The 60948-nt window shown below is 38.2% G+C and overlaps 4 protein-coding genes across 4 annotated transcripts in view; 2 read left to right on the top strand and 2 right to left on the bottom strand.

Moving 5' to 3' along the window:
• The window catches only part of colq (collagen like tail subunit of asymmetric acetylcholinesterase), an 11400-nt gene extending 6706 nt beyond the window's left edge, over nt 1-4694 (top strand). Inside the window, exons 14-17 of the mRNA XM_014470857.2 lie at nt 292-411; nt 518-659; nt 760-862; nt 2854-4694. Coding sequence (XP_014326343.1) covers nt 292-411; nt 518-659; nt 760-862; nt 2854-2923 — 435 coding nt within the window. The 3' untranslated portion in view covers nt 2924-4694. The remainder of the gene's footprint in view (nt 1-291; nt 412-517; nt 660-759; nt 863-2853) is intronic.
• Nucleotides 4695-7647: 2953 nt separating this feature from the next.
• On the bottom strand, nt 7648-15805 carry plekha8 (pleckstrin homology domain containing A8). The gene is made up of 13 exons (XM_005804633.2): nt 15635-15805; nt 15107-15223; nt 14868-15023; nt 13895-14016; nt 13502-13660; nt 13337-13377; nt 12986-13104; nt 12288-12618; nt 11603-11688; nt 10589-10647; nt 10107-10308; nt 9926-9987; nt 7648-8914 (listed from the first exon to the last, which is right to left on the bottom strand). The coding sequence occupies exons 1-13, from the start codon at nt 15672-15674 to the stop codon at nt 8717-8719; spliced, it is 1692 nt and encodes a 563-aa protein (XP_005804690.1). The 5' UTR covers nt 15675-15805; the 3' UTR covers nt 7648-8716.
• A 1328-nt stretch (nt 15806-17133) lies between these two features.
• Nucleotides 17134-19619, top strand: fkbp14 (FK506 binding protein 14). Its single transcript, XM_005804675.2, has 4 exons — nt 17134-17431; nt 17647-17798; nt 18977-19104; nt 19190-19619. Exons 1-4 carry the CDS (start codon nt 17235-17237, stop codon nt 19346-19348), a joined length of 636 nt encoding a protein of 211 aa, XP_005804732.1. The 5' UTR covers nt 17134-17234; the 3' UTR covers nt 19349-19619.
• A 1952-nt stretch (nt 19620-21571) lies between these two features.
• On the bottom strand, nt 21572-59867 carry chn2 (chimerin 2). Its single transcript, XM_005804634.2, has 13 exons — nt 59708-59867; nt 46301-46339; nt 43558-43613; nt 41345-41376; nt 41028-41141; nt 40651-40921; nt 32554-32637; nt 30627-30711; nt 26129-26302; nt 25084-25161; nt 24734-24871; nt 24539-24644; nt 21572-23514 (listed from the first exon to the last, which is right to left on the bottom strand). The coding sequence occupies exons 1-13, from the start codon at nt 59754-59756 to the stop codon at nt 23343-23345; spliced, it is 1398 nt and encodes a 465-aa protein (XP_005804691.1). The 5' UTR covers nt 59757-59867; the 3' UTR covers nt 21572-23342.
• Nucleotides 59868-60948: the final 1081 nt, after the last annotated feature.

Below are 60948 nucleotides of genomic sequence, written 5' to 3' on the forward strand. Positions count from 1 at the left end.
TTTTTCCACTATACAGCCATAAAAAAAATGGTTTTTATTGGGATTTTATTGTGATCAACACAAAGGATTGTTGTTCTGGTAGAAGCTGAACCTCTGCTCCCGTCTCAAGTCTTCTGCGACTGGTTTTCTTCCAGTATTATCCCACATTTAGCCATGAGTAACTTCTCTGTCCTTGCTGAATAAAAGTACCCCCATAATATGATGTAACTGAATGTAATCAATTTTAATAGCGTACAGTTCAACAAGCCAAAGTATCTGATCAGACTTGTTTGCGTTTCCGTTTTCTTTCAGATATTTGTGGTGAGTAATGAGGAAGAACTGGAGCGTCTTCACACCGACAACGCCCTCGCATTCCGAAAAGACCAGAAAACGCTCTATTTCAAAGACATTGATGGCTGGCTGCCAATCCAGGTTTAACTGCATTCAGACTTTTGTCCAGTCGTTTCTTTCTTATTCTTTTATTCCTTCTTTTTTAGGTTTTCCCTTTTTTGTTCAAGTCACTAAAATTCTGCAAAAGACCTTTCCATTCCAGATGACGCCCTTCCAGTCCATGGAAAATGCGCCCGACGATGAAGGTTACTGTGGTGACGGGATAGTGCAGATCTCCAACGGGGAGGAGTGTGATGACCGGAACAGAGTTGTCACAGACGGCTGTGTCAGTAAGTACACGCGAAATGTTCTTCAACAGCCTCCTTAGTTCTACTTTGCTGCGCACGTATAACCTGACCTCCACACTCCTGCTGTCTCATCTTACTGTAGAGTGTAAACATGCTTACTGTGGAGACGGATACCGCTATGAAGGGGCTGAAGAGTGTGATGGAAAAGACTTTGGATACCAAACGTGTAACTCATATCTTCCAGGGTGAGTACAAAATATACCTGTGCTAGACGGCACTGTGCAAAAGCCTAGAGTGAGTTATCACTTTTTTATATTTATATTTTGGTAGAAAAGAGAGAGATTTGTTGACTTTTTGTCTAAGCTGCTCTTTTTAAGTATTTCTTTGGATTTTGCTGCTTTTTGTCTTCTGTCGATATGGTGTTGGTCTTCACATGATGTTTGTTTGCAAAGCCACTTAACTCATGCCATTATGAGCCATTCAGACATAAAAAGCTCCTGATTCAAAAGAAGCATTGAGTCTACATATAGAGTGCCTCGAAAAGCATTAATTTCTCTTGATGTTTTTCAAACTTACACACTACAACCACAAACTTCCATCTATTTTCATGCCATGTTTTTGTATTAAAGCAAGGCAAACTAGTTCAGAATTATGAAGTGGAAAGAAAATTATTTTTTAAAGCTTTTTAGAGATAAAAACCTGAAAAGTGCAGGAAGAGTTTCTCTTCACTCCTCAAAGCTTGACAGAACCGCCTTTCAGGGCAGCTACAGCTGCAGGTCTTTTGCGTTCTCTACTAGCTTTGCAAGTCTAGAGACTTAAATTTTTTTGCCCATTTGTCTTTTTAAAGTAGCTCATGCTCAGCCAGATTGGATGGAGAACATCTCTGAGCAATACTTTTAAAAGTCTAGCTGTAGCTTATCGTTTAAATATAAATCTGGATCCCAAGTTTCAACCCTTTTGAAGCCTCTAGAAGGTTTTCCATCCATCTTTCCCTCAACTTTGACCTGCTTCTCGCCGCTGATGGAAAAAAAAGTTGTCATACTTTTTCCTTTTCCGTGTGATAGACCCAACAGTTATTTAGTTTGATAACCTAACCCTACTTTAAACTTCTTCACAACTTTCACCCTGACGTGTCTGCCATATTCTTTGGTCTTGATGATGAAAATGTTTTAATCATTTAAAGCATTTACAGAATTGATACAATTCGATTCAAAATTAATGTAACAATCCCAGGGGGAAATTAAATGTAGCTCATTATCTCGAGTTCTTCAAAGAGTTGTTGTAGATGCTGATGACTGTGAGCATGAAGAATTTCCTGTAACAGTTTCATGAGGAAGATGTTCAGGGTTCTGAGTTTCTTGATTTTATGAAGAGTACTACTTTGCACCATCATGGCAGATGTTCCAGATCAGTGCATATACTGAGGTTAAATCAATATTTATGTTTACTAAGTAGGCAACGTCTGAAAGCAGATCATTATAATTTATCTTATTTAGGAATGCTTGAGTATAGAGGCCCAAATATTAATGCACACCACAATATTTAGATTTCTATTTGTGTAAATTTTGAAAATCCTTACCTGATTTTAGTTCTACTTCAGAACCATGGTCTTTTTTTGTGTTCATCTAACTAAACTCCTTACAAGATCAATTTAAGTTTGTGACTGTGACATGGCAAAGTTAAGGAGTATCAATACTTTCACAAGGCAGTAAAATAGAAGACTTGATGAACAGCAAATGTTAGACGCATTTTCAAACACCTGGTTACACAGTTTGTTCCAGTTTCTTTTAACTGAATCAACTGATCAAGAAACGATCAAGTGCTTCTCTCAGCTTTTCTGTCAGGATTGTTTTCCTGACACGGTGTGTGAAAGATTTGACTTTCACACACTGTTCTTCTGCACTATTATGTGTTTTAGGCAAGACATTTCTACATATGTCTGCCCTCCACTTTACTAATTTATAAACACACATATTGCACATTAGGCTGTCATGATCAGATACAGTATAAGAAAGTGCATACAAAAGCAGCCAAAATCCACAGAAACTAAACATAGAAATATTGCTTACAGGCATTTTAAGCGATAAGAAAATTTGGCTTATTCAATAAAAATACAAAAAAATTAGGTAGGACTAAAAAAAAAAAAGAGTGAACGGCACTGGATGTGTTATGGCACTACTGTATGAGAAATAATAATAATCATCTTGAAGTAAACGTATTTCTTCTGCAATTATAGGTCTTATGGTTTCCTCAAGTGCACACCGTACTGTGTTATTGACTCCACAAACTGCAAATTCTTCACTTGAGGAGGAATCTGGATTGTGCAGCCGGATCCTTTGTGTAATGCTGCTCGACACGTGACGGGACTGTTTTCATGCCAACGACGAAAAAAACATAACACGAAAAATGCCCTGAAAAAGCAAAAGACTCGGCAGGAAGAGGCAACAAATGTTCTACTGAAAAAGAACAAAAAAGCTGATATATATGTACAAATGCTCACATAACCCATCTGTTTTTCTGCGGAGACGCCCTCCCGGTGGTGGAGGCGTCAGAAGCGTGCAGGACAGCTGCACCCTGTCTTAACGAGCAGGACTTCGACAGGCCGCACCGGACTGGAGCCAAACCTCCTGAATGCGACGGCCACGCAGGCCTAATTAAGAGACACTGCGTTGTGTTCCAGAGAAGCAGCAGCTGGAGCAGAAGCGCATTTATCCTGACCTGGTTACTGCAACAAAAGAAACAGGAGAGAGGCAAGCGGGACATCCAGAGATATTCTACTGCAGGGTGAATGACAGCAAACAGCTCTTGCATGAAGCTGGGCTAAACCGCGCTCAACTTATCACAACATTAGTATCCAAATTTGCCTCTGACACTGCAAGGCAACAGGACCCACTCTGCTGTTTACTTAGGTTGCCAGGACAGGACACTTAAAATACTTTTTTTTTACTATTGTTTATTTATTGTACCCTCTCAGTATTAAGGTATTTTTGATCTTCAAACGAGATTGTTTCTGCAGAGATGATTCACAAGGTGTAAAAACCTTCAGTGGTTGACTTCGCGTCAGCGTACATTGAAACATGACAGTTACACTCAGTCTGTATAAATCCAAACACCAACTCAGGAACTGATGTAGCTCCACACATGTCTCACTGTGTTTCTTATTTTATTTTTTTTTAAATGGCTCTGACTGTACTCTGACGCACAGAGGTAACACAAGCGAAACCTTTGACACATACAATAATGCATAATCACGTTCCTCCCCTGTGCTTCAAAGCAAAAACAAAAGATGTGAAGGCTTGAAACTGTTATTGCTCTTAATTTTCCTCATTGCACATAACCAGCTGGACTTATCTGTAGCTGCTAAGGGGGAAGGAATTAAAAATTCCTGTCTGTTCTAAGGTCATTACTGTATCTACTCTTAATACCTCTTTATCCAGTTTTGTCTTATGAAGCAACGGAGAAACTCATTAGTATCTTTAACTGCGTACATGTAGTCTGCTGTGTGCTGAAAATAACCGTGCCGATATAAGCTGACATTTTCCATAAGCTACTGTATGAGTCCCAGTGCCAAGAAAGACTTTTTCCGAGCTCAGACTGTTAATGCATCATGTCTGCATGCATGACGGTGGGAAATACACCGGTTTTGTCAAGCGTTGTTTTGTTAGTCACCATTTGTTGGCATAACAGGCGTCTTAAAGGAGTGCCCTGTCCCAAGTGTAGCTTATTACCGTACGTATGATGAACCTTATAGTGATGAACTGTGTCACGAACTACAGATGAAATATTGTTAGAAAACTGCTGTGACTGTCGTGTCTGTGTGTGATTCTGTGTATGCCCAACAATGCTGGAACATGCATGTGGTAATGTACTGTACCATCAGGCTTCAAGAAGTCATTATTATTATTATTATTATTATTATTATTATTATTATTATTATTATTATTATTATTATTATTATTATTATTATTATTATTATTATTACGCACTGTGACCGGATGTTTCATTGTTCTGATATGATTTTTACAGTAGCTGTGGGAAATTTTGAGAAAAGAATCCAATAAAAGATCATTAAATGACCTCATGTGATTGAACTGAGATGCTGCTGATGTCTCCGCACCAGATGTTAATTAGGTAAAAACAAAACCAGGCTACCCTGAGTGCTGCATTAGAAAGAGTGGTAAACCCATGAGATGGTGGCAGCATCATGCTGAGGGGATGGGAATTGTCATGACCTCTCAGATTTTTCTTTTGAAAATATTTATACGTTTTTTTATGGAACCTGAAAATACCCCAAGGAAGGAATGAACAATGGAAGGATGGATGGTTACAAGACTTTTATCTTTAGTCTGTAATTTTCAAAATTAGAAGGTTATGTATAAAACAAATCCATATCCATATGTTGTAGAGCAAGAAAAAAATGGCCATTTGGCAGATGTGTGCAGCTTTTATACAGACTGGAATTAAACAGGAGCAGCTTATATATGTATAAATTGCCACCTTTCTCATGTGAAACATGGGACAGGGAATAAAGTCTAAAAACTTGGATACTCTTCATTAAAGTTTATCCAGAACTGAATACATTCATATATAATCCATAGTTTATAGGAGCCCTCAAGAGAGGTTTCCAGATAATCTGCGTGCCTCAGTCGAGCCCATCAGAGCCGGGTCTGCACCCAGAGACCAGCTCAGGGCAATAAAAGTTGAAAACGGGCAGCTAGCCAGAACTGCAACTGAGATGCTTGGGGCTGCATCTAACTGTGTAAGTATATTAACATACTGCTTCCCTTTTCCAAATCACATCAAGACAATTTGTCCACGGAGATGCCTGAGTAAAAGCGTACCTTAGCATACTCATCCCATCATGTGCAATTCCTCTGACCAGGCCAATTGCATTTATTCCCGCAGATGTCTCAGTGCTGGAACAAAAATCACAAGCGCATCAAGAGGTGGTTCCACAGAGAGGCAAATAAAATGCATGCCAAACCTTTTTCTTTCTTTTTTGTTTTTTGTACTTACAATTGTACTTCCCTTCCACTTCATAACCATGCAGTACTTTGTTTTGGTCTTACAAGTCAAGTTCAAATAAAACACACTGAGGTTTGTGGTTGTTGCAAACCAGGCTAGGTATTGATATAGTGTGCTGATTTTTCAGCTGACTTTTATTAGTGCTCATTTTCCATTTTTGTACAGTTTTCACTTTGAAACACTGTAAAAACTCGAATGAAGCATAAATTAACAAACTATTATCAGGCAAAGAATATAAAAAAATAAATTACCCTTCTAAAATCTGCTAATTGGGCAAATTTTACGAAATATTCAAACATTTCACAACAGAATATTATTCTTGACAAACAACGAAATATAAAATACCTTGATCCCACTAACTTCCAGGAGAAACAAAACCAAGTGGTATGATGGTGACTGGCTTCTGGTCTTCCTTATGCTCTAAATGTGAGTTGCACTTCCTGTCTGTTATAGTTAACAAAATAAAAGCCCAAGAGGAGGCAAAGAACTTTCAAATTAAAAAATTCACTCAGTCTCCCTCCCTCTCTAGGTCATTTACGGCGCTTGAAGTTAAACTCTTATTGGCATTACATGAGCAAACTGATATAATATAATTCTCATTCTGGTGTAACACTACAGCTGTAGGATGAGGGCAGACCAAATGTTTACTGCAGGAACGGAAAGCAGGGCAGGACCCAGGCCAAGTGACAATCTCTGACCCACAGGAAGGAATCACTGGCACGCAGAGAGGCGTGTTCTTGTCAAGGACACAAAGTCTAAATACTCGTTTGACACAATCGTGAGAGATTATAATTTAATTAATACAAACCACTGACACTTTCCATCGCTGCTGTGTAGACCAGCTATAACACGACTGCATTATTGAATATGTGTAGGTTGTTATGGCTACCACTGCAAAAAATTAAAAAAATAATGATCTTAATTCCCATATTTAATTTGAAATTATAAGAAAACTTACTGCTCAACAAAACATGCCTAATTAAAATGTTTTAAATGACTGGAACTGCGATTAACAAGGCCGGAGCAGGAACCAAATGTATCTTTATCTTTCCCTCAGTGAATAGTGAGGCAGAAGCCAAGAAAGGTAGAAAAATATCCTTGTTAGCGAGAAAAATGCAACATAAATGGCATTTTGAGGTCGTGAGTTTCCACCAGAGATTCAATATACAAGCCAAATGGTTGGTTGTTTCTTTCCTACCATAGAAAAACAAGTGGAGTTCATCCAACAGTACATGTGTGCAATATTTTGAGAGTAACTTAAAGGATCTACAGGACATTCAAAAACCAGTGACCAAAGTGAGCTTTTTGATAATAAACACTCGAAATTGGTCTGGTGTCAAACTCAGAATGTGTGTCAGAGCACCTCAAGTTTACTGTGACGTTTGGTGGAGGGTCAGACCTTTCAAATTCAAATTTGAATATACTTTATTGATCCCAAATGGAAATGAAATAATTTCATCCCTTAAATCCCTTACATATGCATAGAAGTGGATAAAACGTGAATCGACTTCTAATCATATTTTTAAAGAAAGTTGCTGCAGAATTAAAGCTCTTCAATCATTTATTAGGTAAAAAAAAAAAGAAAAGTCCTAAATTTGCTCATGGAAAAATCTTTGGGATTGTAATACTAGAACAGTACATAACTAAGTAATATTACAACAGCCCATTACTAGTGACAATTATGTGCAACTGAAAAATATGCACAACTTCTACAAAGAAAGTATGAATTTTACAGTATTTACTTCAGAAACCAACCCGCCACATTGTCTCACTAAAGCTCAAAAATTTGGCTCTAGTTTCTGTTTTAACATGACTCAACCTGAGGCAAACCTTAAACCCAGAGTCAAACTACACTCCTATCATTAGTCAGCATTTGAACAAATGCATGAGAACTGACATCACAAAGTAATGCACGCATCTAAAACGAGGTGAGAGAGAAAAGAAAAATTTTAATTACTGATAAATTTCAGTAGACACAAAGCCAAAAAAAAACAAAAAAACACGGTCACTTTAATAACTGTCTTAATTTATTTGACAAAATCCAAGCATTTGGCTCGTCTTCAGTCCAATATGGCACCGGTGTTGCTTTAATATATCAAACATGCCCTCATTAAACATGCACCATGGATCCAATATTCATCCAGAGAATGTACACAATTCAGAGACATGTCAAATCGGATTTATTACACCATAAATATTTCAAATGCACTGAATGCATAGGCCTGTTTCAGCATAAACAGAAGTTTACCAACATTCACTAACATTTCATACTTGTGTTATGTCACTGAATAGGCAGCAGAGGCTTATGCTTCTCCTGTTTGGTCCCTTTAAACTCTTAACACTGTGGCTCAAAATGAGATGTAAAATAAAACTAATGCATAATAAAATTGTTGTTTTAGGGTAATAATTTAATTAGTAAAATTACACAAAATATGTTCACAGCCAGTGTAAAAAACAGCGAAAAATAAAGATAGCATGATGCAATTGAGTCAGTTCTGTAAAGCACTATCAAATACTGGAGACATATAATGGTTGCTGTGACACTACGACTGTTTATTTTGCCATAAGTGCTTTGTGCTATTACTTGGCATGTCTTCATTTCATGAAGCCACATAAAACTTTTATGACATTAAAGGGTACTAACAGACAGCTTCCAGGGACGTTTTTGAAAAATAAATACAGTGGAGTTATACACCTTAAAATCCGGCTAATGGTAAAATGCCACAACACAAAAATAGAAAAATAAAAATCAGGAACAAATGGCACCTTGTACAAATATGGCTGGAGTCTGTATAACTGAAAACCTTTTTTTCAGTGTCACTGGTGTCTTAAAACAGACCAGGAGTATCAATTTCTTCAGTTGTTACTTTTTGCTTGTAAAAGCCCTTTGTTGGCTTAAATAATCTCTTCAAACTGTACTGCGGTGAACTTCACAAACCACCGAATGACCCCCGGTCGCCATGACGCATGCTAACAGCACAGTCTGGCAACCTTCCTTTCAGCAGTCGGTCGCTGCTGTGAACATCAGCGAGGCTCCGTTGCCCCTGGACGTCTGATACTCTGTCCTTCAGGTTTCACACCACCTCATCAGACTCCAGGCTGTATTCTTCATAAAGTTCATCCAGAATGGTCAGCTGCTTCTCCATGGCCGGGAGGTACACTTCCAGATCCCTGTGCATGCTGCTGGTAAAGTCACTCCTCTGCTCATCCCCCTCTCTCGACACCAAGGCGGCGGTGAAACTCTGATAGGTCGGGGCGGCTCGTAGAGCCAGCTGTCGAGGAAAAAAGTAGTGGCTTAGGTGTCACGCTTCAAGACAGGGAACCTTTCTGAAACGGGGTGAGTGTTGATGTGTGCACAGAGTTTCAGGACATTTTACTGCACAAAAAAAAAACTCTTCCTAGTTTGCAGTTCCTTCTAAACAATTTTGCAGGGAAGAACAGACAGATTGATGGATGGATGGAAAACTAGTTAATAATGGACAGAAGAATAATAGAGAGATGGATTGATGGACAGATCAATCATGGATGGAGGCATCTTACCAACAAATGGATAAATTGCTGATAATGGAAAGATGGGTGGACAAGAAAGCAGGATGAATGGTAGTCAAGGAGTAAACAAAGAGAAGGATGGGCAAATTGACAGATGGACAGACAGTGATGAATGGATGGACAGACACATGGATGTATGTGTGGAAAATAGGTAGATGGACATATGGTCATGTTGTCACAAGAGCTACTGAGTAGAACCTATAAAAATGCAGCCAGAATCCACTGTCAGCTAGAGAAAACCTGACAGGCTCCTTTGTCTCTGCATGTCTATTTTCACCTTACAAGGTCTTAATAAATGTCCTCCTTATTCTTATCTAAACTCTTGTAAAAGTAATTTTTTCCATGACAACAAGAAGAAGGATGAAAGACAGATGGATAAAGAGATGGGTAATGAACAGACAGAGGATAAAAATTGAGGGACTGACAGAGACAAATAATGGACAGATGGATAAATTTGACAGAGGGATGGACAGCCAAATAAATCATAAAAAAAATGAAAGGATAAATGGATAATGGGAAAACAGATGGGTAGATGATGGACAATGAACAGACATTACTATGAATAATGTACAGACGTGGAACTTTCAGATAATAGAATGGAGCAAAAAGTAAAAAAAAAAAAAAAAAAGAACATAAACACTTTCTACTCTCTACTTTCTTAGCATCGCTGATCCAGAAACCTAAATACTTGATACTTTTTCAGCTTAGGAAACCCGTGTGTAAGAAACACTTACAGCAAAAACACCTCGCACCACCCATCCATGGTACTGCCTTAGAGTTTTCCCATAAGCATTGTCTGGGCGAAATAAAAAAAAATATATGAAAAATTAAAGAACACCATGAAACCAACAGCAAACACAGATGCAGTTCTATATATTTTGAAAATGTATGTCCTTAAATAATAGAACCACTCACTCAGTGCTGCCTGGATGTCTTTTTCTCCTGCATTGATCTCCGACAGAAACTCCTTGAGGAACTTGAGGCCTCGTCTGAGCCACAGCAGAGCTTCGGTCGCAGAGTTACGAACCTGGGCAACGCTTGTCTGCACTTCGTGCAAAACAATAGACTGCAAGGTGGGGAAGCCGTCAGGGTCAGACATCAGCTTCTGCTGAATTTTCTGCAGAGACCAGTGAAAAAGTTATGGGGCCTTTCATCTGAAATGAATCCAGTATATTATAATCCCAATGACTTGTTAAAAAGTGAAGAAACAGTACATTTATTAAACATTAAAATGATTTTTTTTTTCCAGATCACTCATTTATTTACTGAATTATACCGTCACAATATTTAAATGCACATAAAGATCCAGTCGACATTTACACCAAAATTTAAACAGCAAAATCTAAACCATGGTAAGTCAGTGTAAAACAACATTTTTCATTAAATACTTAACTTACCTTGATGTTTCCAACAAAATCCATTTTAACTGGTGCAAAAACGGTGGAGCCCAGTTTGTCTGAGAAGAGAGAGTCCAGAATAGCATCACTGTTGCTTCTGAAGTTTCACTTTTATGGTGCATTGAGTTAGTATGAGTTAATTAAAAAGAATAAAACTGATTGCAAGTTTAAAATGAAGGAGGTAGAAGTTTATCATATTACATACTTGATGACTGTTACTTTCCACCCTAATTATTGTTATCCTTGCTAAATGTAGCAAGGATAATGGGGAGAATTCTGACTTTTAAAATATGAGAATTCTGACTTTTTTCTAAAGATAATGTTTTACTTAAGATCATTTTTACTACACAGTCTTCTTACTTTTTTCTCATCTCCAAATAAACAAAGAGCATAAAGATTGTAGTGACAACTAAGGTGGCTGCTTGCAATAAATAATTACATTCAGACTCAAGTGGAGTTTGATTGATATGAATAAGGTCTCCCTACACTGTGAGAACAAAGATATATTGTTGTGTTATGAGGCTCACTCAGCACATAGATTTATTAAAATGATGGTAAATGGACCAGACTCCATCCTTACAGCCTTTCCTGTCTTGTTAACCACTTTAAAACATCTGTGCACAGAACTTCTCCCACTTAATTTCGAGGATGATTCAGAATAAAAATTGAATTTAAAAGCTTGAGTTTGCCTTCTGCTTTGTTGCCAAGCAGACAAGCACATGTGTTTATTTGGATACAGACATATTAATTGCTGCATGTTTCCAAAATTATAGTAAACTGTCACATGTGGCAACAAATAAAGACATCCTAACTCAAGTTTGATTACAGCCGAAATAAATGCAGGGCATGGAAGCAGAAAATGAATCTGAGACAAGTGGCATGCACACATAACAAGAGCAGAATGGGACAAGAAGTATTTTCTTATTAAAGTGACCGAAAAGGCAGATGGGTATAATGTCAAAAAGGAGCAGGAGGAAGAGCAATAAGAGTAGCAACTGTAAGTGACCATCCTACCTAATACAGGCACTATTGCATAGCATGAGTCCAAAAACTCTTGTGAAGGAATACCATTGTCGTCATCCAGTCTCATATCACTAAATCTAAAAAATAAAAATAAAAAAATAAGACAGATTCAAAGAGGACAATATATTAAATGCAAGTTGTTTCTATTTTATTTACTCAACTCAGGACAGAAAAAGTAAAGAAGGTACAAACATCCACAAAGAAACACGACACGGAATAAAGTCTGGCAAAACCTGAGGACGACTTAGCTTCAGATAAACATATTTAGATCTCTTTTTTATTGACAGAAGAGATAACAAACACACTAGCACACTGGTGATTAACAGAGAGCAGAATATGTTACGTATTTTCAGAGAGCAAAATAAACTCTTACAAACCAAGAAATGAGATGACAGCCTCTCTATCATGTGACAAAGAGAGACTGCAATAATAAAATACTTAATTACAATTTTATTTAGTTAATTTTAAAAAGATTAATACTACCTAATTTAAACATATTAAAAGAAACTATGTGCAGATGAATTAACCGATGCAGAGTAAGTTCAGCAGCTAAATAACTTAAGTTGTTTGGTTCTAATACTGTGGAACAGGAACGAGAGAGGCGATCCCTCAGTACGCTCACGCTGCACCCTGAGACTCCTGAGAGACTGGACTTTCCTGAGCGACGTTTTCATACCTGTGACTCATTGTGTTGAAGAAAGTGTCCACCTGCTCTGTGTCCGACTCCGACGAATCGCTCGGGGTCTTGAATTGATCTTGGTTCTCTTCTTGGTCAAAAATGATTTCCTGCTGGCACTCGAGCGCGACGCCGCCCTTTTCTCCTCTTTTGCTGTCATGCTTTTCACTTTGGTCCCCTTTGCACAGTTCTTGATCATGTTTCTCTTGATCGCATGTTTTCTCAGTATCTCCTCCTGCTGGTTGGTTGTAGTGTTCAAGCTCAGCGGCCTTCTGGGTAATGTGTGCAGCAGGGAGGACTTGCTTGCTATGAATGACTGATGACTCAAAGTCTGCATCACACAAAACAGAATACATGGATATTGTATGTTATTGGAAGAAGTTCATTACTTTTAACATTTTAATGTATCGTGACAACAGTGGATACTTGTACAGCTAACTGAGATGTGACTTAATTTCACATTTTACCTAGATCTTAATTATTACAAAGCTTTTCTTGTCATAGCTTTGCCTGGAAATTTTAAGAATTTCTAGGATAATTCTTAAAATAGCCTGGGAAAAAAAAGTGTTTCCAATAATCTTTCACGTATTAACATACAAAGATCCTGTGTGTTAAAAGGAAACATCTGCGGAATGCAAAGAAGATTTTCATATCAGGACACCCCTGAGGGTGTAAAGTAGATAGGAAACCTGACTGACCTGATGGGGGAGGTTGATGATCTCCTCTGTCTGGCTCATCTGGTCCTTCGGCTCTGGAGTCGAGGCTCTGGCTGCCATGTGTACTTATTTCTCCTGAGGCGTCGATCAAATCTTTCCACCTAGAATGCACAACAAAATACGTTATTTAGAAAACACCTGAAAACTTTTTTTTTTTTTTTGCAAAATCATCTTAGTTAGCAGGAACTAGAAATGAAATTTGCTTGTTAGTAAGCAACCTAAAACGTAAATATCAGATTTAGACCATCTTTTATCGATCTAATGTGACCCATTAGACAAGAAAAAGAGAGAAATATTACATAAAAGTAACAAAACAAACACAAAAAAACCTACTTTTCTCCAAGGTTTAGATTTAAATGATTGGCATGTTTAATCTGTTGGGAAAACAAAGTACAGAGTTTAAAATAACTTCAGGTCTTGAAAACAGGACAGGATTATTATTATTATACCAGTATCAGGCTGAACTGGTAAACTGGAGAGTCTAAAAGGGAAACGTACCTTCTGGGGTTTAATCGCCGCAACTGGAGGAGTTCCTGGCGGACTGTGCGTTCCTAAATCTGTAGTAAAAGTACGGTTCGCTATCTGCATGCACTCCTCCAGAGTTTTAAGGAATGTGGTGCATGTCGACTTCACCATGGTTCCAGTGTCTATACCAGTCTGAAACAACAGACAAATAAACACGTTAGCACAAAGCCAGCACTGATATCGCAGCACTGTTTGGTGACGCAAAATATACACACAGAAGTACTTGTGATAACATGTACTTCTTGTTTCCTTGATAAGTGAGTGAGAGAGCACATAGGTTTGATTAATTGCAACTGACGCGTGCGCTACGGCCGTTTCACACAAACCAACAGCTTCTCTAATTTCATCGGCTCAACCAAACGTTACCTCCACTGTTTCTCCCAGCTCATCATTCTCCTTGATTTTGTTGACTTGCTGCAGAAGAAGGTCACAGTACAATCTAAGCTCTGACATCTTTGTTTTTAATGCCTCCGTGTTCTCCTGAAGCTCTGTTGCAATGCAAAAAAATAGAAATAGAAGAAAGAAAAAGTGCTTCAAAAGAGAGTTTTCACGTATGAGTTTCTCAGCATGTATGAATTCTGTTTATCTGTCACAGTGAAATACAAACAAGAAATCTTCACAATCTGTTATGAGTTAAAGGAATGATTTTCTTTATACTTTTTTTGCTTCCATGAAGCAAAGACTCCCAGGAAGCTTTAGAAAGGATCCTTAAAATCCCTTGCTTTTACGACAAACAGATTTGGATTTTTAAAAATGCTTCTGGTCATGAAAAACATAATCATTCTGCGGAAATTAAAGACAATCCATCTATCCCTCCTAATAAGACATGGTTGTTTTAAAATGACACCTAACAAGCCACAACCTGCATACATGATAAGCACCTGACTGCAAGACTAGCAACACCAACTAATATCAACTCTCTATGCATTCAGTAATTATAGTTTTAGGTGCAATAAGCATGTCTACTTGAAAACTACAGCTACATTTAGCTCATTTTTGACATTACCATATTATAGGCAATAATATGGTAATATTGAATATTACTCAATGTTTTAGATCATTTTTGGAGCAGTAGCAATAACTTTCATTTGTGTTTCAAATTAAAGCAACCATAGTAGCTTTACTAGGGGTTTACAACAACATAACCACATATCAGCCTATGCTTAGCTCTATGGAAAACACTTTTGTGGCCAAATTGAATCATGCAGATTTGTGATTCAAACAAAAAAAAAAAGGATGGCAAACATTAAGACTTCTGCACCGTCTTGTAGAAAACTTTAAAAACACCCAAATATTACACCCCATTTATTATATCTTGTATCTCTTTGTGCTTCCACACCTTTTTCCCTCTTGGTTCTGTTGTCAGTGAGGCAGGCTTTGGCTGTGCCCAGAGCCACCAGCCATTTCTGCCTCTCCGCTGCGTTGATGGCTCTCAGGTAAAAGTACTGCTCTCCTGGTATGATCAGGTCAAGACGTGTGGAGTCGGAGGAATGAACTGAAACATCATCGAAAACAAAATTCAGCACTACAACTAAATCAACAGCTGCAATGTACAGTGGAAAAGTAAGCTTCGTTGACCTTGGATTTCACAAACTGAAATCTTAATGCTGCCCTTGCAGCCTTTCCACGCATCTTCTTGAGAATCGTAGTAGGACAAAGTTCCTCCGTCAAGAACAAACCAGCGAGGCTGCCAGCCTAAAAACAGACACAACAGTTCCTGTTTTATTCGTGTCATTTTAATGTAAGCGTAACAAAATGCTACAGAGCTTGATCAATTTGCTTGGAGTTATTTACGTTGAGTTAGCAACAACTAATCAGTTGGCAAATCAGATTAGAAAGACAGATTGAGTGGAAAGTAGTCCAACTTGCTTTGTTACTATTTAAATGTGTATAAAACAAAGAAACACTCGGTGAACAGCTCAAGGTACTAACAATAATCATTTTAACACCGACTAATAAAGTCCGAAATTTAAACGATGAGTGTAGCTAACGTTAGCTTGTCGATCTGAAACTCAATTCAAGTGAGCTTCTGACGTTTCGTGCCGCTAGCTGCCCTCAAACAAGCTCCAAGTTTAAAAACATGTCGTAGTTATATCGTGAACTCACCGCTGATGTAATTGGTCCACTTATACAGCATACCTTCCATTGTTTAATTACGTCTTTTTAGCGTTCATTACTTGTTTATCACAAGATGTGTGGCACAGCTGATCGCAGCGACTCCATTGGGCCCAGAATGTGAATTGCGGAGCGACGTCCTTGGGTTTCCATTTAAACTACGTCAACAATAGTACGTAAAGGCCTTCGTGAATAAAAGTCTAGCCAATCATGAAAGACGCTGCCATTATTGCTTCTGCCTACGTCAAGAGAGATTGGAGTAGAGATTGGCGTTCAACATGACCAATGGAAACAGAGAAAATTACTAATGGGCGGGGCTATACATTTTCAACCAATAGTGGTGAAAGGGGGCTGACAGTTAACTGTGGCTACGTTGCGTAACAGTCAGCCGGTGAATAACTCGGGTAGAAGTGATAACTTGGCGGCGAAGGAGGCGTTAACGTGTGCAATAGCATGAAAATGACCAAAAGCCACCTGCTAACATTTTTTTTCCGGCACCTGAACAACTATTGATACCTCTAGCTAGATTACGTACTGTACAAACCAAGGAGTCTTCTATAGCCTAAAATAAGAACACCATATAAGTCAGTTTTAGAAATGTATATTTTCTTTGATTATTTTGTTGAATATATTTCTTTGAGGGATAAATCGATGATGACCATGCTAACCAAAACATCCAATCCTTGACTTTTAAAATGTCACATGCAATTTAAAACTTCATTCTCAGTAAAATTATCAGCAAATTGTCTTCTCCATGTCTATCCCTAAAAGCCTGACACTAATTCACAAGAAATTGGAACAGGTGTTCCAAATAAAATAGTTATATTTGTAAAATTACAGCAGCTTTATTGGGAATTCAGTCGAAAAATACAGTAAATGTATTCAAAGAAAATGAGAGAAATTTAAAAAGACTGATCAGCTAAATAGTCTATGGTAAGTGGCGGTTGTTGCATGAATATCCTGGGTGATTCTGCCAGAAAAAAGGCAGGGCAGAAACTATGTGATCTAATCTCACTACTCTCAGGGAAACTGGGGAAGCCAACTTCTTGAAGACTTCATATGAACAAAAGCAATTGAAAATGTGTTCAGGGTACAACTCTTTTTTTAATTTTTTATCCGGTGCACATGCTTTCTTTCTCATGCCACCTTGGGCATTTTATACCCCACGTAAAAGAAACTGTCACTGCATAAAGGCACAATACATGTGCAAGATGACTGATAAATTATATTTCTTATGTTTTCAAATGCTTTACTTAATAGAAAGAATAAATGAGAGTGGACTTAATGTACATGTAAATCCAATTTAAAATGTTTAGATTGTGATCTATGAAATCAAGTTAAATACAGACTCTCCTCTGTGAACTAACCTCAAAAGTATATTTTTAGGGGTGAATTTGCACCGTCCTTACTCCAACTCATGCAACGTTTCAATGGTGTACCAACCATACCCACCCAGAGGAGCAATTGCCTCGCCAGCTGACAAATGATGCGCACCCTTCTGCAGAAGTTTGTCTGCCACGTAAGGGATTTTAGCAGTTAAACTTTTTAATTTGTGTATATTTTGCGAAAGTTTTAACAATTGTCTTCAAACATGATGCTGTTTACTTTTTGTTCCTTATTGCCATCACTGTTTGTTTTTGTCACTGGTGGAAAACTTCCAGAAGCCGATGTGAAAATTGAGGTGATGCACAAACCTTTTCAGTGTCACCGAAAATCAAAGTATGGAGACATGCTTCTTGTTCATTACGAGGGATTCCTGGAGAGCAATGGCACTATGTTCCATTCCAGGTAAAAGACGTCAACATTCGGTATTTCTTTCTGTATTACTACACTTAGTTCAGATGAAATTACTCAGATTTGTGAAATCTGATTAACTGTTTAAATGTACAGATTTATAGAAATAATAAGCCACAATCTATTCAAAACGCAGAGATTTATTCAGCTGTTATCAAATTTCTGTGTTCTTGACTTTAAACTCTTGTTGATCATTTGATCCCTGGCAGCCGCAAACATGGGGACAGAAATCCAGTCTGGTTCACTCTTGGGATCCGAGAGGTGCTTAAAGGTTGGGACAAGGGTCTGCAGAATATGTGTGCTGGAGAGCGCAGGAAGCTGACTGTCCCTCCATCACTGGGATACGGAAAGGAAGGTCAAGGTATTACAGATTCAGTCACTTAGCTAATAAATCATCTCTGCGTAACCTAATCTCAGTATAGTTCCTGCTTTTCTATAAGGGCCTCAGAGGGTTTATTAGAGAACATTGGTGAACAAACAGCATGGAGACCAAGGGTTAGGTTATAAAACAATATCTGAAACTTTTTACATCTCATGCAGTACTATCTAATCATGTATCCCCTGAAACAGAGTATGGCACAGCTGCAAACCTAACAAGACACCTGTCAATCTAAACAGGCAAACAACCAAGCTGTACACTTACTAGGCACTAAGAAAGCTATTGTAGAGAGAAAGGCATTGGAGGATCCATATTATATTTTTGGTTTACATGTAAAACACTATGTTTGGCAGAAAACTAATAGTACATTAACACTCTGAACACACCACTCCCAAGGTGGTAGCATCATCATGCTTTTCTTCAGTAGTTGTAGAGTAGCTGGTCAGAAGGTAAGGTAGTTTCATTTATATAGCATATTTTCAGCAACAAGGCAATTCAAAGTGCTTGATGGGAAGAAGGATGGAGTTAAATACAGGGATTTGCTCAAAGAAAATCTGTTAGAGGCTGCAAAAGACCTGAGACTGGGACAGATGTTCAAGTTCTTCAGTAGAACATCAGTTCATCCGGTGCTACAAGAGAATGGCTTAGATCAGGGGTGGGCAACTCCAGGCCTGGAGGGCCGGTCTCCTGCAACTTTTAGATGTATCTCCACTTCAGCACGCCTGAGTCAAATAATGAGATCATTAGCAGGACTCTGGAGTACTTGACTGCACTGAGGAGGCGATTCAGCTGTTGGATTCAAGTGTGTTGGACCAGAGAGACGTCAAAGAGTTGCAGGACACCGGCCCTCGAAGACCAGGATTGCCCACCCCTGGCTTAGATCAAAGCCTATTAATGTGCTAAAATGGCCCAGTTCAAATCCAAACCTAATTTCGATTAAGATTCTGTCAAGACTTGAAAACGTCTGTTTACAGAGGTTTTAGAGACATAAGATAATGTATAATGGTTCTTACGGTTTGACAATCATTCTCTACTTGGTGTTTGTGTGTCACATCAAATTACAATAAAACACATGGAGGTGTTTGGCTGTAATGTTACAATACATGAAAAACTGAAGGAGTAGATGTTTTTGCCTGAGCAAAAACCTTGTTTGTTTACAGGTAAAATTCCTCCAAGCAGCACCTTGATATTTGACATTGAGCTCATGGAGATCCAAAATGGTCCCAGGTCCCACGACTCTTTCCGGGACATGGATCTTAACGACGACTGGAAACTCTCCAGACAGGAGGTGTGTCTTTCTGACTGTCCCTTTCTGTGTCAAGACCAAACGACGTTATTAGAAACTATCTTCTAATTTCTTTTCATATTTTCAGGTGAAGCATTTCTTGAAGAAGGAATTTGAGAAACATGGTTACTCGCCCAATGACACACATCATGAAGTGATGGTTGATGACATCTTCAAAAATGAGGATGAGGACAAAGACGGTTTTATATCAGTTAGGGAATTCACCTCCATACACGATGAACTCTGAATGACGGATTCAACTTTTAAATTAGTTTTTTTTTTTTTTTTTTTTTGTAGATCATCTTTGAAACGTATATAAATTGATGTTTTAAACAAAGACTTTCATAATTTTAAACCTACATTTGACCAATATTGTCTGATGTTTTGTTTTATGTTTTTTTTTTTATTTTGACCTAGAAGTTTTATATTCATTTGCACATTTCATAACTTATTTCCCTTGGACACACATATAAATGTCATAGTTCTTGTTGCTTTAAGATGATTAAACCATTTTTGATGAAATAAACTACTTTTTTCAATGATTTATTTTAGTAACTTGTCCCAGTCTGTAATGATGCAGGATAACTGGTCGCTTCTGTGCATATTTACCACTAGAGGGCACTCTTGCCTTTTATGCTTACAAACGCTTTCATCTCTTTAAATCCTCCCCAACTGTAAAAAATGCACAATCCCCCACAGTAGCTGACTGACCTATATATTTTTTCTTCAAATTGAGAGTAAAGTCACGTAAAGCATCACTTGTTATCGGAACCATATATTATGCATGTTGGAGTAATGGGAGTTGAAATTTGATTCGGTTTCAATCTCCATGTTATAGATTATATTTCCTCATGTACTACTTTGATACATTTCAATTTAAACTTTTAAAACACAAAATGCATATTTGAACCGCTTGCAAAATAAAGACTTTCAACATTTACTGACTGATGCACCAGAGTCTGGAGATATAGTGGAAATGCACAGGATCCAAGCTGCTTGAGGTTTATTAAAACAGAGGTATGCAACATTTATATATTTGTTAGAACTACCCATATGTGATGGCAGTATAATATGAAGTACTGTAGATAATCTTTGAAAAAATGTGGCTCCTCTGTCTTCTCCCCATCCACCTGTTGTCCTCTCAATAAATACACCGCTTGATCAGGAACAGCAAATCAAAACCTGGAGGACCGTCTTACTTTCACCCTTTCACCTTGCTCTCTGCTACGCTACAACCAACACAACAACAGGACCTGCCATGAACCCTCAGCCTAGTTCCATCGATGACAGTGCATAAGCAGTTTTCCTGTAACGGTACGTTGTTTTCCACTTGTAATGTATTTAGCAGCACATACACTAGCACGATTGACAGCGCAAAGACACTCTTCCTGGCTCTGATTATTGTTTTTGACTTGCTGCAGTGCTGACCGCCTCCATATCTTGCTGCACTGAGGTGGAAATTCATGCAAAATTTGATCATTTGATCATGTATTGAGTGCATTAGACTGTAGAGTACATGGACAGACTTTCAGTGGGTTAACTTTTCTGTTTAAAAGGAAATCTTGAAATTGCTTTTAATGTGATAGAATTTTCAAGAAACAGAATTTTTGGGCTTTCATTAGCTGTAAGACAATCAACAAATTGAATGAAAATATAAAATGCATCGCTGTATATGTAATGGATCTATGTAATACCTGAGTTTAATGTAAAGAACTGAATTACCGAATGCACTTTTTGATGAAATTCTAATTTATTGAAATGCCTTTCTATCTATTGCCTTCAAATTATGTATTGAATGGCATATCATTAACAAAGTGGTTCACAGGCTTGCTCCTGACCCCAAGCTTGCGGCAGCTCTTGCTGTAGCTCCAAAGCAACTGCAGAGTGTAAATAACATGGCCACTAAGCAGAGGCTGTTTAACATGTGAACTAAATGTGACTTACGGCTCGAGGCTCAGTCAGGGGACTAGTCAAATCAGCAACAAGAAGCAGACTGTTTGTTTCTCGGATCAAAGGAACCATTGAAGCACGGTACTGCTAACAGCTTCGCTCCAGTCGTCCTCTTTTCCTTTTTTAAATTATTTTAAACATGGAAAGCTTTGGCTGATCATTAGCTGAATACAGCTGAATAAGAAATCTGATTTTGCAAACATAAACCAACTTCAGGAGTTGGGGGATGATGCAATGGAGGAGAAAAAGGGAGCAATCTATTTTAAAGCCACAATGGTGGTTCAGCTATCAACTTATTTCTTAAGCAAAAAAATCCTAACTTCTGCATTTACAAAAATAACGACTTCCCTATTTTCATGTAGGCTGGTTCTTTCAATACATTAAGTTAAGTATAAAGATATGAGGAAATGATTGTATCATTGTTTTTGCAATACTGCATATCTAAAAAAAAACCCAGATGACAGCTGACATGCATGAGCAACACTCAACAGCCTCAGAGTTCAGATAGAGAGGTGCCTTTAAGTAGCAGGACAGGATGTGACTGTGGTGCACCTCGCTCACAAAGAGCACTACTGTTTCTTTTATGACTCCTTTTCCTCATTCCTGGAGTTTATTTGGCTTCTGGCAAAATTCAACCCTTCTCACCACATGCGTGCAGGTAGAGCTGGCTCAGTGGGAAAATAAAGAAGGAAGTAAAAATGGTAAACACACTGGATTTTGTTCACGGTCCTAAACCCCCCCCCACAGGAGTTGAAATCTAGTTTAGACACGTCTTCAACTTGTCAGTCTACTTCAAACTCAAGTTTTACCTTCTTTAATAAAACATCATTTCATAAATTACATTTGAATTGCAACTGTCACAAAAATACATTTTGATAAAATGGATCTGTAGAAAGGATTCAACAATCACATTAAACCAAGTGATAAAGGAACATGCTTGGCACAGGCGTCACTTTGGGCCCTCGTGTGGTGGTTGTGGTCGTCATCGAGCGATGTTACTGGCTTAAAATAACTAAATGTATATTTTAAAAAAAAACACTACTTTACTCGAACAAATCCCCAGTAATAGTCTGCACACTCAAACTTTGCAACACTACCAACCAAAATGTGCACATAGGAGTCTGGCTCTGGTGTTGCACCCTTCAAGAGACACAATGTCATCATATCCGCATAAATGATGGATCCTGAAACTGTCTGCCTTCTTCTGATGTGTCATTTCTGTTTTGACCCTTCTGCAGGTCCACCAACAAGCATTTCCAAGAACTTGTATATATAAACTATGGAGCACGAAAATCTTTACAAAATAAATCTTTACAATTGATGCAAAAAAAGTGCTTTATGAATGTATTGTTTCTTTTTTTTTTTTTTTTTTAAGTACACAAGTTAAGTCTGACTCTATCTACATTGTATCATTCCAGTGTTCCCACAAAATGCAGGTGAGCATAAATTTGGCTGACCTGCAAGGTTCAGATTAAACAGCACCAGGCCTTCTTCAATTTGGATCCACACTAGTCCTACAGTGTCCTCTGCACCTTTTGCCTCCACCCTTTGTAAAGATGTTAAAGAGCCTTAAAATAACTTCACTTTGAAAATCCTACCTTTAATTTGAGTAGACTTACTCAGCCTAGTCTGCCATCTATTTTACTACCCCAAACTGTTACTATAAAATAAATGTCACCTAACCATTTTTGAAACTGTGACGTAAAAGGCTGGATGTGGATCCAAGTTTCGTCACAGTGAGGCAGAGAAAGAAACCAACTCTTGAGGAAGAGGAAGAGCTGTTCTATTTTCAGAATGGGGTTGTGAAGAATATTGAAATCAGGGGAGCCAATAAATGTGGTCCTGGTAATTTTGGGAAGAATAGTTAAGTCTTAATAGCAAGATTCGTTTATTTTAAGACATCTTTAAAAGGAGGTTGGGGCAATAAGTGTGGAGGGTGCTGTATATCACATGGTGCTTTCATCCTGACTGATCTACACCAGGTAGCAACAGCCTTTAAGAGATAAACTTAGGGAACAAATAACGTAAACAAAAAAAATGAAAATACATAACTACTGCCTCATGTAAAAAAATGGTGCTCTTGGCTGAGTTTGCAAACCCCAAACTTACAGGAACAACAAAACCAACTAAATCCATCATGCCAAAAAATTAAATAAAATAAAATACAAAGCGTTTCATATGCGGTTTGATCGCAAACATTTCAGAGTATCACTTTAATACAGTTGGCTTGACTTTCCTCTTTGACAGAATAAATAATTGTTCATCGCCTCCAATTCTGCAGCCCTTTGCCCTCAAAATAAGACATCTTCATGTTCGATCATGAGCTGCACCACCAGTTTCTGCTGCCTCATGTCATTCAGGGTTGTCAACGCGTTCTGCTCCGGAGGCTGCATAAGAGTCGGGCCGAAGACAATTCCCAGGTTCTCTGCATTCATTAGGTTGTACTTTTCGAATGTTGTTACCCTGAAAGATACATCAAAATGACAGAGAGAGATTTTAATGTTGAAAGGTTTCATTTCCGGGTTGATTCTCCACATACTGACGTCTTTTCAGTATTTCCAATGCTATTACCGTACAAGTAGACTTTCAATTTGAATAACATGTTTTTTTATACGTATATATAATTTGCAAATGAACCATAAACTAGAGCATAAAGCAACGAAAAGACCATATCTTTTACCTCCAAAATTATTTGTACCCATTGCAAATAGAGAGTCAGTGAGAATATTTTAAATTCCATCCCTTCTATATCTAATTTGAAAGTGTTTGTGCTGCTAGAAGCATCCTACTTAACTAGATTAATTGGGAACAGGATTCTTTTTTTTGTTGTTGTTTTGCAGCGCAGCAAGTAATAAAAACCAGCTCTCTGCAGCTGGCATGGGGCAACCTTTGGTTAAAAAGCAGCTGTGCATTGTGGAGCTCAGGCTTTGCTAAAACAGGCTGTGTTTTAGCATGACGGTGACCCAAAACACACAGCTAATGTGGGGAATAAATAGTGAGCCAACAGAAATATAAACTTTTTCAAGTGGAACAGCAAGTGTCTTGACTTGAATCTTATGGATAATCTGTGAAGGGAGCTAAACATCAGGGTGATGTTATATTCAGAAGGGTATGAATGTATGGCAATGGCAAGGCAATTATTTGTTAAAATTGTAATAAAAGTAAAGAATTTTTTTTTGATAAAATTGTATTCTTATTATATTATCTCATGTGAGACTGATGATGTGGCACTTCCAATCAGACAGCAACCTCTTTGTTCACAAAAAATAACCTTTATGGACCTTTTTGAGTTGAACTGCACATGCCATCGCTAATCTCTAAACATGGACAACAAGCATAATTTTGACAATCAGCGTGCAATGCAAAAACAAAATGTATGTAAATAAAATGTATGTATATATGTTAAGCTTACAGCAGGAAATGTCTCTCAGGCAAATTGTGGCATTGCAATGATAACAGATGTGACTGTTTTAACACATGAACTAACCTTTTGAGGTGAGCCATCAGGTAACGTAAGGTTTCATAGTGTGCCGGGGGAAGCTGCAGCAATTCTTCATGTATCGCCTCCAGTCTGGATTCAGCATTTGGGAGTTCTGAAGGAGCCAAACGATAAGTATCAAAGCGCTGTCAGGCAGCACCGGCACAGAAATAGCATGGAAATACCATGGAGAGGATCTCTTACTTGCAGCTTGAATAAATTTGGAGTACAAGTCAAATGTAATGACTGGAATGGGAAGGTCTCTCAAGTAGAGCTTCAAAGCACCAGCAATTATGTTGATGTCTGCATAGGCACTGGCACTGATATCCGCCTTCTCACCATCTGTTGTCAAGAAGCAAACAGTGCATGCAGAGGGATCAAAGGCTGAATTTGGTACAAATGAAAAATTAATGTTCCTGTTTAAACCACATAATATCAGAAAGAGTTATTTTGTGCAGAACTTGCTGCTGAACACGCCTCTTATTTAAAGTGGCAACCCTGAGACATAAAATGTTACAGAGTTCTTGAGGCAAAGAAATTTATGATCAACAAACCTCGGTCAAAAGCAAGTCGAACATCCTCAATGTGCTCTGAGAAGCCAGACACTCTGTACAGACCCTCAGATTTCATACCTGCAAGAGATGATTTATACATGGATCTCAGTCACTACTGTGAATTCTCCCAGAAAATGTCATTGCAACACAAGGATCAATGAGGTTTATTTTTATTTCAAGTAGCTTTAACACCTTTAGTTTTTAGCCATGATTTAGAAACAGAAAACAACACTTATTCAGTTAATCCTGGAAACCTAGTGGTGACATAAGGCCAAAGAGGATCAGAAATGTCTGAAGTAGTAGCATCCCACTGCAGAACGTCCTACTGTATTCTTTATAGTACAACTTACAGATGTGACATAGCAGCACATGGACAATTAATCTTTAATGGCAGCAGCCATACGAGACACTGAACAATCTCAAAATACGGTGTGAGGAAAGCACAAAAAAGGAATATTTACGTCTAAGAACAAAACTTCATTCTTAAAATGACAAATATTATTTTAAATTAGATTTCGCAACATACTTACTTCTCAGTGTTACACGAGAAGCAAACATATTCTGAGTTGTACCAAATTTATTTACAATTAGCATTTATTGTTGGCAGTTGAATATCATCTCAATGATAGGAGATATCACTGAATGATCTTAAAAGGAAGCAAATAAAGCACAAATTAAAAAAGGGCCAAAGAGTACAACTCTGAGTAAAAAAATTTTGTCTGAAGTTTGATTTAACAATTACTTTTTAAGTGATAGAAAAAAAGAAGAAAATATGTGCCAGAGCTGAAGCAGAAACATCTGGTCAACATTTTAATATCTTAAACCTAGAGTCACTTCTGTGGATTCTCCCATAATCCTGCTCAATACATAGATTTCAGTAGTTCAGCTATTAAGTGACAGTTAAGAAAGAGATCTATACATGCTAAGAGCAGCTTCATGTAAAGTACATTTTTATGAAGAGGGTAATTAGCAGCATTTTTAAATGGTGGTCAAATAAGTACCGGATCATTACTCAAAGGATTTAAAGAGTTGCCTTGGCACATACCTCTGAGTTCTATCTCTCGAATGCACATATCCACCACCATGGGTCTTGTGGTGTTATGAGCTTTGACAAGGGTGGTGAGATCACAGCTGTACACTTTCTTAATTCTGCGCAGGTCCGGCTGGCAGTCACTGGGAACCAGTTTGGAGCACTGTTTGTGTACATTCAGGCCACAATCTAGCAGAGGAGGAAAAAAAACGAGAGATAAATGCAAAGAGAAAGAGGGAGAGAAAGAGAGACAGAGATAAGCCTCTAGCAGATAGCACAATCTTTGCACTAAGCTTAAAGACAGCAGTTTGAAAAGCTTTCCCAGAGCCAGTGATAAACTGCGCTGTCAGACATCGCAGCTGCAGCTAAGCTGTCCCAGTATGCTGCGCCAAAGGTAGATAATAGCGGATATAACAGCATGGGGGGGGGGAGTGTTCTTGTTGTAGTTTTAGTCACATTGAGCCTTTTAGACAGCTGAGAGTGAGAGAGCTGTGGCTGCTTGAGTTGCAGAAGGTAAAGATGGGTGTTTGCCTAAAATCGCTCATCACAAAAAGGCTCAAAGAGGTCCCTACTGGATTTCTAACCGCAGAAAGACAGAGGCAGGAGAAAAGAAGCAAAAATAAAGGCTGGTCAGAGAGTGAGAGAGAAGAAAGAAGTTTCTCCTGTTTCCCACGACATATGAAGTGTCTGATGATGCTCGTGTTTGCTTCAGGCTTATCAGAGTGGAAAATATTGCAACAACAAACGATCTGTTGGGTAGAGGGCAACCAAGGCCACCGGTGTAGTTTAAAGAGAGTGTCCTGGCAATGAAGAAATCTCATGACCTCTGACAAGCCACTATCTCCAATATAAAACCAATCACTTGGTTCTGCTGCTATATTTAAAATGATAAGATGAGAAACCTGCATTTTTTATGAGGGGCCGTTTAGGACAAAATTTACGTTTTGTCTCTCACACACTACCAAAAAGTCTCGCATACTCCAAAAAAGTAGCCACGCACACTCCAAAAAATTACGTTTTGTCTCTCACACACTACCAAAAACTCTCGCATACTCCAAAAAAATAGCCTCGCACACTCCAAAAAATTACGTTTTGTCTCTCACACACTACCAAAAACTCACGCATACTCAAAAAAATAGCCACGCACACTCAAAAATTACTCACGCACATTCAAAAAATACTCAAATTGCGTATACACACACTACTAAAATGTCACACACACACACACAAACGTTAACTTTCTCGCTCACATACACTACTATCAGCTCGCTCACATACACTGTACTAACAGCTCGCACATTCACAAACGTTAACTTTCTCGCTCACATACACTACTACCAGCTCGCTCACATACACACAAACGTTAATTTTCTCGCTCACATACACTGCTAACAGCTCGCACACACACAGACGTTTATCTCTCACATACACAAGACTAAAGTTGAACACACACACAGTACTAAGACTCGTTTTATGTATGTGTGAGAGCGAGACTTTTTATGAATGTGTGAGAGCGAAACTCTTTTTGAATGTGTGAGAGTTGTCACGGAAGAGGCGGGGCATAATTTTTGGATCAAACTGCGCATGCGTAGATCCTAAACTATAAGTTTCGATTGTTGACTCACTGTATGTTCTATTACTTAGTATATTTGTGCTTTTAAATATATATAGAACGTTTAACTTTCTTGTAGATTAAATGTGCTATAGAAATAAATGAATCTGATTGATTGATTAAAAAGAGCAAAATTGCTGTAGTACAATCTGTCCACTGGGTGCCAGTATTACAGGAATTATTAACCGGCGCCAACTAGTGCCGAAGAAGAAAGAGTTTGCTATACCGAACATGGCTAACTCTAATTCGAAACGAGAGAGAATTGGTCAGGCAGCTGCCATTTTAAACACCATTCTATCTTCTCCGGAGGCAACCAGCACTTTGACAGGCGCATTAAACGATTCAACCACTGCCCGCAGTGCTACAGTAGATTCAGAACTCTCATCTCTGTTCCGTTCCGGAGCGGTGTTTAAAATGGCAGCTGCCTGACCAATTCTCTCTCGTTTCGAATTAGAGTTAGCCATGTTCGGTATAGCAAACTCTTTCTTCTTCGGCACTAGTTGGCGCCGGTTAATAATTCCTGTAATACTGGCACCCAGTGGACAGATTGTACTACAGCAATTTTGCTCTTTTTAATCAATCAATCAGATTCATTTATTTCTATAGCACATTTAATCTACAAGAAAGTTAAACGTTCTATATATATTTAAAAGCACAAATATACTAAGTAATAGAACATACAGTGAGTCAACAATCGAAACTTATAGTTTAGGATCTACGCATGCGCAGTTTGATCCAAAAATTATGCCCCGCCTCTTCCGTGACAACTCTCACACATTCAAAAAGAGTTTCGCTCTCACACATTCATAAAAAGTCTCGCTCTCACACATTCATAAAAAGTCTCGCTCTCACACATACATAAAACGAGTCTTAGTACTGTGTGTGTGTTCAACTTTAGTCTTGTGTATGTGAGAGATAAACGTCTGTGTGTGTGCGAGCTGTTAGCAGTGTATGTGAGCGAGAAAATTAACGTTTGTGTGTATGTGCGCGAGCTGGTAGTAGTGTATGTGCGCGAGCTGGTAGTAGTGTATGTGAGCGAGCTGTTAGTAGTGTATGTGAGCGAGAAAGTTAACGTTTGTGTGTGTGTGTGTGACATTTTAGTAGTGTGTGTATACGCAATTTGAGTATTTTTTGAATGTGCGTGAGTAATTTTTGAGTGTGCGTGGCTATTTTTTTGAGTATGCGTGAGTTTTTTGGTAGTGTGTGAGAGACAAAACGTAATTTTTTGAGTATGCGAGGCTATTTTTTGAGTATGCGTGAGTTTTTGGTAGTGTGTGAGGGACAAAACGTAATTTTTTGGAGTGTGCGTGGCTACTTTTTTGGAGTATGCGAGAGTTTTTGGTAGTGTGTGAGAGACAAAACGTAAATTTTGTCCTAAACGGCCCCTCATAATTTTTTGCTAGTTGAGAAATTGAAACCCTGCAAGCTTTAGTAGCTCTTTTAGCCTTTTACAGATGCGTCATAAAGTTTCCTCATTATCTTCATGGAAATCACAGGGCAATGTTGTAACAAAAGTGACCTAGTACAGATATATTTTGAGATTTCTATGTATCAGTAGCATCAGAACACACTATGCTTTAGGAAGAGATACAAGTCTGAGACTGAATATCACGATAAGGCTTTGGTTTTTTTTTTTAGTTTTCAAGCTTCCTGAAAAATCATATGCACAGTTCAGTTTGTGGCAAGCATCACAATTTAATATAGCAGAAAGAACATAAACATTATAAATTCATAATTTCAACAGAGAAATCAAAAACTACACGTTTTGCTTTTTTGTTTTTTTTCTTTAGAGATACTGAAATGGAAAAGTTGCACAGGAGTAACTATTCTGTGTAAAAAAATATTACCATAAAAAGTATTAAACCAGGTTAATGGTCATCATTTTGGTCCTGGTACATGTCAGTTTCTTTTTGCTGATTTAGATGATCGCTTTAAATGTTCACTGAATCTCTTTTAGTTGCTTTTTACCATGTTGTTTAAATACTACTAATATTGTTTCTTTCAAGACTGAGATACGCAGTGATCTTTATAATAATGGGTAACAATGTCTAAAAATAATTAGCTTTTTTTTCTTGAGAGTAAGTTAAAGAGAGAGCTAGAGTCAGATAAATAATGACTGAGTCTAAATAAGAGCAAATAGCATGAGTAGCAGAACTAACAAGAGAAACTCTTCAGTGAAGTTGTTGCTGAAGGAAAATACTCAAAGTTACTTATCTTTATCAGTGATGTGTTTAAAATAAAACCAGATGAAGCATAAAAATGTAAGAAGCGCTCAAAATGAAAACTATTTTATAAACTCGTCTAAGAAACAATCCGGCTGCAACAGGGAGGAAGACAAAACAGAAAATGAATGCTATATGGAGTACAGAGTTGATCTGTTTTGTACTTTTGACTTTCTGTATGTCCATCATGGAGCAAGCAGAATGTGGAAATCTTAGCAATAATATCAAAATGTTAATGTGAAGTTGTTGTTTTATCTAATCCTGCTAATTGCTGATAGAACATTCTAAAGTCTAAATGGGAACTACTATAAAACTATTTTACCAATTACTTCTCTGCTGAGCAGTAAGTAAGTAAAGACCACTTATCACTAGACAGCTAGAAAAAAGTATTTTAAATGTTGTTATAATCTCCAATTATAGTTCTAAAAGAGAATTTTGAATTGCCCCAAAAGAAACCGTTTTATTCAGAAAGGTGCATCAGGAATCAGCACTTTCATGGCTCACTTGAAAGTGCTGATTACAGAGAAAAAAACTACACAAAAAGGTTAAGAAAAACTATAAAAAAATTATAAATGACACATCCAAGGAAGGCCAGTGTTATCTACAGTCATAACATTCAGTAATCCCACATTCATGTGTCATAACATTACACAGCTTGAATGGTGCAGAATATATTTACCTGAGCAACGGACACCCTGGGCAATGAGGCCCCACATGAAGTTGGCACAGTATTCGCACCAGTGTGGCCCACGGAAGGTATGCACCTGTGGTCAGAAATTTCATCATGTTACTCAGTGACCAGTTTAAACTGGGGGCCTCCCTCTCTGACATGGTAGACTGTTAACCCAAACCACACCGGATGGAACCCCTCACTGAATGGGAGCATATGTGTATGCATGAGGCAGATTAAAGGATTTATTACAATGCGTCTGGCATCTGCTGCTGGGCAATTGGATACATGCAGGCAAGCGCAGGGGCAGGCCCGAAAGTCAAAATAACAGATGTACACCCTCCCTGCACACTTAGATCACAGATAAGATCATGAAAGGAGCCACAGGCAGCCCCACATGCACACCCACACACAGACACCCACACGCACATTGAATAGGTATCGGTGACCTAAGGAGTGCAGAGGTGCAAAAAGCATGTGGCAGGTGATGGGTGGAAGATGGCTTCAAAGGAGAAGTGAACAAAAAGGTGGCAGCCATTATAAACTGTTAGTAAGTGAAACCACAGATAAAGTAATGTGTAAATGTTAAAGCACCAAAGGCAAAGTATCCTGTTATTGTCTTCACAGAAAAAAAAGTGCAGCCCTTCAACACTCTCCATATGTTGTCACCACATCAGAACTATGAACCAAAAATGTCTCTTAAAGCTTTCAAATCAATGTTAACCAATGTTTTCTGCTGTTAATGGGTTGTAGTGCATCCATTAGTTCCCCTCTGTGCATATGAGTGTCAGCTGGTTGGGTTCTCATGAAAATAGCTGCAGATACATACTGGAGTCTGTGACAGGACAGGCAAATGTCCAGCAAAAACATGCACAGCGAATCCCAGATGTGTACACACAACCCAGTATAACATTTAAAAATCTGAGACCATGATAAATAATTTCTAATGTCCATATTTAATGTGACATATATCCAACAAATAATATAAAAAGTCAAATAAACAGGGTAAAATAACTTTGTTCCTTAAACCTAAAAGTTTGTTGAAATACAAAACGTTTGCCATCAAGTCTTTTTGATTTCAAACTTGCTATCAGTTAAATTTGATGGAGCTGAAATAAACTTTATCTGTCCTAGAAAGATTTTCAAAACCCTTAATCATTAGCGTTATGAATGATTTGACGTTTTCTTTAGCTGGAGTCATTTTTTGCAGAGAGGTTACAAACAACACCATACCCACTGTACAACATGGTGGTGGCAGCATGATGCTGGATGAGGGATACTTCTTCAAAAAGAATTTGTTTTTAGTGAACTACTGGGCAAAATCGTCAGCAGTTCAAAATACCAGCGAGTTTTGACTCCAAACCTTCTGATGTTTGTTGAAAGCTATTTTTTCAGCACCGCTGTTAGTCTGGTCATACATCCAAATCAGCATCAAGATTTGTTGACATCATCAGAGGAAAAGTGATGTTTTGGAAAAGCCATGGCCAGAGTGGTGTACTTGAATCTATAATATCGGGTCACTTCAAAGCGTCTGTGCACAAAGAAATGTCCTCGCAATTTGACAATTTGAGAACTTTTGCAAAGTAAAACGAATCGACATTATCAAGGTTAAGATGTGGCATGCTGACAAACCGATGATAAAGAGGCTGAGTGCACATGTAAAAACACAATTATTGCACAATTTTTCATGTTTGATTGTCAGTTGAATTGTACCAGATATATTCACATAAAAAAAAAACTTAATAATGAAAATTTATTTTTAACAGGTTTTAAAAGTCACTATGTATCTGCAGGATTTGTTCCCCAAAATGTTTAAATGTTGTTAAATTAAATCTTTATTGTATATGTAGTAAAATAGTTAAGTATTAGAATTAGAAATTATAAATAACTTATAAATAAAAAAAAATCCTTTTTTATCACAGAAACTGCTGCTTACCTTGAAGTTGTGAATCTTTTCATAGGAGCTCAGCTTCTCAGGCGTGTCTTTCAAGGCACTCCGTCGCACCACAGGTGAGGAGATCTGTGGACAGGAGGCCAGCAGTTTAATAGGTTTCCACAGCAGATTTCCCTTGCACCCAATCTTGACTCCCAGAGCCAACGCCAGCAGCTCTTGACGCTTCCTCTCCTGTCTTTTAGCCATGCGAGCAATCAGCTCCCCTTGTAAGCCCCCTCTGCTTGCTTCAGCCTCCATGCTTGACTGCTCTGGGTCCAGGAGACTGTCCAAGTCTTCTTAGGGGAGCCCTGGAAGAGGGGGGTGCGAGTGCTGTGCAGCAGATGCTGCCCAGCACACAGATATAAGTACACCCCACTCTGCTCTGAACAGGAAGAGCTACTGATGACAGTTAGCGCTGGAGTTGACTCTGCATTTGGTCGGAGCCCAGTGGCAGCAGAGAGCAAGACGAGCAGGAGGAACAGGATTGGAAGTGGGCGGCCTAAGGGCAGGAGCGTGCCTCAGACAATGGGTCTCATTCACACGCCCAGAAAGGGGAGAGAGAAAGGAGAGAGAACAGCGTCCGGGATGGATAAGAGATGTCAAGAGTGAGGTGCTGTCAGGATCGCTTCACACAGCTCAACAGTTCTCTAAAGAAGGATCAACAGTTCAGACCCAACCCCCCACGCCCCGCTTTTTAGGACAGAGCTCTTTCCCATTAGAGGACTGCCTTCCGGCCACACTCCACCTCACTTAGCTGGAGTCAGTACTCTATTCGCAGGGGTTCTCAGTCAACGCAGGATCGCTTCTAAATGGGTCACTTTGGTTGCTCGAAGACAGATACCAGTTTATTCAAAGCTGGGTCCTTGTAACAAAAACAGACCTTGACCTCCAGCTATGTCTGTCTGCTGGTGGAATTCCCCACACTGTTGTCCAGACAGGATCTCTGACTGCAGATTGCTCCTGCCTGTCATGGTTTGCTGTCTGACAAAACCTACACTTCCATACAATTAACTCAGATTGGAAAGGGATTACAGCCATAATCCTTGCACACGGAATAATCCAGTAGTACCCAAATCCAAGGAAAAGCCCAATTGGAAGCTTATTTGCATGTCTCCAGGCATGTAGAGTTTTTTTTTCTAAAATGGGGGGATTGTTGCCATGCTTATGGTTTATTTGTCCATGTAAGCACTTCCATTCGAAACACAAGCACCACGAATACACATCCTCTAAGGGAGGTTTTCCATAATTAAAATAAAAATGGACAAAGAAATTTGTTGGTGGAAGCTTTTTAGTGAATACAGAATAAGTAAGAATTACTAGGTTACAATAACAGCACTCCTCATTGTGTATTCTGTTACTGAGTGAAGATGACCCAAAGACAATTTGTCAGTGAGGTATTTAAGAGGAGGACTGAGACACAAGATGCTATTTAAAAGGAAACCGTAGTTTCCCTGACTTGACGAGACATGTAGGCAGAGAGAGAGAGAGACAGAGAGAGAGAGAGATTGGCAGATTAATGAAAAAGTGAACATTACACAGTAAAGTGGCTGTTTTATCTGTTTGTCACACTTGGATTTGACAAAGTAGGCAGTCATTTGGACATGTCAGAGTTGAGATATGAATCTACATTCTGTGGAAAAACACATGGAGACATTTGGTTTAGAGATGCTTGCCATGCAAATCGCTAATGTATGATGGTGAACACAGTTTAATATACCAGCTATGTAATGCTTTTATCTATAGAAGGTCTCATAATAAAATGGTGACTAGAAGCTAGGTTTGATGCATCTCCAGTTTAGAAGGATTTTAATGCAAAACATTTGAAAGCAAACCTAATGAAATAGAAACTAATAGATTAAGCACATAGACTAAATGATCATGTTTTTAATTTAGAAATTTTGTCTTGAATTATCAAAAGATCAACCATGTTCTTCTTTATAAAATGTACTAGTCAGTCTAGAATTAATAATAACTATCACCCAATCTCCCAATTGTCTTCTCAGTCCAAAATATTTGGACTTTCAATTAAAAAACATAATTATTTTTACTCCATTTTTGACCCAAATACCATCTGGCTTTCAACCTACCCATAAAGCTGTTGACCTAGTTTTAAATAACAGAGTTTAAGCAATACTTTGCTTAAAGTATCTTTATACATTTCTTTATACATTTATACATTTCGTTAAGCATTTGACATTATTGGCCACTTGCTTCACCTACAGAAGGAAAGATTCTGTAATATGGTTCACAAATTACCTCTTTTGTAGATTACAGGAAATACCTGATAGTTTTTCTAAATATTTGGGCACCTGGATCGATGAAAAAGTATCCTTTGAAACCCATAGTTAATGCTTATGTGACATGAAGGCAAAACAGTGGGTGTCTCAGAAACACAGCTCAAATGCACTTCCTAACTGTGTGACATCATGTGAAAATCAAAATATTATTGTGAACCTCGACAATTCTGGTTCACTCCCGATTAGAAAATATAGATGCTTCAAGGTTTCACAATCATTAGTTTAAACAATAATATTGAAATATTAACAAAGATAAACTTTCAGCAAAAAGAACAATGCAATTTCTGATGAACTGAGATGAAGCTGGTCTGGTGCACATCTACCCCAAAAAACCGACAACACAAAAGTATATATATTTATATATATATGAGGTGAGAAAACACTTGGAGAGGTAGAAATCATTACTTCAAAAACATTTAAAGTCAAATTTCAGTTTGTAAATGCACACAGGCAAAAACTAAATAATGATTAAACATTACAGTAAATGTGCCTTTACTATAAAGTAAAGTAGCAGAAATGTACTTCATGCTTGCTGTACAGTAGAGGCGCAGCAGCATCATGTTGTGAGAGTGTTTTGGCTGCCGTGGGGGACTTTTTGAAACAGATATGAAACTATGATCAAAGACGATTCAGTAGAAACCTGAAGCACCATGTCAAGACATGAAACAGGAAGTTAAAAATGGGGGCACAAATGGGTCTTCGAAATGGGCAGTGACTCTGAATACTTCCAATTGGTAACAAAGGGACTGAAGGACAACAGAATCCGAGTTTTGGAGTAGCCATCACAAAGCCGTGATCTCCATCCCATGGAAAAATTGTAGGCAGAGGTGGAAAGGTGTGTTCAAGCACGGCTTAGTGAAACCTGTTCTGTAAAGATGAATAAAATTCCAGTGAATTACTGTGAGAAACTTGTTGAAGGATTTAAATCTCGGGTCTTATGTTTCTTTATGAAGAAAGTATTCTTAGTAATGTACTTAAAGTCATTCTACAAAACAAACCCACATATTTATGAAAACAAAAACCAAATACCTGTTCTTACTCATGAGATACTTTACAGGTTCTTAAAAAAACATGATGTCATCCTCATGATATTTAGCTGTCATGCTTGTTTTTTTGTTTTTTTTTTTTGTAATCTGTATTAACAAAATGTTTAATATAAAAACCATGAAAGCATTGAAAATGAAGATGTTTCCTCAATGGGCTTACTGAGGATTAAACAAAAGTAAATGAATGAAAGACTTTCATGCACCAGTTAGTTCCTTTTGTTTGACGGGCACACACAAACTGACCCATAGCCGCAAGAATGACAGGACAGGTGAAGAAATTTGTCTCTGTAGTTGACATTGTTAAACATGCCACACCAGGCAATTCCTCTCCAAAGTTATGTCTGTGGAGACAGATGAGGAATAGGCAGCTCTGAGATATTTCAGCCTTGAGAAGAGGGAGGAAGGGTGTGGGGAGGGAGACGAGGCCTGGTCCCCTTTTGTCTGCGGGCAGATGGCGACTTGTCTCTTAAAGAAGAGCTTGGACAAAAAAGGACACAAAAGGTGGTCCACACAACAAACTCGGCTTTCTTTCCAGTGGCAGCACTCTTTTATTCCAGCGAGGCTTTGTGAGAGCACAGCTGAGTAGACCCAGTGGGGAACAGCACAGTCAGACAGCAGTACAAAAAAGGCTTTAACAGCAACAAAATGACAAAAAATGGCTATACTGTGAGGACGGTAGTAAAGAGAAAATAAGATGAAATTGAGACTTTTGTCCATGTTGGGAACATTGCAAACTGATCTATTTTTCTGATGTCTAAGGCTGAAATAAATAACCACTTATAAAAGCCTGGAAGAGCACATTTAACTTGAGGAGTATTTTTAACATTTTACAACTTAAACATCAGGCGAGAACAGGTAATTATCCCAAACTAACAAGATAATTTCTTCAATGGTATTTAAGGTTTAGCCTTTTGAGAGCGACACCAGTGTGGCAAGTGTCATGACCACTGAAAGGCATGAAACTCAAGAGGCTGATCTAGTCAAACGCACCTTTTAACCTCCTGCCAGCCTTTTAATTACACGAGCATTTACAGTTGCAGCATTATATAGACATCAACTTGACCCCAAGTAAACAGATTTTGACTTTACAGTGAAACTACTATGTCTGTAGGGCCTCCGGGCGTGTCTGAGTAAATGGTAAACATCGAGTTCAAAAAGCCACCACAGATGCAGGCAGTAAGCCCCGGGTTTCTCCAATCTTTAAGAAGACAGAGAACAGATTTTCTGTTTGTGAGTCACAAGCAGACTGATAAAGTCTAACATCAACATGGCTGTCACTGAATTTGAATCCTAAAGTGTAAAAGCTGGCATGAGGAAGATACTGTCAGTTTTACAGACAGCGTAACAACTAACAATTTGACATTTAAAAAGACCCACGTTTATTTCCAGTGTGGGAGATTACTGGAGAACAGAATCTATAAAGTTAAAAAATATATTAAGTAAAGCATAAATGTTGCCTTTAAGAAAGCACCGGAGGTTTGAACATGTTAGAGCAGTGGTTTTAGCTACTAGCTCACTAGATTAATGCTTTTATTTTATTTGAAGTAGGAATCACTGAGAGCCTGGGAATAATGACACACCCAGCTTAAAAGGTTATGACACATTTTGTAAAGTGAGATTCTGTGACGTTATTATCAGTAATAGCTATGTAACCTATATCAGACAGATGTCGTTGTGCATTGAGATTGTATCCTCAGAGTGTTGAAAGAATAACAATCTAAATTTGTTAAAATGTTGAGTATGTGGAAGATTAAAAAATAAATTAAAGAAAAAACAGAATTCACAAGAGGTAGGCAGATCTCAGACGCAAACTAGTGGGTGGGTGACTAAGTGGTGCATTGAAGCTGTTAAGAAAGGACTTAAAGGTTGAAACCGAATGATACATACACACATATCCAGGGAAAGAATGACACTGAAGGGAGAACAATCTGCAAACCAGAAGAAGTCCACAGCCCAACAAAATAATTGATCAGCATCAACCAAAAGGTGACAAAGAAACTCCAAAAAAAGAACATGAAAGCAGGAAGGTTAGTAGCACACAGTCCTCAAAGAGATATACATTTTAAAATGAAAAAGGAACTGAAGTTTATAGTTCAAAAACAGAATGTAAAAGTTTAAAAAGAATCCAAAAGCAACCCAAAACAATTTAAAATGTATTTTAATTTTTTTTAAAAAGGGAACTAATAGTGTAATGTGACTTGTACATGTTTGTTTTCCCCTTCATAACATATATTTTTTAAAACAAGACTTATATTCCAGTTTGGCCTATTTTCCAGAAAATACAGTAATTTCTGGAGATTACTAAAACAGATCAGTTGATGTTTTTTTGACCCACTGTGGGCTCCCCTACTTTTAAAGCTATTTGATTTTAAAAGTTATACAATTTATCTAAAAGCATCCTTATGTATCTAAATTCCAACTTCAGTAAATTAATTACAGACTGGCTGATTGTTTTTAAGATATAAAAAAATGTGATTTAGTTTTCTGAAAACAAATCAGAATTATTAGTAACCAGTTTTACTAATAATGTTCTCATCAATTCTGTTTTATTTTTATAGCTCACTGCAGAAGTCATCTCAAGGCCTTCTGCAGAGAGAACAAGAAAATATGAGAAACTAAATATAACATAACCTTAATCCAATCCAAATCATTCAACAATAAGTAAAACAGTTATGATCTAATTTATTGCAGTGTGTCCCAGAAAGATAGTCAAAAATATCCTGTTACAATTCAGTTAAAATTCGTAGTATTGATAAACCGTCAAAAACTTCTCTTTGAATCAGTCCCTCTCAATAAGAAGAGGCATCCATCAGAACCAGACTCTGTATTAATGCAGCTCCAGCTACTGTTGATGAAGGCTGTCGTCTGTAATCGATTGTAATCGAGTGTATAACAAAATACGAGCTGGACAAAATAAATCCCCAAAGAAATCAGTCAAAACTGAGAGTTACATCAAAGACATGGACAAAAAAAAGGACAAGGCCAAGAAAACACAAGCATCTGTCAGTGACGAGACCAAGCCATCAATCTCTTAGGACTACAAAGACCAGAAGAGACAGTTTAAGACTGCCACCTAGTGGAGGGACATTTCCTTTCTACAAAAGGAACAGGCTTATTTCTTGTTGATAAATCATTCACAGTCTCCGACCAGCCAGAGAGCCAAAGGAGAACAATGTGAGACGTGTCTCACTTCAAACCATGGTGTCTGATATAGATGGCAGAGAGAGCAAAGTCCCAGTCCCCTCGGTCATCATTACCTTTCAATGTGAGCAACGAAGCATGGCAGCAGTGAACACACCCAAAGGCTGTAAGGATAATGTACGTCTCAGTCACAGGGCAGACCGACCCCTCAGAAAAGAAAAAAAACTCACCATTCTACTGTAATGGCAGAAGTGTTAGCCAGATCAAAATCAGTGTGTCAAACTATGTCTTGAGAAAAATAAATACAAGAAAAAGACTTTGCATTAAATGAGCCACCCAAAAAATACATGAATACATACACTTCCTAGCTGAGGTAGTCATATTCCTCTGCCGCTTTAGCCTCTTTATAACCAAAAACTTCATTGTATTTTACTGGGATTTCATGTAATAAACCAACACAAGGTTGTGCATGGCTGTGAAGTGGAAGAAAACGCATTAATGATATTCAAAGTTTTTAGATGATAAAAATCTGAAAAGTGTGAGGTGATATGTTTTCACTCAGACTGAAAGAAAAGCAGCTATCAACATCAATATTCAAGTGTGACCAATGATTATCAGTGTGGTTTAGATATGAATTTTCATCAGGTCAAACTTGACATTGTAGCTCTGACTGGGACAATTTTCACCTAGGATTACCTTGTATTTAACTCCATCCATCTTTCTACTAATTTTGACCCAGCTTCTCTGCTAGTACAAAAGAAGAATATTAGGAATATTAGAAATATATTAGTGTTTAAGGTTTAAGGTAACATGTAGTGTTATTGTTGTGTCACAGACTGGTTTTTGCACGTAGGTCTAAAGGTTAAGTTCAGGTCAGTTTTATGTATTATTTTCTTTCCACAAAGTAATTATGTGTTACTTTGTGTTGAAGTATTGCATGAAGTGCCAATAAAATACATTCATGTTAGTGGTTTTCAGGTGAAGTCATGTGTAACTGTTCAAGGGAATTAAATACCTTTGCAAGGTACTATACTGATTACTTGAACTGGGCTCTGTGGTGGTCTGGCAATCCATTTCAGATCTTCACCACCCTTCATTAGTCTGACAGCTGAGAAAGGCTGCAGAAACCTGCTGCCTTCAGTAGGATATTGTAAATATGTAAAGAATTGGCAGATAGATACAATCATTTAAATTAAATCATATAATACTTTGCATTTTGAAAAGCTAGCTTCTCATGAATATTTGCATCTTGAGCTTTTCACCCAGTTAAACATTATTTCACAGTATAAATTGTGAAACAGATTTAAAAAACTGGTGAAACTGTTTCAAGGCGCTTGTCAGATTAATATTCTACTAGTGCTGACTTGTCATAGATTAAAGGAGTTTTTCTGTCTCTCTCTCTATGTAATCACACTAACTCCATTATGCTGAGATTGGGGCTCTGTGTGAATCTGCACAATCTACTGAGAGATTCCTTGTTCTTTGGTGCTGAAGATAGGGTCTACTTTCAATAAAGATGTGAGTCATCTCTGTAAAAGCAGAGTGTAATAGTTCTGAAGCTAGACCACTGCTGAGAATACACGTCTTTATGTGACATGAACAGCGATCAAACTCACCCTGTCATCACTCTGGAAGGTGACCCTGCGAGGCTCTGTGCGTCCACGGCTCAGCCTGTGCACCATTTTGTCTTTGAGCAGCGACGTGTAGCCAAGGTGCTCATAGATCGGGTTGGTGGTCATTTTGGCGATGTACTCCGCTGCCTTGGTCTCAATGTAAAGGGTGATGAGGGCATCTGTCACCAAGTCATGGACGGACTCAAACCTCTTCTCTCCGACAAAGTGCTTCCCGTCATAAAACAACCTGTAGTTGAGGGTCTGGTGTCCAAAGCTGGATGGAAATTCACAAACAGGTGAACAGGTGGTATAAAAGTTGAGCAGAAAGCTGATGGTTGAGTCAATCGTTTTTGTTACTGGTTTTGTGGAGATGTTGGTACCTTAAGGCCAAGGTGTGAGTCCCTGGCTGTCTTTGGCTCTCCCTGATGAGGTACGCACCCTCTTTGCCTGCCAGCAGCTCATCTGCATATTCTCGAGATATCATCCCATGAAATCTATTCAAAAAACAAAAGCAGCTTTTTTGTTATCAACAACTTAAAATATTTACATGTAAAACTGAGGGAAAAAAAATCATATGCCCACTTACATAACAATTGCTATCTGATAAAGGCTTTAAATGATATAGAAAAGCATTTATATCTAAAAATAAAATCTAATAAAAGCATACAAAGACAGAAAACAATTAAGTTAAACTCACTCTCTGCCATAGTACTTGGGTCTGCTCTCCATCTGTAAACCAGAGGAAGAAATATTGGCTGCAGCAGTGTGATATGAAAGCTCAAATTAATAGCTCTGCAAATTGTTCCTTAAAGCCCGCATGAAAGATAAAGGACTTTACACCACAGGCCAGATTATCTCCATCTGGGCCCCTGCGTCTGTTCACAGCTAGCAAACCATAAAGCTCAATCACAAAGTAGGGGGAGATAAATTAGAGGCCGCACTGGAAAACAGCAGGTAAAAGATGACCAGCTGGAAAGAAATTAATATTAGGCATGTTAGAATAACACATCAGGGTATAAAAGGTGTCTGGAGCACAGATATATGACTGAATGTATAATTTTTTCTTCATCACTATATTTTCTGGTCTTCACAACACTGTCAAGGGGAAGCGATCTGAGTGAAAGTACACTGAAAGATATATATTTTTTTATCACCCGGAAATTCCCTCTACAGAGCCGGTAGTGGCGACGCTCTAAGGACTTCTTATAATGTAAAACATAATTTTGTATTGAATTACCAGCCTGCCACTAATCTCACACAACCAGCCTTAGAGCTTTTACTCTGCTCATCAAAGTGTGGCAGCACTCAAAATAGGATGAGACACGCATCAGTTCTGCTGGGTTATACAATGGAAGATTGGCAGTTCTCTCGGTGAAGACGGTAAAAAGTGCATTAAATTTCACCAGTGTTTTGATAACAGGTTTTTTTTTCAGCAAAATGTCTGAGTTCTTTGGATGTATTCTTCTTTTCTACACTGATTAAAAGGCAGTCACTGACATATTTCAGAGTCAGAACTCCTAAGCATTTTGACAATGTGCTAATTAAATTAATCATTCCCAGTTCAAGTAGATAAGTAATTATTTAAAAAAAACAAAAGAATTACACAGTGTCATGCCGCTCTTAGCTTCAACAGAGTTTTGGTTAGCGGTCTCTGTGCCAAATTAACTACAGATTGTGTATCAGTATTTTAACTTTCTCTCCATTAGCCTGAAGTGCCTTCTAAAGGCAAAAAACAACAAGTTATAGACATGTTTATATGATTACAAAATAATAAAATGGTTTTCTTCTTGCGGTATTGGCAATAAAGTGACTCTGATGACAGATGCCTCTATGGCGAAATACACTCAGATTAGATTTACCAAAAAGCCCTTTTAAATCCCTGGGTAGGGTGGTGGTTTGTTGGGTCACAAGCTGCAGTTGCCTTCCTCACTGAACAAATCACTACATTAACCTCACCATGTGAACTTACATTTAAGCCTTAGAAGTTGTTTTTTTTTTTTTAATACATTGTGTTTTGGTAGACAGTGTGTTATTTATTTATTTGTTTTTTATATATTTCTCCACTTTCAACATGGGAGTCATAAAAATATAATATAAGCCCTTTAAAAGTTCAAAATGTCTGGAATTACACTGTTCAGACAGAATTTACTGAAAGAACAGGTGAGATTTTATTTTTAGGTCAAAAACATGATGTGCTTGACATGTACACATTGTTAAGTTTCACCGTTAATATCTGTAAAAAATCTGTTTTTCAGCCAATAAAAGGACAACACTTAATTTTTAGCGCCGCTGCTTAAACATTCAGTCACGAGGTGAATTCAAAGCAGTAGGGAGCCTCTCCCGACAGGTTATTATTTATGATTGGTCTGGCTTCCAGCTGCCACACTCAATCATTTTCCCAGGAATAAACTCAAGCTTCAAACCTGAAAGTAAAAGCTTAGTTTAATCTCCAGACAGAATGCAGCTCTTGTCTGGTAGACCCAGCTTGTAAAGAAAAAATAAAGAGGAGATAAACAAGGCCAGCAGGTTTTTCAGGGTACTTTTGTGCCTAACCACATGTTCAGAGGTGACATTGGGCATTTCTTCTGATGAATACAGCAACAGATGCAACATGCGCTCTCTTCATCAGTGCTGTAACTCAGTTTTTCATAAAACCTTTCAAAGTTCTGTGTCTTTTTAAGCGCTCAGTTTCAAATTGCCAAAACTAGGTCAAGCCTAATTACTATGTTTGCTGCAGTAGTTTATTTCCCATCAGGTTTCCAGTAAATAAATTGTGATATTTTCCCAGGTTTTTCTACAGATGAGGCAGATATTTATCCTTTTTTTCTACGAGCTAAATCATTAACATAACATGAACTCACTCCAGCTCCCTTCAGTAGCCAGCTTTTTAACATTCACAGATGCACTGACCTCCTGAGGACATGTGATCCTCTTTGGTCTTGGAGCTTCCTGCTGGAGCTGGTACACTGTCAGATAAAACATGCATGTTAATGAAGTTTGTCTGGCCTTCTGAGCTATAAACAGCTCCATGCAGGACATAATTGTGTGCAAGCAGCAGACCTGACATCCAAAATAAACACAGTTAAAACAAAGTTCAGAGAAAACAAACCAAGTTGGTTTGTAGTATTTATAGACAGAGGTATATTGAAAAATTTTAAAACAATGTTTCCTAATTAATGACTTTAAAAAAACTGATCTAAAGAAAATACATTTTATTAGAAAATAAACTATTTGCTTATCTACTTCCACCTGTAAAAATGTGATAAAAGTCTTTCGACATATGCATGTTTTTTTGCAGTAGCATTTCCACATTCAAAATGTTGACAAACCCAATCTTTAATTTCAGTGGATATTTTATGCTGTTTTAAGCAGAAGAACTAGTGGTACTATTATTGGCACCATTAATATTTAATGTAATATTGTTTAGTAATGTGTCATTAATGATCACTTCCAGTTTTTCTGAGATAGGAGGATATAAATGAATGTAATATACTGACGACTAGGTTTGACAAGGATTCATATTCATCTTGTCACCAAATAAACTGAGGTGGACAATAACAGTGGTTGAAAAAAAACTAAACAAAAACAAAAAAAAAACCTCCAGAGCTCACTGTTAGAGATCTACAGCAAAGAGTGGCATTTTGAGGTCATCAAGTCTCCATAACAACCACGAGATGCTATCTAAATGTCAACCAGGTGTTTGGGAGACAAGCCAGAAAGAGGCCTTTTCTGTCCAGCTGTTACAAACATCAAAACTGGGAGCTAGCTAAATGCTAGTGGGACTTATACTAGATTACTGGATCTGTGTGCTTTGGTTAGGGGAGACAAGACTGTGTTCACAGGTCTTAAAGCTTAATTGAAAATGTTTTGGTAAGGTCTGTTTTTTGAACGGTTGTTCCCATGAGACTCCAGTGTGAACAGTCAATGACATCAGAGCCACAAAATTATGAATGGCTTCATCAAATCGATACATACATACTTACATGATATTAAGTATGTATGGAGAATATGTAATGCTGTGGGCTTGTTTCTCCTTTAAATGTTGTAATAATGTTGGTGCATTACATAATGAACTCATGGCTTATAAAGCCTAATGTTAAATAAAAGTCGGATGTAATCTACCAGTAAACTGATCCACATGTGGCCAAATCAACAAAGACATGGTTGACAAGACACAAAATGAAACTGTTTTCATGACCACCTCTCTATTAGGACCTAAAAACTGTGGAAGATCTAGACCATCTAGAGAAACTGAGCAAACAGAAAGGTCAAAGGATTTCTACTCCATTACATATGAGGTTTGTGTAAATTATTGTCATGTTGGCAAAGTGGATTGTACAAATTAACATCCGGGGGTGAGTTTGTTAATAAAAAATTTATTATTTTTCTTGACATGTTTGTTGTTTTTTTTTCCTGCTGATTAAATATTTTGAAACAAATGGTCAGTCAATGTTTTCTGAATTGCTAAGCATTAGATTGTAATGCTGCAATAAATTATGAATTTATTCTAATCTTAACTAAGCCTGCCAATAGAATGGAGTGTGCTATGGATCAGGGTGAAGAGTGTGTAAATTACAGGACATGAGCAATATAATGAAAATGCATTATGTGAATTAAGGCTGAATTTATAGTTGAACTTTGAACACATTTAAACACAATCTTTCATTTTCAAAAGCAGAGACATTTTACTTGTAAATGTACAAAACCATATAATATGTATTAGATGCAGTGCAGTTAAAATACTCAGGTTATGCTCAAATCAGTAATGCCAAAAAGAAATATGGCACAACTCGGTGCTATTTTCAGCAAACCACAAGTTAAAATCTGTTGGAATAGAAATGAAACAATTAGTTACAAACTGTTAACCTCTGCTCACTGTTTGCAAACTGTATCTTTATCACTGAGTTTTCTATACAGGAGAGGTGGTATTTTCATGAAAAACAACCAGTACTAGCTCAGAAATCACTGTGTGTGGCTCAGCTCAGCCCTCACTGCAGCAGATTCTCTTGGTGGGGGGAAGGAAGGCTCCTGACTGTGAACTTTCAGGTCTTGTCAAGCTGATTTAAGCCAACCTGTAAGATCTGGACACCATCTACTGCTGTGACACTGACGCCTCTAAAAAATACCTCAGGAGAGAACGAGAAGAATCTGATAGGAAGCTTTAGAAAAGGACAAAGAAAATCAAATAAACAGAACTTTATCAGCTGCAAAGACTTGAACAAGCTACTTCTTGTTAAGCTGAAATTTGGGACATAAGGGTAGAAGGTTTCCTATTACGTATCAAACGTGATCTGGGGAGTTAAATAATCTCCCACGTGAAAAAAAACCCCAACACATTGTGTACTAAAATGGGTCCTCTGACGACTCTATTTTAGCTTAGCCTGTCGGCAGGTGGAAAATCTTGTTTTCCTGGCTGCTGGTAACCTATTTTACACAGAAAATAGAAATCTGCTGCTTTGCATTTGTGTATGTGGGCGAGTGTGTCTGACTGTGCACCTTCTGTGCAGAAGAAAGAGCAGTTTCTAATTTTACTGAGAAAAACAAGACCTGAGTCTTCACAGCACAGGAAGTCAGTGTAACATGCATCTCCCCAAAATACTATATATTATGAGAAATGTCAGGTTAAAAGCTTTCAAAATGAATAAATACTCACAGTACGACTTCCATATGGGCGGCTGATAGTCATCAGGATCTGAAAAATATCAAAATAAACCAGGGTTTTGTCATGAATATATATTAGTGTTTATAATACTTTTCATTAAAATCTCAATCTTCCTCTACTCCCAAGCGTATTAAATATGAGCCATTTATTATGATTATATGCCACTGGTGTTTCTCTTTGTTATAATTATGCATCAGGCTTCATGCTGTGCATCTGCCTGTTGGGACGCGCAGTCTCTAATCACCGCTACAAACACAATCAATATGCGACACACGCCTGCGTGTCTTTATGCACACCTGATCTGTATTAAACAGTGGCAGGAACCTGAAAACACAACATCTCCGCTGCGATAAAAGCACAAACACAGCAATCAAAGCAGGGCAGAGGTAATTACAGCGAGACCCTCTTCTGGGAAAATGCGGTGAGTTATGTTTATGTGAACACTTATGGATTACACGATGGAGTGCGCTTTTGCATTAGATTAAAGAAGGGAGGAGATGGAGTAAATGCCCCGGGGCAAGTTGCAGTTTAATGTCATGTTTTAATGACTCTTACCGCTCTAACAATACATCACCCTCTATTAGTGACAAATGCTGTAGTGTGTCGTCTTACATTGACTGCTACAGCGCTGAAGACAGGGTTTTAATCGTGTAGCAGCACATTTCTCAGCACAAAGTGGGACGTAGAAGACGGTGTGATTGTTACTTCCATCCGTGATTTCCTTACAGTCTGCTTAAAAGGAGTATGACTTTTCTGTTTTCAAAGTGGTCAGGAAAACAACTTCTCTTCTAGGTTTCAAAAGATCTTCCAACAGTTCTGTTAGGACTTTGCCTCTCTTTTATCTGCAAAGAAGAGTGGGCCAAAATTCCTCCACAGTGAGGTAAAAGACTCATTCACAGTTACCCGCTTATCTCAAATGCTTAACAGGAACTGTTACCATCCAGGCTGGCACAAGAAGTTATTAGGCATTGGACCTGGCTGGTTTCTGTAGCTTTTATCTTTTAATGAATAAAATCATTATTTGGAATCTGCTTTCTTCTGGGTATATCTTTTTTTCAGGATATCTTTTTTTGATATTTAAATATGTTTGATCTGAAATATTACCATGTCACCAAAAAGAACAAACAAAAAAAAAAACAGAAGGGTGCTATAAGGGAGCAATTTCTTTTTACATGACACTGAGTAAACAAAAACATCTTATAAGAAAACTTATAAAAAAGAGCTCAAGATATAAATAAAAATCAAGATCACTTTGTTTTTCATTTTATCGTAGTATCAGTAGGTGGAATTGATATAAATATTATAAAATGAAAATTCAAAACTTGAAGACAATGACCATGGAAATAATATATGGCTACCACTTATAAGCCATTCAGCCCACAGCTTCTTCCCACATCTGGTTCAGGACAAAGTGAGCCAGAAGTGGGAGAAAAACCAAACAAACAAGCACTTATTGTTGCACAGAAAGTAAAAGTGGGTATGTCTAAAGTGTAATTTGTGTTCTAACTAATAGAGTGACGTTACTTTTTATGCTGTAATAAGGGGTTTTTAATCTAAAGTTAAAAATGTAAACTGGATGTATAATTAAAGTCAGCAGAGTGTTTACCGCTGTTGCTTTACAAAATGAAGGTTTACAATCTTATGGTCAAATGGGAGGCCTTAGTTCTGTGCTTGTGTGGTTTTACTGTAGAATTCGCTGGTTGGATTTCTATTGTAAACCAACCAGGGGTCTGCTGTTAAGCAAACGTGCTTTACTTTGTCTCCAAACAATCACACAAAGAAAATAGTCATAAAAATAACTCTTAGGTGCTCAGTTGGCATGTTTCTCTTTGCAAATATCAAAGAGGAGTGGCAAATGGATGCATGGTCAGAATGGAACATCTTGGGGTAGGTGCCATCATTTCCTGCCTCGACCTTATCTACTGATCATGAACAGGGGTGCCCAAGTCCATTCCTTGAGAGCCGCCATCCTTACACCATTAAATGCCATGAAATGGCTCATCAGCATCTTTTAACTCTTCAGAGACTTGACAGCAATCTGCTTATTAGATTCAGGCATATAGGAGTGGAGATGCATCTATTGGTTTCAGTTCGATAGATCTAAAGGACTGGACTTTGGCACCTGTGGTTTTAAAAATTAACATTACCGCAATTTAATACCACATTTAAATACAAAAATGTCTTTCTGAGGTGCTTTTGTTTGTCTGCTCTGGAATGTGGGAGAAATTTGGTAACGCAACCAAGTGTAGAAAGGAAGATCTTCTCTCGCTGGAGATAAAAAGCTCAATCTGCATACCGAATCCCACTGTGGAAAGACTGCAACACATTACAGCTGCAAAATCGCCACCAGAACTGATGGAGCTGTCAGAGAAGATTGTTTCATATTCAATCAGATGTACTGGAGCTTGTTGCTAAGGCTTCCCAGGAGTGTTTCTATGCTTTAGGAACGAAGGAACAATCTGCAAAATCACTCAGGAAAACCATCAGAAACAAGTCAAACAGAAAAAAAAAGAAAAAGATGTTATGAGGGATCAGGAAAAACATTGTCACTGTGTTTCACAGGTGAATATGAACAATGAGATCAACAAAGCACTGAGGTACTTATCATAATGACTGCAAAAAAACTGCAGGCTGTAAAATCAGCACCAGTTAGTTTTTATGATATTCTCACTGGATTTAAGTTACTTTTACAAGTAAATTTCGGATATTTTTCCCCTTTGACATAACTACTACGCACCGATAGTTCATTGCTATTTCTAAAACTTCCTAGTCATCACAGTAATAGAACTTAATCAGTAAAAGCATGTAGAAGATGTAGAGCAGTACCACCTAACAAGGCAAGAATAAATACAAGCCATTTATATGGGGACCTCTTTACCAGCAATAATGCTGTCACTCAACTGCTTTTTAAAATGCAAGTTTTTGTGAGTAAACACAATGTAAGACACCAGAGGTGGAGAATGTGATTAGCTGAATTTCAAGGCAAGAATTAGAATGGGGAACATTTGGACATGGCAGTGTTGTTGGTACCAGACGGGTTAGTTTGTATATTTCAGAAATTGCTCATCTGCAGTGATTTTCATGCACAAGTTTCTCTGGGGTTCACAGAAAATGATCCAATAGAGTCAAATATACAGTGAATGCCTTGTTGATCATCAACAAAAACTGCTCATTACAACCAAGTTATGCAGAGTATTATCTCTGAATGCACAATGTTAAAGCAGATGGGCTACAATAGCCTCACTGGGTCCAACTCCTGGCAGCAAAAAATAGGAAACAGTGAATACAATTCATTTGCAAAAACATTCTCTGGTCCAATGAGTCTCAATCTGAAGTATTCGGATGGTAAATGAGAATGTGGTGAAAATGGCAGGAACACATGAATCCCATTGCCTACCTGGGTATTCCCTCTAACCACGACCATCCCTTATGCTACTTCCAAAAGGATTACCATTTCGGAGAGTAAATAGTCTTAAACAGTTTTTTGAAGATGATCTAAATACAACAGAGCATATTGCTGTTGTACAGAGCATATTGCTCTGTGTCGAAACGAGAAATTCACATTATGACCAACAAAGCAAAACATCTGCAGCAACTGTGTGATGCTATCATATAAAAATGGTCCAAAATTTTAGAGGAATGTTTCAGACATCTTGCTGAAGCTGTGCCATGATTAAAGAAGTGTTGAGCTTTTTGCAAGGTCTACCTAATTAGGTTGCTGGTGAGGACACTAAAACAGTGAATGTTCAGCCAAAGTCCAAATAAAGACATAGAGAAACCATCAGATGTGCTGATAAAGAACATTTTAATAAAATAAAATAGGGTGGTCATAAACATAAAAATGAAAGGGGTCACTTAAAGCTTTCATACTAGGCTGAGGAAACTCACACTTGGCTCAATAGCTATGTGCGGTTTTGTCTGCGTGAATGCAAAAATGCATCCTGGCAGAGAACTTCTGAGCTTCTGAAATATCTGCTGTGGTTTGAAGCCTTGAAGAGGACATGAAATGACAACTGGAAAATAACAAGAGGAGACAATATAAACCAGCATCTGCTCTTAGATACCAAAAACATACCAATTCAAGGTACTACATTTTTCTCTTCCTATTTATTGATGGGGAACAAACCATACACACTGCATTGTAGGACTGTAAAGACCTTGGTTTTAATTTTTTTTTTTTTACATTTTCTTACTTAAATTCAGTAATTAGTTTATTCTTGTTATCTACGCTGATGTATGGTGTCAAGCAGTGTGCCATTTAGGTAATTAATTCCTTGGCTCATTTTTGATAAAATAGCAAATCTTAATTCCTGATAAGTTCTCTGCTACTCTCCAGAAATATTTAATGGACAATGTCAGCAGTGAGTCATGTTTTTCCTGAGGATACATGTTGTTCATGCAAAGCATTCCTTTGCCCTCATGAGCAGATCCATGCCGCACCTCTGTGGCCAGAGGGAATAAAACAAAGCAGGGCGGGAATTGGATTATGGAAACCAGTGAGCACTTGTTGGATGTGAGCGGTGATGCTGGCAAACTAATTACTCATAAATTGCATCAATGCTCAAAATGTTATTGTTCTCACTTTGATCATTCCAACTGTGCTTGCAGGAGCATTCTTTACAACTGTACTCTGCATGCTTGAGTGAAGGTTGGGTGCATATTTATTTTTATCAATATATACATTCAAACCGCCTTCAAGATCTGGTGGCTGGTGAGTGGCCAACTTGCCTCCGAAAAATCTATTGTCCTAACACTGAAGCTTTGTCACAGTGCACCACACTGGCAACAGCCTGCAAGATTTATTTCACTGCGGCTTATTTAAAGAATGTGATTTCACCTGGTCGCCTGCCAAATGCTCTCTTTTTCGATATAATTCTTATTAATGACGGACGGCATTCCGGTCTGGAGTACTGCCTCAGCTTTTGCCGCAAAAAGAAAGAGCTCCTCAGGGTTGCTTCATTCTTAGCCCTTCTCATTCAAAGACACATACACAGGCAGCCACATGAACACAGATGAATCCAAAATACATCAAAATGAATTTCTGAGTAGTTTAGAGTTGGCATGTCAGGATTGCTGGGAATTTATAAATCTGCAGCAGCCAGAGGGTTGTACCCACCAAAAATACAACCATTTTTTGTGCTTCTCTTCATTACTCACCAGTGGCAAGCACGTAATGCAATTGTTACCAGTGGCTGTTTGCTCTGATGGCAAAGAGAAAACGCTATGAATTGGGATCATGCTGTAAGAACTTTGTGCCCTGAGAGAAGATCTGCTCTGATGTTTTTGCTCTTGAAAAATGTCTTGACTTCAGCAGAGAAAAAACGGAGACTGCTGCTCACACAAGCAGCTCAACTTGTGAAGATGATACGTGTGATGGGTGAAATTTGGTAATCACATGGGTTGTTAGGCTAATCAGTGAGGAAGAAGCCATTACTTAAAACGCAATATGAAAAGGATAGAATGCAATTTGCAAAATCCAATCAGGAAGAAAGACCATAATTTTTCAAAGCCTCTCCTGTGATCTGAAGAAGCTAAAATTGAAGTGTTTGTCAGTTCTTAAATTTGCACCAAAAAAAAAAAAGGGAGGAGTCCGAGTCTTCTAAATTGACAATGCCTAAAGATTACCTATATAGTCTTTTTTACAATGTAAATGTTTTGGAGTGTTGGTCTATCTAAATTCTCCCTAGGTGTGAGTGTGTGTGTGCATGGTTGTTTGTCCTGTATGTCTCTGTGTTGCCCTGCGACAGACTGACGACCTGTCCAGGGTGTACCCCACCTCTCGCCTGGAACGTAGCTGGAGATAGGCACCGGCACCTCCCGACCCCATTAGGGACAAAGGGTGAACAGAAAATGGATGGATGGATGTTTTGGAGTGGGCTTCACAAAGCCGTGATCTCAGCCCTATAGACAAATCTGTGGTCAGTGCTGCCTCCGTCAGTGCTGTTCTTGTCAGGAGGAATGAGCTAAACTTTAATCAAACTATTGTGAGAAGGTTAGGTTAGGTGCTCACCAAAACCCATTATGTTATTTAACTGAAACTGAAAAATGACTATAGCATTATTGGGAAGCTGGCTGACTAAATATGTACTTACGGATAGGACACAAAAATTCATGACAAAAGTTATTCAGGTTGATTTAATTTGGCTTAACTTGGGCAGACAGAAAATGTTTATTCTTTTGCTATGCTATTATTTATCATCAACTTGATGGAAAGCACCTTCTTTTGCCGTTCGAAGGCAAGCATTTTTGGCAAGAACAGGCAGTGATAATAAGTTTAGGAACCTGTCTCTCCTTAAATTTACTCTGTCAATATGTAAATCTGCAACTGGTTGAAGAATCTCAACAACGCCCACTAACTCTGTGAACAACAAAATGAGCACAAGGGAAAAAGATCTAAAGTCTTTGAAAGACTTGCTTAGTGTCATAAATAAAATTGGTATGCATTTGTAGGCATAAATAGATTGTTTCATAATCTATCCAGAGACAAAGGTTGTAGATTTGAATGATTTCATTTAGACATTTTATTCTGAGAATAGAATTATTCCAATTGAAAACATACTTTTCTTATGATATTTACTGCTTACAGGACATTTATTAAAATAAATTTCATGACTGGCATGTGGAAAATAACAACCTGGAGTTTATCTCTGAGTTACATGCAGAGCATCAGCACACACAGTGATTCAGTAGGGTGTAGCTGAACTGCAGCAGGGAGACCATCTGTGCAATACACAGTTTCAAAATAAGACTGTTTACACTGCAAGCTGGGCAGAAAATATTTTTTGTGCATAAACCATGCAATGAGTTTTTGCAGAAAGTATGCAGTTTACCTGTTTACAGAAATACAAATGTGTTCTGTTAAACTAAAACTGTCATATGGGTACTTCATTCCGATACTTCCTTGTTTTCCACGCATATGTTTTTATTATCTTCTCCATATTAACCACAGCAGCACTGGAATACCTCTGGGACAACCATACTTCTTTGCTGATGCTACAAAACATACAGGTAATTTGTGCAAGTCGCTCGCTGCACATGACAGAAAATCCTTTCCCACATGATTTATTCTGGGGGTGTGGTGAGTTATGGAACAAAAAGACATTGAGAGCAGCAGCCTTTGCCAGAAACATGTTGAGCAGTCAGCATCACTGTAATACATAGCTGCAGTTCTGCCTCCCCAAACAGATATGTCACTTAAGGCCAGGAGCTGAAAACATTCTTTGATGCCCTGTTCCTTGATTTGTTTTCCAGCATTTATTTCCAGCAGGAGTCTGGAAATGGTATGCTGGTGATACAGTACAAGTTCCCATAATATTATACCAAATAGGTAGCAGGAATACTGCTGATGTTGGCAAATATATCACCTGAGAACTAATGATGCTGCAGCATGTATCTAGTTATCATCCAACCATATGGCATGTACTATTCAAACTTTGTTTAGATGTGAATCACAGATGCAATTTAACTCAAGATCCTTCCTAAGTTCAGCTTCATTATCTGAACACTTCTCAAACATAAATGAAAGTCAAAGGGCATTGCTGAGAAAGAAATTGATAAACAAAGTGAAATACAGACCAGACAAAGCCTAAGCAAAAAGTTACCAAAGAGTGATAAAGTCATGGAAAACTGAACTCAAAAATGGCTGCTGAAGATGAAAGTAGTAAGAGTGAAGGTTCCAACTCTATTAAGAGTTTATAAGGTTAAGATTTTTATGTTACTATCTGGGAGGTGAAAGTAAGGAGTCTGGGGCCAATAACCTCGAGATTTTCATACTATTGAGGTATCCAAAGTGCTCTATTGAAAGCCCAGTATTCCTGTAATGCACCACAGCAGTGAACGACCGCTTTTGACCCAATAATCTTCAGGTTTGTTCGCTGAATGGGTGGGGCTAAAGTGATGTCATCAAACTACCACACCAATATCTGTAGCAATGTTCCCTGATAACGCATAAAATGTCTGGTGCAGATCAGATAATGTATCAAGGAAATATAGCTGTTGGAATAATCTTGGGGTGCAGTGGAGTCAAATAAACCTATTGGATTTTAAGAGCTTAACAAAGATCATTTATGTCTAGCTAGGTGCAAATCAGATGATGCATGTGTGCTTTAGAGCCAACTATATACAAATGACAAGGAATTGGATTTCGCCATTCTAACACACCCACATGGTCCAGCCACCAGCCATTGTTAAGAGAATGATTCGGCGTCATGTTGTTCTGTCATCAGACACAGCTTGAAATCTGTATGAATCATAGAGTAAAAGGAAGCCAGCCAGCAGATAAACAGGTGATGTCACATATTGACCATGTGAGTGTGATGAGTGCTGGTCTGTTATGACACACACAAAGATGCATGCAGCTGGGAGCTTATGTGTGAAAGCTATTCCACCTTAATGTTTTTTGGTGATTGGTCAGATTTTGAGTCTTGGTCACATCCACATGCTCTGATGCAGCAAAAACCTTTTGATAATTTTTTATCTCAATGCCTCAAGATTGTGGTGAGTGACTTTGAATTCTGCATGTCAAAAGCTGTATGAGTTTTCTCAGATACAACATGTGTAAAAAAGACAAAATGGTTGCTTTGATCCAAATTGGCCAACCTCCTGCTGTGTTTGCACCATAACGCTAAGACACTTTCTTTATATGCTACATGTGTACTGAATTTCACAATAGGTCAACGCATGGCTTGGGGCCGATTTCTTAAAAATTTTTAGGAGGCACTGTTAAGGAATTAGGCCATGCCCACCAAATATCGGACTGCGTTCGTATTGGTGGGTGGATAGGGATCAATCTTTGTGAGTTTGGTGCAACTCAGCAGAAATATGTGGAATTTAGAGCCAGATGTATAGCAACAATGTGACACCCTCCAGCCAAAAGTCCTTGTATTTTAAAGCATGTGAGACCAACTTATCAGTCTTCTGACACAAGACAATCTTGACTAGCTCAAGTGGGTCAGAGATGGAGCTTTTCAGGACAAAAAATGTCACTTCCTGTTCTGAGGGGGTGGTTCTTTGATTATGTCAGCATGTGACCATAGAGTATTGTTTATCATCTGACATGGTTGACTCATACCAAGTTCGGTCCAGTTCGACCCTTCTGTGTCAAAGTTATAACGTTTCATTTGCGTTGGTGGGTACGCCCAATTCGCTGCTTAGTCGCGCCCCTTAAACATGCTCAAAAATTCAAGATTTTGACAACTTTTAATACCCCACTCTTAAACTGCATACTGACCAAAGATAAAGCTGATAGCTCAAAATCCCTAAGAGAAGTTTGTGAGCGTTTGAGGTGTGTAAACAAGAAAAATGGCCAAGATTTTGACCTTTGACTCAAAATGGACACATCGTTGTACATTTTTAGACATAACTTTAAGACACTTTTTCTCTTAATTTGGGGGCGAGCTGTACCAATTTCAGATTTCTACAATATATGGTTTGGCCTCTCTCAGTTTAGGGGGTGCTGTAGAGCAGTTTGGCTACACCCACTTTTGATTCCATTGGAATCCAAATATTTCATGAAGGGAACAATTATTGGTGAAGTTTGGTGAGTTCTTGAACATGTTAAGGCCTCCACATGAAGAAAAAACATGGCAAATGCAAAAGGCCTTTGCAGAGCTCTCGCTGATTGGGCCTAAATATAGGGTCACGCAAATTCATCTGTCATCCATTGTTTACAGGTGCTTGTTCTTGCAGGATCACAGGAGGTGGCTGGTGCCTATCTCCAGCATGCACACACTCACATACCTAAGGACAGTCTTGGAGAGACCAATTAACATAACAGTCATGTTTCTGGAGGAAAGAACCTATAAACATGAACGGGAAGAACATGCAAACTTCATTCAGAAAGTCCTCCTGGCCGGGATTCAAATCCAGGACATTCTTTCTGCAAAAAAATAAAACAGTGATCCTCCATGCAGACTGTCACACAAAATATATATATATAAAAAAAACACTACCAATTTATCTAAAAATAAAAATGAAAAAAAGGGAGCTTGTAGAAGTTTAATATGAGTTTTTTCAAAGAAATGTGCTTTAAACATAACTTTAAAAAGGAAACTTTGTTTGCATGCTCTGAACAAAGAGCTAGATTAAAGAAGCCAGAAAACTCAAAATTATGCCTCTGAGTTATGGTACTTTCACGTGCATTGGCGCCATGGCACCAATGCACCCACATACCATCACAGACGCTGGCATCAATACATCCCTCCGATGAAAGCCTGAATCATATTTTTCATGTTTTGGAATGTAGAACCCAATGTCCACCCCCTCCCCACTACAGTAAACTGAAACAGAGTCATCTGACCACAGAGCACATGTCCACTGTTTTTCTGTCCTTCCGATGAGAGTGTGCTCTCAGAGACCTCAGCAGTATTTCTGCTCTGAGGGGTTGTGCAGCTTTCTCCCTGTGTAATACAGTTTCAGGTTACATTTCTGCGTGTAGCAGAGGATTGTGCTGAGTGGCAATGGTTTTATTTCCAAGGTTCTTCCAAGCCTGTGTGGTTATATTGATCTGTCACAGGATGCAGTGCTTCCAGGGTGCCCACGTGGGCATCCACCAATTGATGTTCAAAAATCTGATTCTGCAATTTTGCACCAATTTTCTAGATTTATGAATAAGTTTGGCATAAAGTATAATGCCATTTTTTTTTTGTTTTTTTTTTTTTGCATTAGAGTTTTCTCTTAGTATCCCAATATCCGGGACACTAATCACACATTTAAGTTTGATTTTTTATTTGTATTTTTTTTTAATACACCATCCTCTAAAGTAAAAGCTTAAAAAAACATTGCAGGATAGACTTATTATGACAAATAGCTACACTCCATCCACAGCACTCAGTCTGCAGCAGAATAGATGACCTTATATGGAGCAGGAACTGAGACTCATTTTTCAGACATATATATTTTTCATAGACAAGATTATTTAAATGTATCTAACTGCCAAACAGCCCTGTAGGAAAATAATGATACCCTTGCGACAACCACTCCATCCCTGGCAGCAGTGCAGCTTGTAACCCCTGATAATTATATTGAGAGCCCAGCAGTAATGACAACCTTCCAATACCGCAGAAAGAAAAGACTTTCCCCTTAAAGCAGCAGTGGTCAAAAAGGCTGTTTTTTGTTCAGAATGCACACATGAGATAATGTTTTGTGAGGCTTGTGGTTACAGTGCAGACTGTATCAGCTGAGTGTTTGTTTGTGTGTGTGGGGGTGAGCGGGGGTGTGCGTGGGGGTGTGGGGGTGTGTGGGGGGGGGTGCGTGCGTGTGTGTGTAGGTGTGTGTGTGTGTAGTGTGTGTGCCGCCCACTGGGCTGTACCTCTGGAAATGTGATGCTGCCGTGTGGTCTACTCAGGATAGCGAGACAGTAAGAAAGTAAAACAAACACTGAGCGTGCTATGCAGTGTTCTCTCACATTTTTACTTGTGACAAACCCAGCTTTTTTTTTTTTTCCAACATTCAATCTAAATTCATGCATTGGTTGTTTCCATATGAAATGCTATCTGGGTTGACTTGCAAAAATAGTTTACCCCTTGATTTATTCCCCATTGTGTTACAAACACAAACTCCAAGGGATATAGATATAATGGAAATGTATATGCTAGAGCAACACAAAGTAGATCATAATCAGAAAAAAGACACATGGTTGTCAGATTTTGTGCATATAATCTGAAAACTGTGGCATGCATTTGAATTATGTCCCAGCAAATCATTACTTTACAGAACCACATGCAAGTATATGTTGTTTTCAGCAGACTGAATATTTTGCTTATTCTTCTTAACAAAATGGACCCAGCTTTGTCAAATTAGATGGAGAGCATCTGTTGATATCAATTTTCATATCTTAAAATCTCAATTGTATTTAGTTATGTACTTTGACTAAGCCATTCAAACAAATTAATGTATTGTGATATAAACGTGGGGTCTCCAAGTCCAATCCTCAAGAGACACTGTCCTGGAATTTTTAGATGCATCACTGCATCAACACAACTGAATCAAATGGTTGAACTACCTCTTCAGCATACCATCAAGTTTGGCAGAGGTTTTGTAATAAGCCATTTATTTGATTCGGGTGTATTGAAGCAGGGGTGCATCTAAAAGCTGCAGGACAGCAGCTCTGGAGGAATGGAGTTGGAGACTAAACCATTCTATTGTAGATCAGGCTGCATGTTTAGGGCTGTTGTCCTACTGGAGGACAAACCTCCAAACCCTGTCACACCAACCTATGTTTTGCCATGGAGACGGTGCATTCAGGGGAAAATGAATGATTTTCCTCCAACTTCACAATTATGTGCTACTTTGTGTTGCACTGTTGAATTAAACCCCAATAAAATACAATAAAGTTTATGTTTCTAATGTTAGAATATGTAAAAGCATATTCTACGAAACCATGTAAAAACATAACATTCTAATAACATTCCAAAAACATATTCTAACATTCTACTGTTAGAATATGTAAAAAAAAATGAAGGGATAAATACATTCACAAGATAATGTTAATATGACTTTTTATAACTGCTGAGGCATTGTCAGACACAAACATTAGCTTTGGTTAAGCTTCTTCATCAATTGGTGTTGGGAGAAAAGGGTTTATGTACTTTATACCAAAAGCACATTTCATCAACTTAAATATGTGGATGGTGGTTTTACACAAGGTTTGTTTAAACAACTGCTAATTCAACATTCTCATTTTGCAAAAAATAAAAATAAATTAAAAAAATTAAAAAATCCAAATAATCTAGAAAAAAGAAAATCACATTTCATACATATATAGATATATATATAATCATGTACATATAGCTGAAGTTCACAGCATTGTATTCTGGGTAAAAAAAAAAAAAGATTTAACTGGAACTGTGCTGCACTCACTCAGGCATGCCATATTAGAATTTCTCACAGTGTCAGAAAACATCTCAGCATGGTGCTGTGTTTGGGGGGAAAAATAGCACACTTTATACACATGCCAAAAACAATCCTCAAAGCCAACCAAGTGGAAAGTCAATATAGGATTTATGGAGACGGTTGGCAATCTAACGATATCCAGAGCCAGTCACAAAGAATGCATTTCACAACCTTAGAATAAAGCCAAACTGAGACTTCCTTTCCCTGTAACATTTCCACCCCTGCATGCTGCTACTGATGACAGCAAAGCTTTCCCATGATTATTTAGAGTCTGGAATAGATGCTTAACAGTTAAGAAGATGACACATCTATGATTTATGTATTATTGGTAGACGTCTACAGCTCAATAACACAAGCAAAAGTTGAATGTGAGTCTGATACAAGCAGAAATGTTAAGAATTTGAATAAAAATTATTAAATGTCTTGATCGAAATCGTAATAGCAATTGTTACTACACTTAAATGTATTATCTTAAATTTAAAATTTGTGGGACGTCTGGACCCTTACCAGAGGAAACCGATGAACCTGAAAGGCTTGAGTTACTGGATGCTGCCATCCCAACCAGTTTGGCGGCTCGGTCACTCCCAATTGGCCAAGGTGGGCTCACAGCAGCTCGTCCCCGGCGGTGCCTCCATGCCACTTCAATGTGCTGCACCTTTCTGACGGCTGACTATTTCATGCTTCCTTTAAATCTCGAGCCCACCACCAGTCCGTCCATCTGTCGGAATCTGCTGATCCTTTCCCCCCCCCCCTGGCGCGGCGCGGCGCGGTGTGGGGGCTGCCGCATATATACCCACAATCAGAACACAACACGCTCCGTGGATCAGCCTCACGGAAGCGTCTCCTCTCACCAAGCAGAAATGCCGGAGGTTTCCTCTATGCACCGATCAGCTTTGGTTTCCATGTGCCACTTTAAGGGCTGTGATAAACACACCGCAGCGTAGACGCGCCTTCTTAAAGCGAAAGTTTGGAGCGTCGTCAATGAAAAGAACAGAGGAGAAAACAACCGAGTTGGGGTTTTCTTTTTTTCTATCTGTAAAATCCCAGACTGGTGGTTTTTTTGTTGTTGTTGTTTTGTTTTGTTTTTTTCAAAACTGCTGCTTAAAAAGTCAGGGGACAGTCCGACTGGTTAAACCACATGACACCAGCTGAGGCGTTATTTTCATCAGAAACCATGTTGTCTCGTGTTACGATGGAGGAGCGGAATGAACGTCTGGGTGTTGGCGCCATCTGGTGGTCATTTCGCTATGTACAAGATTTTAGGTACAACCTACAAAGACTTTTTTTTAAAAATGAATAATTTAATGTATTTTCAACTAAGTGTAAAATTCTTAAATGTAATTTTGAAGTCGTTTTATACAGCTATTTTAGTAACATCCAAATAATTACGTTTTTTTTTTGTTTTGCTGCAGTGCAGCATGAGATAGTTCCATCTCCCCCTTTATAAATAAATTTTTGATTTTTTGGGAATCATCCAAACTATGTGAAAATATATTTGCTCTCTTGGTTAAATCATGAGAATTTTCATTGTTCAGTTTCACCAGCCATTCAGCTTAGTTGTCCTGATGGAAGGAGATCCTCAGCCCTTTTCGAGGCTCCCATGTTTTGCATCCTCTGCAACAGACTTGCTTCCATCTGATGTCCTGCGAAGCTCCATCCATTTTCTCTTCAACTTTCAGCATCTTTCCTGTTCCTTATTAAAAAAAATATATCCCCAGAACATGAGACTGCCGCTAGTGTTTAGAGTG

The sequence above is a fragment of the Xiphophorus maculatus genome, chromosome 3, assembly GCF_002775205.1.
Source record: "Xiphophorus maculatus strain JP 163 A chromosome 3, X_maculatus-5.0-male, whole genome shotgun sequence".
Taxonomy (NCBI): Eukaryota; Metazoa; Chordata; class Actinopteri; order Cyprinodontiformes; family Poeciliidae; genus Xiphophorus; species Xiphophorus maculatus.

Coding starts and splice junctions, on each gene's coding strand:
- plekha8 (XM_005804633.2), bottom strand. CDS start 15,674: ATGGAAGGTATGCTGTATAAGTGGACCAATTACATCAGCG. Junction 15,224..15,634: donor GTGGACCAATTACATCAGCG/GTGAGTTCACGA, acceptor GTCTGTTTTTAG/GCTGGCAGCCTCGCTGGTTT. Junction 14,017..14,867: donor CAGAACCAAGAGGGAAAAAG/GTGTGGAAGCAC, acceptor GCATTGCAACAG/AGCTTCAGGAGAACACGGAG.
- chn2 (XM_005804634.2), bottom strand. CDS start 59,756: ATGGCAGCATCCAGTAACTCAAGCCTTTCAGGTTCATCGGTTTCCTCT. Junction 32,638..40,650: donor CCTTCCAGAGTGATGACAGG/GTGAGTTTGATC, acceptor TCCTGTCCACAG/ATCTCCTCACCTGTGGTGCG. Junction 24,872..25,083: donor TCGACTTGCTTTTGACCGAG/GTTTGTTGATCA, acceptor TCTTGACAACAG/ATGGTGAGAAGGCGGATATC.
- fkbp14 (XM_005804675.2), top strand. CDS start 17,235: ATGATGCTGTTTACTTTTTGTTCCTTATTGCCATCACTGTTTGTTTTT. Junction 17,432..17,646: donor GGCACTATGTTCCATTCCAG/GTAAAAGACGTC, acceptor GATCCCTGGCAG/CCGCAAACATGGGGACAGAA. Junction 17,799..18,976: donor ATACGGAAAGGAAGGTCAAG/GTATTACAGATT, acceptor GTTTGTTTACAG/GTAAAATTCCTCCAAGCAGC.